This window comes from Trachemys scripta, chromosome 20 (genome assembly GCF_013100865.1).
Source record: "Trachemys scripta elegans isolate TJP31775 chromosome 20, CAS_Tse_1.0, whole genome shotgun sequence".
Lineage (NCBI taxonomy): Eukaryota > Metazoa > Chordata > Testudines > Emydidae > Trachemys > Trachemys scripta.
The window spans coordinates 8,706,091-8,778,179 of NC_048317.1; the positions used below are offsets into that span (position 1 = coordinate 8,706,091).

The 72,089-nt window shown below is 42.0% G+C and overlaps 1 protein-coding gene across 1 annotated transcript; it reads left to right on the forward strand.

Moving 5' to 3' along the window:
* Positions 1 to 1,762: 1,762 nt before the first annotated feature.
* On the forward strand, positions 1,763 to 58,311 carry CLIC4 (chloride intracellular channel 4). Its single transcript, XM_034753750.1, has 6 exons — positions 1,763 to 1,929; positions 30,765 to 30,874; positions 40,221 to 40,346; positions 45,137 to 45,243; positions 53,119 to 53,300; positions 54,188 to 58,311. The coding sequence occupies exons 1-6, from the start codon at positions 1,858 to 1,860 to the stop codon at positions 54,350 to 54,352; spliced, it is 762 nt and encodes a 253-aa protein (XP_034609641.1). The 5' UTR covers positions 1,763 to 1,857; the 3' UTR covers positions 54,353 to 58,311.
* Positions 58,312 to 72,089: the final 13,778 nt, after the last annotated feature.

Sequence of the window (72,089 nt, forward strand, 5' to 3'; positions counted from 1 at the left end):
ACACCACTTGCTGTTTTCCCCCTCTCAGTGAAAATTTGGTCAAGTACGTTTAAAAAGGAAAAACATTTTTTTATGATGACACATTTTGCTCAACTCAGAAATGCCTGCTGGGAAGGGAGGCTATTAAATTTACACTACACACTCTGTTCATAATACTCTTCCTCTGATCAGTGTCCGGCTGCATGAACCCTCTTGAGTACAAATTGGCAAGGTTGTATGACAGCATGTACAGGTCACACATAAGGGGGCTACACTGCTCTGCTGCCCCCCATCCCAGGGATGTCCCAAGGGGACAGCATCACTGAGTGGAGGTAATTTGGTATAGCTGTGCCTAGTTAGGTTCTGACTCTTTAAAAGGGTTTGGGCTACTGAAAATGCAAGGGGTAGGGTGAAGGTATAAAAAGCTACTCTGTTCATAATTGGTTGGGAAACTACACACTGTTCAGTTGCATGGAGAGAGTGTGATCAGAGGCTGGGCTATTTTGGTTGTACACAAGCCTTGCAAATAACCTGGAAAAAGCAGAGGGTGTGGTTTTATTTTGTTGCTTAACCTAGATCTGCTGTGAACTTTCTTTCTGGTTAGTCAGACCCTGGCCCTGCTATGGGGGAGAAATCAAGACAAAAAATCTCCACATTTCTTTCCTGACTAGGTAATGTGTATTTCTCTCTCCTCCTCCAGATGTTTCTTGGGTGGTGAAAGAGGCCTGGCTCCTAGCTGACTGGCATGTAGACAGATGTTCCCTGGGCTGGGCAGTCATTGAACACTTAGAGCCAGTTACAGAAGAGGGGAGTTTCCAAGGCTTCACCGGACAGATAAATTGTGGATGGCCAGGCTGCCGCCTGGGTGAGCTGGGTTTCACCTCACAGGCCATAACAGCAGCTCTTCAGTCTGGGGCAGGAGGAGGAGGGTGCTGGTTTCCTGCCCCTTCTTTGCCAAGCACAGCCCCATGAGGTGGCTGCTCCCAGACATTAGGTCATCGGGCAGCGCACCAGCAACAGCGGGCTCTGCAGTGCCCCCCTCCCCAGAACCTTAGGCAAAAATAACAATCCAGAATTAGACCAGGGTGTGGTGGAAGCATTTCTCATGGAAGGAGTGTGTGTGTGAGAGAGACTGTGCAGCCCGGGTGGGCATCACCCCCAGTGATCTCTTTCCATCCCCTCTCCCCTTCCTACCCCCTCCCCAAGGCAGCCTCCCTCCCCCACCTCCTCCAGGGCGGCCTCCCTCTCCCCCCTGCTCCCCCCCCGGCGGTCTCCCTCTCCTCCCCCTCTCCCTCTCCCCAGGGCGGTCTCCACCCTATTCCCCCACCTCCGGCGGTCTCCCTCTCCTCCAACTGCCCCCGGGCAGCCTCCTCCCTATCCCACCCCCAGGGCGGTCTCCCTCCCCAGGGCAAGTACAGATCCACTCTCCCCGAGCAGCGTCTTTCTCCCCTCGCCCAGCCTGGCTCCCTTCCCGCCCCTGTGCCAGCCGGAGCTCGGAGGAGCGGGCCTCCCGGCGCAGCTGCACCACAAGCCCCACCCCTCGGAGCTGCGGGCCGAGGCCCACTCAAGTCCGGCAGCCATAGGCCACGCCCCCTCCCATTGGGACCCCCAGAGTCTGCCCGGCCGGGGACCCGTTTGTCCCAGCCCCGCCCCCATCCCCACAGACCACGCCCCTCCCATAGAGACTCATTGGCCCGGCTCCGCCCCCCGAGGCCCCGCCCCCTCTGGCGCCCGGGCAGCCGCTGGCGGAGGCTGTAGCGCGGGGCAGTCAGTCAGTCAGTCGCTCTCAGGGCGGGTGCGGGGAGCGGCGGCGTCTCTCGGTCCGGGCGAGGGGGGAAGGAGCGAGCGAGCCGGCGCTGCCGGCCGGGCAGGGGGAGCATGGCGCTGTCGATGCCGGTGAACGGGCTGAAGGACGGTGACAAGGAGCCGCTCATCGAACTCTTCGTCAAGGTACGGGCGGCTGGGGAGGCTCGTACCCCCCCCCCCCGGGACCCCCCGTCAGCTCCCTCCGCCCCGGGGAGACCGGCCGGCCTCGCGGGACCCCCCGTCAACTCAGCCCACCCCCCCTCTTGAGGGAGCCCCCGCGGCTTCCCCCTCTCCGGGATCCGGCCTCCGTGGCCAGCCCCGGGGAGTCCCCTCCGCTCACCCATCCCTGGGCGGCTCCCTCTGAGCAGGGAGTTCCCCCGCGTCCCGCCTTGGGGCGAGGCCTCCCCCTCCCCGTGGGTTTTCCCGCTGCCGCCTCTTTCTCCTCTTCCCCCCCCAACATCATCATCCTTCGTGCAGGGTCTCCCTCGCCATGCCGGCCGGCCGGGGGTCGGGCTGGTGCGGGATGCACACGGGATCGCTGTATTTGGGGAAAGTTTTTTTGTTTTTGTTTTTTGATGAAACTCTCTGGAGTGGGGGAGAGGAAACTGCCCCAAGAAGAGAGAGGTTCACTCTTTTGAAGTCATTGTTAGTCCCTCCCTCCCCCCGCCATTGTTTCAAATGTAACTTTATTTTGTGGGTTTCATGGACCTCCTCCCCCCAGAGTTAATAATCAGATTAGTTCTAGCCCAGCCCCTTATTTAAGCGGCACGGAGAAGAGATGTCTTCAGCTGAGATTTGAAAAAAGAGATGGAGAGTCGATGAGGCAGAGCGCTAGGGCGTCTGAAGTCATGCTGTGGTGAAATCATTCTGTCATGCAGACAGTGAATAATCTGTTACTCACCCCTTCTTGGTGTGAAAAGTGGCACGTGAATTTCTTTGTTGTGGTGTTTCCAAAACCTTTTTTTAGATCTGCAAAATGCTTTTTCCCTCAGTGGCTGTAGGTAATGCCCACCTTCCTGCTGCAGTTGAGGGGGCAAATACATACAGGGCTGGAGACAACTCGAGACAGGGCACCCTATGCAGTCTTCAACTAGAAAAGAGGAAGTGGAAGCTACCTAAAGGTCTTGAAGCTGTGACCTACAGTAAATATGTAAATATAGTTAGCAAATGATAATACAAACCACAGAAATATTTGAAGAAAGATACTAAGAATATGTATGTACTTTACAGAAAAATTGTCCGAACAGGAAAGAGAGCAGCTGTTGCTATTATAATTTCTTCATAGCAGACAATGTGCTCAATGTTGAAATGGCAAGGAATAGCTTCTATTCTCCATACCTCAGTACCTCACAAATGCACCACAATTACCTCCCTACAATGTGTGTGCATGCAGTTGGAGATATCCAGGAACATTAATAATCTTTTGCTCCTCTGCAACAATTTAACTATTTTGATTGAAACATAATAGGCCTTTAAATACACAACCAATTTTCCTTCCGGACAAGGAGAGAAGTGTGTGGTGTTGCACTGTATTTGCATTTCTCATAAAATAATGCAAATGCCATATGCCTCTCAAATGTTTTGTATTTGTATGATGTAAAATCTTGGTTCCTCTGGGGCTCTTTGGTGATGCATCATCATCACTTCTGCTTCAAAGTGGAGGAAGAAGATTGTGTGGAATAAGTAGCAATTTTTTTGTTTGCCCATAGGTTAAATTCATCAAGGAAAAATACCTTGGGGGACTCACTTTTTTAAAAAACTGTATTTAACCCTTCAAATGAGGTTTCTGTCCAGTGCCATGAGAGGATAATACAAGTTTCTTAATCTCTTTTTTGGAAACTGCTCATTATACCAATCACAGGGGTAGAGTTGAGAAGTTAAAGCTTCCACCAAGACCTTTTTGAGTTTGCGCTGAAGTTAAGTGGCCCACTTTAAAAAATAAAAAAAAGCTAAAATCTTTCCATTATTTAAAAGGTTGTATCAAGCCTCTACCAGAGGATATACTAGTAACCACCTACAGAAGACACTACAGCAGAGGATTCCTGTTTTGTTTGCCCTTTTTTTCCCCAAAATATTTTAAATCATAGAAGCACAGTACACAAGGTGACAATAAAACAGTAAAATATAGGTTATTCCTATTTGAAATGTTAGTCACAATTGTCTGTAATGCTTATTTAATATTAGAATAGCACCCAGAGATCTCAATGAGGATTTGAGTCCTATTGTGCTAGGTAAACCTAGGGTGATATTTTCAATGATTTCATAAGTCGCTGAGGTGCTTTTGAAAATTCCACCCGATAGTGCAGGGCTGGGCAAATTTTTTGGCCTGAGGGCCACAGCAGGGTTGCAAAACTGCATGAAGGGCCGGGTAGGGAAGGCTGTGCCTCCCCAAACAGCCTGGCCCCCACCCCTATCCGCCCCTCTCACTTCCCGCCCCCTGACTGCCCCCCTCAGAACCCACCGTCCCCCCCGTTCCTTGTCCCCTGACTGTCCCCTCCCAGGACCCCCCACCCCTAACTGCCTCCCCAGGACTCCACCTCCTATCCAACCCTCCCTGTCCCCTGACTGCGCCAACCCCTAGCCATGCCCCCACCCCAACAGATCCCTTGGCCCTCCCATGCCTATCCAACCCCCCTGTTCCCCCCCCCCAACCGCCCCCCCTGAACCTCCACCCCATCCAACTGCTCCCTGTCCCCTGACTGCCCCCGGGACTCCCTGCCTTTTTCCCAACCCCCCGGACTCCTTACCATTCCGCTCAGAGCAGCATGTCTGGCAACTGCGCCGCCCGGCCGGAGCCAGACACACTGCCGCGTTGCCCTGTAGGGGCGTGCATTCCCGCTGCCCAGAGCCCTGCCTGCACGGCGGCATGGCTGCGGAGGAGGGGGCACAGCGGGGGAGGGGCCGGGGGCTAGCCTCCCCGGTCGGGAGTTCAAGGACTGGACAGGACGGTCCTGCGGGCTATAGTTTGCCCACCTCTGCGATAGTGTCTGTCCTGAAGAACTTCAACAATCGAAGACAAGTGGCATATGAAAAGTGTTGGAAGAGGGATAAAGCCAAATATATACATATCTGTGTAATTATTTCTTGAGATTTATATCCTTGCATCCATCTGCTACTCTGGGTGACTTTGACAAATAACAATACAAGAGAAATAGCAGTAAATTTCCATAAAAATCCCCAGTGAAACTTCATGGTGGTGGTTCTATAATCAGGTACCAAGAAGGATGCTGGAACGCTTGAGGGAACTTACTGTTCCTCTTTCATTGTCCTATTCCATTCCAGAGTGTTACAGTGTGGGCTATTTCACAGTTTTTTGGCATGAATTTGGAATGACCATATCCAGGGCTATAAGTGAGTATTGCCTACCACTAGGAATCTATCCATCCCAGTTTTATGAAAATACCATCTCTCAGCTCCCAGCTGTGGGTATAATATCTGCCTTTAAAGTCAAGTCCTCAGACCTGAAGAAGAGCTCTGTGTTGCTCCAAATCTTGTGTGTCTCTCCAACAGAAGTTGGTCAAATAAAAGAAATTACTTCATCCACTGTGTCATTTTAAGGTCAAGATCAGGTTTGTTTATTTATTTATTTTTAAAACAAACAAATGAAAAAGCTCGTAACTGGTCCAGGGCATTATCTTGCCCTTCCTGATGCTTAGGTCAGGGAAATCTTAGAGGAAGATCCCACATTTGTAGGGAGAGAAGGAAAAGTTTTTTCTGTCAACTTGATTAAAAAGCCATTTCCACTTCCAGTGTTCTGTAACCTATCCTGCACTGTGCTTAAATCTTTCAGGGAACAATAGTCTATCATGCAGTTATTGTTTAGTGGGGAGCCAGCTGGGTAGAAAATAGCAGGACTATTAAGATGGTCATTTCCATACAAGCTAATGTCAAATAAAATAGAATGTTTAAAATAAGACACCTATTAGTTTTTAGCTTAACTTTAATGGCAAGCTAATTTGGTGTTGTAGTCAGGCATTATATTCCATAACCAGGGAGAACAGTGTATATGTTCCAGTTAATCAGAAGATGTAGCCCCATGTGTGTGGAATAGATTAAAAAACATTAAGACATTGTCTGCGGTTACTTAATGAATGTAAAATCAAAAGATTTGCATGGAATAGGGAACCTAAGTAATCTGTTTCCAAAGTGAATACTACAGTCTTTTGCTCAACCTGTGCACAGTGAAGCTTTTAATATGGAGGTAATGTAATGGAAAGACTCTGACCAAGCAAGAAGTCTGGTTCATGAAGTCTGTGCCAAATGACCCATGTATACAGGATTGCAGCAGTCAGGCTGAAATAAAATACAGGTATGGATTAAAATTTCAGAAGTAAATCGATGAAGCATTAGTCAGTCTGGCTATATTCCCAAAATTTTGGTCTTAAAACCATCATATTGGATTGTGATCAGTGACAGAACTGTCTAGAGAAAAATGTGCACACATGGTTAGCTTTCAGTCATGTACAAAGCTGTTAGGAAGCCTCAAATTGTTTTGATTATTCTCTCAAGACAATATTTATACTGGGGGCTGTTGTAATTCATATTTGTCTTTTCTGTGCTGAGGCATATTTGAAAAGTAAGCACTAGATGTAGAGATAGCAAAACAGTTTCTGTAGTACAAAGCTATTGTGCTGCGCGAAGAATAACGTATGGTGTCGCTCGTGGAATTTATACTGGTGGTCTCTGGTAATGAATAATTTTAGTATTTGTATAATTTGTCTTTCATTAACCTCACTGATGGGCTGCCTGCAGCCCATTTTAACTTACAAATGCTAAGTCTTTCTTTACCAGCTGATTAGGAGGAATTAGTGATGTATCTCATTCCCCGTGTGCTTTCAGTGTAGCTTCCTAGCATGTTCACATGTATTATTGATAAGGGAGGCCTGGTTCCATTGTCTAACTGGAATATTTTTAAAAGACCCAAGTGGCATCTTATAGTAATGACGACTGAAATGTAATGAGCATGAGGTATCACGTGTAGCAACTCAGGCAATATGCTTTGATTAGAGCTCTTATAAAGCAACCTATGGTAATTGCTCTTCAGTTTGTCTTGTCTGGATTTTTTTTTTAAAGTGTTGGGTTAATGTTTCTTTAGTCAAATAGAAGCACTCATCTATGAAATCTGACAATAGAGTACACAAAACTGCTTGTAGGGTTTGTTTAAGATGGCATGCAAAAGAGCTGTGGATGAAGGATGCCCAACATTCAACAACCCCCGCCCCCGTTCTAGAGGGCAGCTTGAATGCTCTGTAACAGCAGGGTGAAAATAGAGCACATCAGTATTCCCAGACAGTTTAGGAAAGGAGGGGAATGCCATATTACACTGAAACTACAGGGAGCATTTGAGAAGGTAAATTATAGTTCGCCAGATTGGGGCTAACATCCATACTCCTGCAAAAAGTGCTATGGTATCTTTAACTACAAGTGCCAAAAACTTTGGTTTTGTCATATGTGTAAGAGCGCCTCTAGCAGCAAGTGCCCTATCACACCATGCTGAAGCATTGGTTCAGGGCTAAGTGAGAGGGAGGAATACACTGAATTGCCAATGTTCAGTGTTTTCTTTGGTTTTCTAGTCACATTTTGACAAGGCCCATCCCTAGTTAGAAATCTTGCATCTCATGGGTGGCATGATAGCTGTATATTGTAACAGGTCACCCTTCAAACTGCGTCATTGCCATAATTGTTTGCTTTGACAGCAAAACCATGCAATCAAAACAAGACCCAGTCAGTAAATAAGCAATGTTACTTATTTCCAGCATTGTCCTAAGAAGATAATCTTGTCAGGGGGTGGCTCGTCACAAGGTAATCTTATTAGACACAGTCTTTTCTCTAGGTACAGTATTCTCAGCAAAGGATAATCTTGTAATAACCTCTGCACCTGGGAATTTTCTCACCCTACATCTGAAATAACATTTGGTGTAAAGATAAACATTGTTTTATGGGTAACAGACATCTTGTTATTCCTCTCCACCTGGTGATCCTTTTCTTTGTCTGCTTTTCTTTGTGGGGCGGGGGAGGGGGGAGTTGGTTTCCCAGTGTTTGAGAGCAAATATTGGCAAAGCGTAAGTGATTCTTTATACACCGAGGATTAAATGTCATGCATGTCCTTGTCATTGATTATAATGAATCATACGTTAGAAACTGGCATTGGACGACTTCATCTTCTTTGAGGCAATCATATTTCTTTAAAAACTGCCATTTGCTTTGGAGGAGGCATTAGTGCTCATAACCATAAACCCCATTGTTTTCTCATCTGCATCTGTTTTCTAATATATTTTTTAACAACAAAAAAAGCAGAGCTATGATACTTGGTTCTATATTCAGCTTTTTTCAAAAAGTTTCAACATTAAGTTCGGTCTAATGTTTAACCAGTAGAAAACAGGAATAAAAACTTGGAACAATTAACCATTATTAATGTTTACACATGTGAATGATCTTCTCTTAGACTGGAGGTCGCTTGCAACATTTTGCTGAATTTCTGTTGTACTGGTTTTAACCAATAATTCTATTTCTGGCAGGTAGTCCCCTTTAATGCTATAATTAATGTTTAGGCAGTCCCATTTATATGAACATCTTAGCTTTTTCAAGTTTAAAATTGGCATTTAGTTTCTCAAGGGAGCCTCTGTTTTACTTTGCAACTGGAAGATGTCTGACAGTGCACTGATCTCCCTCCTCCTGCCCCCCCAGTGCTGTGAGCATTGGCTGAGTGTCTTCTGGTCCAAAATCAAGTGCTACAAATAGGATTATGCTGATATCTACGGTATATCTTGTGAGGGAAACAGACTTTTGCTCCATTTGCACCATAAACACTTTATATGAACATGGCGACTGCCAAGAAAACACTCTTCAAATGGGAAGTATTGGGGGCTTTATTAGTACTGTATAAGCAATAAAGGGGGGGAAAAAATCAAGCTTTTGTGTACACAATGCTTGTGACTGTTTTGAGACACAGTAGAACAAAGAGTTTCAGCACGTCAACCTAATAGAGATCAGCAAACAAAAAAGCACATCAAAGGCTGTGGCAGATTGAATCCTGTCATATGCTCCATTGATGTTTGCGATGCATTTTTTATTATCATTGTCCCTAATCACGTGTATATTAGGGAATGCACAGAATCATGGGAAGATAGTACTTATGAATGTGACATCAGAGGTCACATGTAAGTATTTGAGAAGGTGACGCTAGCTGACTGCTGGAAAGTAGCACACTTGTGAGGAATGTTTATGTAAACTCACTAGTTACCCATATAAGCGAGTGGGAGAATCTATAGTTTCAGATATAGACGTCTTGCATAAGTCGAATTTTGCGTACCTTGGGAACATATACCCGATAATTCTTCCCCTCTCCTCCCCCCCCCCCCCCCCAAAAAAAAAAAAAAGCTTACGGGACTTTTTCTGTAAGTCCGGATTTGCGTAAGTCGGGTTTGCGTAACCCGGGGAGCGTCTGTAATCTTTCAGTGGCAGCACAGTGAAGACCGTATTAGCATCCTAAGAAGTTAGGCTGCAAGGGTAATGATTACCTGAAGTGACTTCAAGATCACTGTCGAGTACAGCAGAGGCTCTCAACCTTTTTCTTTCGGAGGCCCCCCCCCCCCAACATGCTATAAAAACTCCACAGCCCACCTCTGCCACAACTACTATTTTCCTGCATATAGAAGCCAGGACTAGCATTAGGGGATAGCAAGCAGGGTGATTGCCTGGGGCCCCACGCCACAGGGGGCCCCGTGAAGCTAAGTTGCTTTGGCTTCAGCCCCGGTGGCAGGGGTTCTGGGCCCCAGGCTTCAGACATATGCAGTGGGGCTTCGGCTTTCTGCCCTGGGCACCAGCATGTTTAATGCCAGCCCTGCTTGGTGGACCCCCAGAAACTTGCGGTCCCCCCAGGGATCCCTGGACCGCTGGTTGAGAACCACTGCAGTATAGGATAGCAAGCATAAACTAACTTGTGGAAGAGGCAGTCAGACTACCTCATGGAAGAAACAGTTCTTATAAGATTAGTTGGAATGACCGCGATTCCTTTCTTTCCTTTGCATGCTTATCCCCAGAGTGGACAGAGGAAAATTCCCTGTTCTCTACAGCTAGCTTTTCACGTCTCCACGGCAGTCCCTTCTTGGTGTTTTGTCCCCAGTGTGTCTCAGACCTTGTTCAGAGACTGGAAGTAGCTTATGGCAGACAGCTATATGAATCGAGTATACTAGCCATGCATAGGCTGAGTTGGTATGAACTAGCAAAGAGAGTTCTACTACAACAAAGGGAGGATGGAGAACCCAATTTCTTTACCTAGACCCAGTAGCTGAGTGCTTCTCATTTACCAGAGAAGGAGTGAGCTTTGAGTTGCATTTCATTACAACATCTGTGTGTGTTAGTGCAGCTGCTAGTTAAATAGTGAGTTCTGTGCTTCTGAGACAGAATGACTTTTGTACTCCACGAGGTTGCATATTTGTTTGAAAGGTTTAACTCCTTCAAAAGGGGCAATGCGGGACTCGAATTCATGTTAACATTTCTTGTTTGGCTTATGAGAATTTACTCATGGATCCATAGACTCATTTTTACAATCAGGACGACAATTATGATCACCTAGTGTGGGGGTTCTCAAACTGGGGGTCGGGACCCTCAGGGGGTTGCAAGGTTCTTATGGGGGGGTCGCGAGCAGTCAGCCTCCACCCCAAATCCTGCTTTGCCTCCAGCATTTATAATGGTGTTAAATAGATTAAAAAAACCCATTTGTAATGGGGGGAGGGGGGTCGCACTGAGAGGCTTGCTATGTGAAAGGGGTCACCATTTAAAAAAAAAGTTTGAGAATCCCTGACCTAGCTTGATATGCATAACACAAGCCATAGAATTTCACCTAATGATACCTGTATCAAGCCCATAAATCCTGATTGAGCTAAACATCTTTTAGAAGGGCATTTAATCTTAAAATGAAGTCTGAGTGGAACTTGTATACCTGTCAGTAACTGGTACGATTTTTGGGTAGAGGTTCTCTATATCAGTCAGTCTCCTGAAATTGATGGTGGCTGCATGCAACTTTTTCTGGAGGTGGTTGGCCTTTTGTCCTGGATTATCCAAAGTGGGTCACTTAAGCAATGTAGGGGCAGTGTTCTGGGCCAAAGCATATGTTGGACTGGGGAGTGAAGGACAGCTTGGACCAAGGATTTAGGTCGGGGTTCTCAAGCTGGGGGTTGGGACCCCTCGGGGGGGTTGCAAGGTTATTACTGGGGTCGGGGGCGAGCTGTCAGCCTCCACCCCACACCCAGCTTTGCCTCCAGCATTTCTAATGGTGTTAAATATATTTAAAAGTGTTTTTAATTTATAAGGGGGGTTGCACTCAGAGGCTTGCTATGTGAAAGGGGTCACCAGTACAAAAGTTTGAGAACCACTGATTTAGGTGAAACTAAACTGAGTTAGTAACTTTGCTTTGGATGCCCTACTGCAGCAAGATCTCTGTAGGGGGACAGTTTGCACAGAAAACTGATGTAAATCTGTATTTGTAACAAAACCCAACTTATTTGTAAGGCACTTTGATGATGGGAAAACTTTATATAAAGTGATCTTTATTAATAGACAGGTTTTATTTACAAAGTTTTTCTTGCAGCTACTTCTCAAACTGTGGGTAGGTCTACACTTACCGCCGGGTCCGGCGGTAAGTAATCGATCTTCTGGGATCGATTTATCGCATCTTGTCTAGACGCGATAAATCTATCCCGGATCGATCCCGGAAGTGCTCGCCGTTGATGCCGGTACTCCAGTTCGGTGAGAGGAGTACGCGGCATCGACGGGGGAGCCTGCCTGCCGTGTCTGGACCCGTGGTAAGTTCGAACTAAGGTACTTCGAATTCAGCTACGTTATTAATGTAGCTGAATTTGCGTACCTTAGTTCGAAGTGGGGGGTTAGTGTGGACCAGGCCTGTGAATAAACTTAATTTGTAAAATTGCTCTGATTTGATCTATTCCACCCTTGAAACACTTAATACCCAAAAAGGCAGTCCCCTTATACTGTGCTCATCACGGTGGGTATCTGAGTGCCTGAACATATTCTCTATCTTCAGGAAACTTCCTGATTAACTTTCATACTTGTGTGATTTTTAGGCAGAAATTTAGTCTTTGGTTCTGCTAACTCCTTTATTGGCCTTTTGCTAAAGAGGAGAGTAGCTATAAAACTTAGGTTGAATATCTTCCATTTCAAGTAAAAATTTGCTGTAGTGGCACAGTCTGATTTCAGTGTGTAGAATGCTGCATTTGCTTATATTAAAGCTTAAAACATAAACCAAACTCCCCATTAATTACAAGGCTATTTGTGTTGCAGTGTTCTAAAGAGACCATACTTAATCTTTGTATTGTTGGCTAGACAAAGGGCCAAGGGGCTTTCTTTATGCAAGGAAAGGAAATGGCTTTCAGTTCTGTAGTTTTAAATGTCCATATTAGGTATAAACTAAATATAGGAGTGTAACCCAGGAGTGAAGTCACATCTGTATAATTTCATGAGGAGACCTAATGAGATCAGTCAGTGCTACTGGATCGGCTTCAGATTCCTCCCCCTTTTATATTTTTGGCTCTGTTAAAACATTACCAGATTGGCAAGAGCCTGTTGGTCTGCCCTTTGAGTTTTCTTTAAATAAAGGAAATAGTTTCTACAAAGAATCGGTTTGGCTATAAATAAGTTCAACAAATGCAAGTGTTTTGATAAACGTTCAGAGCTAGGATATATTTCTCTCTAGCAGAATAGGCCATACAGACAATTGTACTATAGTTTTAATGTTATGGGAAAGTGGGTTTGAGGAGTATTAGCTCCCAGTAAATGAGAAATAGGTTTGCCATAATCTGTTCTAATGCATGGAGAGTGCATGCAGATGCTGGAGATGTGATTGCAGATTTCCATTTTGAAAAGATGACTCCAAATGAATCTACTAGTTTGCCTGTTGTTTAAAAAAGAGCTTTGTAAACTAAGATGCTGCTGTTTTCCTTCTATAGATATGGAAAACTCCAGAGCATGTGCAGTGTCAGTGTATAATCCTTCATTTTGATTGGCTTTAACAGCTTGAATTATTTTTTTCACATCCACATTCCAGATATGAAGCATAAGGCAACTGTGAAACTTTGGAATCCTATTGTTTTAGTCATATTCTTCTGGCTTTATCGGAATATCAAACCCCTCAACTTTCTACTTTTGTCACTTGAGCGCTCCCCATTGTCTCCAATTCTCCTGATCCACGAGGATTATAATTATAAAAAATTAAGTTAACATGACAACTTGAATGACTTGAACTTATATTTTGTTTGAACAAAAATTGCTTTTTCCAAGAGTTTGTCTTCTGTTCTTTGTTTTTATCATTCCACTCCACTAATTTACCCAACTTTTCCCCTTTAGTTTATAAATTACATTGCAAAATACTCAGAACTAGGACCTTATTAATTTTTTTGCATTACTCTGCACACCTATGGCGTTATAAATCTTTAACTGTCAAGAGTCAGAACTTTATTCATGTTTCTGAAGAACAGTGGCTGGGGATATGATTCCTTCTACTACAGTTTTATGAGCCATTGCTGTATTTTGCGAGGAGGCCAGGCCAAAGCTAGGGAGTAGGTCTCTTGTGTTGTAGCCAGAGCACATGCTGTACTCTACCAAACTTAAGTGGGGCGGGGGGGGGGAGAAGCTCTCACAATAGCTTCTTCCAAGCTCTTGTGCTAAGTATGCAACTTTGAGTTCCAAGCACTTTGTTGAACAAACTCACCAGAGTGCAGTTAACTTTGTACTTAGATTTCCACTCAAATATTGCAACGTTTTATGTCCAGCTATTACACACAGTGGATGTTAGTCAATTTTGTCACATATTACTTTATTCTTTTGTAACAGAAGCCTAGCTCATTTTATCAGAGAATTTGCCCTCAACAAGTAGAGATTGCAGCCGAGAGACACCAGTGGAATATCTGATGTGCCAGTTTTTATGCCGTTACTTCATAGGTGTTGTGCCAAGGCAGGAAAACTTCTTGCATGTGGAATATTCCACACAATCTAAGCTTTTATTCATGTGGTTACATTCCTTTGTCCACTGAAGGACTCTGACCTGTATGTAATGCAGATTTTTACCTGACCACTTAGCTGATTCCCATAAGGATGAATTCCTAATGAATAACAAAATAAGAACAAGTTATGTATTTTAATATCCTGCCGTGAAAACCCAAGACTTCTTTACAGAATTGCACTTTGAGAATTGGGTAATGGCAAACATAATTCTTCTGGAACCATAAAAATGACTTTTCCTTTCTTATAGAGCTCTTAGATACTAAAGACAGTAATTGCATCATCAATTCTGGTTCATTTTTCTTGCATTGTGGTGGCTTATTTGAAAAGTGAAAAGTGTAATGTTGGATTTAAGGTGGAGATTCCTATCCCTGCATTGGTGATAGTCAAGTACAGAGAAGAAGGGGTAGTTCAGTCCATTCTTTTCTTTGCTTTTGAGGTTACACAGAAGAATACCAACTGGTGTGGCCAGGGATTAATTAAAAAGATTGCCAACTAATTTCATATAGGACCACCGGATGTCATCCGGCAGCAATAATCTTTTCAGTCTCTTCTTATCTGGGCCAGATTTCAGCTAATAACCTGCAAGAGAAATGTTCCATATCCTGTTGTCAATCTTTTGAGCCTTTCGGTCCCTCGACTTCCCTTCCAGCTTTACTGAATCAATACAAAATTCTGCTAGAGTCTGGTTAATCTACTTTTATTACCTCTTCTGCTGCTGACTATAACTTCTGGTTATCAGATTTGTCCATTTTTTGTTTTCATTTTTATAGGCGTGCCTAAAAAGTCTCTGGATATTTGAGACTTGCCCAAAGTTACTTTTGATGATCTTTGCTATATAGATAAGAATTCTCACTTTTGAGATTGAAGAATGCCTTGTATCAATTTAGCTTAAGGCAATAAGGAATTAACTTAAGCTAATTCCATATAAGTGAGTCTTAAATTGACTTAAGTGCCCAAACAAGAGGGTTGCTCTGACTTAACTAAATTGATGTAAGTTTTGTGTGTAGAGGAGGCTATAGTCTAGCTCAGGGGTCTGCAACCTTTCAGAAGTGGTGTGCCGAGTCTTCATTTATTCACTCTAATTTAAGGTTTCATGTGCCAGTAATACATTTTAAGGTTTTTAAAAGGTCTCTTTCTATAAGTCTATAATATATAACTAAACTGTTGTTGTATGTAAAGTAAATAAGGTTTTTAAAATGTTTAAGAAGCTTCATTTAAAATTAAATTAAAATGCAGAGTCCCCCCAGACCGGTGGCCAGGACCTGGGCAGTGTGAGTGCCACTGAAAATCAGCTCGCATGCCGCCTTCGGCGTGCTTGCCATAGGTTGCCTACCCCTGCTCTGGCTGCTGTAGATTCATTCATTACTTCTTTAGTGGTGTTTCCTCTGAAGTTGCAGGAGGAGAAAGCTATAGAAGTGACTGTAAATGTGCTAGTTCTCCTATTTGGAAACTCTTGAACTAATTGTGTATTTCCCTTCACTCTTGTAAGGGTTTTTGGGGTAAAATTGGCCTGAGAATAATACATACCTGTAGTTACTAATTTTGTCCTTTATATAAATTAGATTGCGATTTTGGAAATATTTCATTTTCTGAATACTAAACCAATTTGTGTTCCTCAGTAACTGGTAAGGTAGGGTGGGTTTAGTGTCTAATTATACTGCTCTGGTTCTTTTAATAGAAAATAGGACTATTGAGGAAATGGCATAACATGGCCCTTCCTGTGTTGGCAGTAGTCTGTAATATGTTCTGGGTGTGTCTGCCCAGGAAAAGGAATATGGTGGGCAGAGGTAAATTTGAAGAATTAGGTATTTAAAGCTCTCACATAGTAAGTTATTTTACACAACTTCCAGTGTTTAATATTAGGCATGATTTTATATGGTACCTTATCAGCATTATGAAAGTGTATGAGTTAAATTTTCAGCACAATGCAAAGGTAGTTGGATGCATAAATTATTGGGTGTTTCATGCCTAATCTATGCTTATGACTGAATTTGTAGCAATTTACGGTTATGTTTATGTAAAAGGCAGTTCAGAAGGATGTTTCCAAACATCTATATACTCAGACCTTTTTGTTGTTGTTCTTTTTCAAATAGCTGCTATGTGGCAAAGGAAGACAAGAAACGTGGATTGCTTTATGGGACCTGCGATGTGAATCTGAGAGCTCAATTTTTGCCCTCAACTTGTTAGTTATAACTGTACTCTGTGCTTAGAACTTGGTGGATTGAGCTGAGAATACGTGTAAACTTTTCTGCACTAAATATGGGAAACAGACCTGCGTGTGCTTAGACACAGTCCCACTAAATATTTATATAAGCACAAATCTCCTGTGGTTTTTCTTGATTTCTGCTTAATGTTTAGTTAATCAAACTGTCTTCTATAAAAGCATAAAAAAATAGAAGTTTTCAGATATTCCACAGCTTGAACCTGTTTGAGATTTGCTTTTGTTTGGTCTGATTTGGCTGAGTCTCCCCCGTCGGATAATTTGCCCTCAAGAGATAAACAACTTTGGTCCTAAGCAGTTGCTGAATGTGTTTTATCTATGGACAAAAGATATCAGAGGAATGAGTTTTGGATCTCAAATAAACATGACAGACATGTACTGCAGGAAACTTCCCAAACCGGAACAAAGAAACTTAAACAGTGTAAACTAGTTAGTGAATGTTTTCTTTTTTACCAAGGCTTAGCTCTAATACCCTGCCACACAAAATGCTGGCTTAGAGGGAAATGTTCTGAAATGTGTTCTGTTCTATCCCCACATGATTGGTGGTTGTAGATACATTACTTTCTTCTTCATGCTAAGATCCACATAGCTCTTTCAGTGAATAATACTTCAGCCTGCTTGCAGCTTGGGAGCAGAACTAGACCTGTCAATCATGGTCAGTAGCTGAGGGACCTGTTCTCTCCCCACCCTACCCTTATCTGCCTCCACAGCAGTGGGCCAGTTCAACCAGACCCCCTGCTAAAGAGCTTTTTTGAGGAAAAATTCCAAATTCCAGTTCAAATTTCTGACATTTTTTGGCTCAATAAGTCTAATTCCTAGCTCTCTCTGGGCTACGTTTGCTTTTTGGACAGACTTTCCCCTGAGTTCTGCTTCCCCTTCAGAGATGTTTCCATGGGTAGTGCCCCTGCAGGCTTCAAGGAAAGAGTTAAGTTGAGAAAAGCCAGAGGCAAAAGGAAGCGTCTGTCTCCTGTTTCACCTCTCTATCAACTGCCTCATTGGGGAGCTTGGCTGGGTGTGAGGGAAGATTGCAGTAATTCTGCCCCCGGTAGCCCCTAGTTGGTGAAGGGTCTCTTTGGCCCTGCTCCTGAAGGCAGGCAGGATGTTGCCAATGACTATTCTCTAACTAGAGCACAGTCCCTCTCTGAAAAAGAAATTAATTATAAAGGCCTTAAAAGTGGGGAGGGCTGTTCTGAAATGAATGTGGGTGGGAAGTTAATATTACACTGTAGGGGCCATCCTTACAAAGGTGCAGTGCTGGGATCCTCAAAAGGTGGATTCACAGATACTGAACTGCAACAGGCTCACTCCAAAGTAATTCCTTTAGAGAGTTTTGCTCATTAGCAATTGATTTAACTACAAAGAATCGCACTTCCATTTGTTAATCATTTGCCTGCAGTTGGCTTCTCTAGCTCTTTGTTACATCCATACATATAAGAAACAGAACATCTGAGATGGAGGGAGGTGAGTGGAAAACTGGTTAACTGCTTTAGGTAAAGTGGATCTAAAATAGACCACTTCAATTTTAGAATTTGAATGACTCAGTTGTTCCATTTCAGTGCATTTTGGAGAGACAGCTTAGATATTTTGAGTTCTTATATTCTAGCACAGGGGTCAGCAACCTTTCAGAAGGGGTGTGCCGAGTCTTCATTTATTCACTCTAATTTAAGGTTTCGCGTGCCAGTAATACATTTTAACGTTTTTAGAAGGTCTCTTTCTATAAGTCTCTAATATATAACTAAACTATTGTATGTAAAGTAAATAAGGTTTTTAAAATGTTTAAGAAGCTTCATTTAAAATTAAATTAAAATGCAGAGCCCCCCGGACCGGTGGGCAGGACTCGGGCAGTGTGAGTGCCACTGAAAATCAGCTTGTGTGCCGCCTTCGGCACACGTGCCATAGGTTGCCTACCCCAGTTCTAGCAGTACCTGCGGCTACCACTATTGTTAAGGGCTTGTCAGTTTTCTGATTGCCAGTTCAGTAACTAATATAGGTTCACAGTAACTCTGTAGCAAAGCATATTTGCTCTAGGCTGAAACTTGGCAAGAGGATCTTTCTGGCATTCCAAGAAGTCTGTCTTGTGAAATGAAGTCTTGCTGGCTGTTCGCTCTGTGTGTGGACTAGGCCTCTTTGTTGTCCTGACCTTCAGTTTTTCTCTCGCATATTATGGCAAAGAATTCTTTCAGGCTCTCAGCAATATCAGCCTCATCTGTCACTAACTTCCCACTCTTGCCCTTTAAAGGTCCCTCTAATTCTTCACCTGGCTAGCTGTATGTGGGAGAGGGCAGTAGAGTCAGAAACAAAAAGTGTCACTTAAGCAAGGACACAGTCTATCCCTACAAGCCTGGGGCAGCAAGATGGAAAAGGAAATTAAGTGGAAATTCTTACTTTGCCGTCATAGGACATCAGAATAAAGCTGGCCCTAACATTGTTGGTCATTAGCATCAAAGTGCAGAGTCCCAAAGAAAATCCTGGAGGTATGCAAGTTATCTGAGCAAGTGGGAGCCTTGCCTATTGGATTCAGAATACATTTTGCTTTCCTGAACTGCCACTGTAATAATTGGACACTTGGGTTTTTTGGATGAGACTTCATTAATATTTTAGACAAAGCATCTTTCATCTTGAAGGGTTCCAAAATGCCTTGCAAACTATTCACAGTGCATATAATGTCACTGAAATTCAGCCATTTCTTGGGCAGAGAACAACAAATAACTGATACACAGCATGCTGCTCAACAGTAGGGACATTTTGGTCAGTGCTATAGCAAACGCTTAATCTTGTAGGTCTTGCCTGGACTTTAGTTTTTACGTCTTATCTGAAAGACTCACATGGTTAACTGTCTGGAACTCTATTTATACAATGATAAGATAAAGATCCAAGCTGGATTTGAACCTGTAGTACTGGACAGTTTTAGGTATTTGTGTATGGGCCTCTAAACCACTCTTTCATCTCTCTGTGGGATTTTCGAATAGCTGCATACGTTTTCCCTCTGATCACTTCATGAATCACCTCACTAATCCATCTAAAACTGCTCCTCCATCTATAATCCTACGTGGATCAGTGATTTATTTAACGTTTTTGTGGGTAAACTTGCTGCTCATGAAGTATCAAGCTAACTCTGCTAGCATGCCCAGTACCTGACGCATCTTGCTGGTTTCCTCATAACTTCTCCAGTATACACCTCTACCCCAATATAACGCGACCCAATATAACATGAATTCAGATATAACGTGGTAAAGCAGTGCTTGGGGGCGGGGCTGCGCACTCTGGTGGATTAAAGCAAGTTTGATATAGCGTGGTTTCACCTATAATGCGGTAAGATTTTTTTGGCTCCTGAGGACAGCGTTATATCGAGGTAGAGGTGTATTTCTATCCTGACTGGCAACATCTCTGCTGTCCCAGTATTGCAAAGCCCAGCTTTTCTTCCTGTCCTATTTAGTCATTTGTGTGGAAGCAATCCCCAGAGGTGAAACCTGTTGAATCCTCAAAGCCATTTACATTTTTTATTCAAGGGGCAGGGAGTTCTCTTACTAATGTATCCAACAGCCTCATTATTTTTCTTTCACAATAGGTTACTCAGAGATTTTTACTATTTTGCACCCCTACTCCTGCCCCGCTTCTTCCAAACCTCACTTTCTCTGCTCTCTGGCATATCAAATCTGGGAAAGTTTCCCTTGCTAGTTACTAATGAATTAGGAAATAATTCTGTTCAAGGTCTTCCAACATTCTGCCCTTTGCCTCAATTTTATTTACAGAACCAGAGACTGGGATATATTAAATATCCCACTGCATGTACTGTGACCTTATTATTTCTGCCTCATAGTGTGTTCCTGTTACTGATTTGCTATTTGAAACAATCCTACCTTGAGTCCAGAATTATACCCCAAATTTAATGATACTCTGGTTCATAAGTTCCTCATTATGTTACATGGACTTCAAACTCCTCCTACATATTTCCACACTGCTCTTTTATATTCCAGTTCCTGTCCTGCTAATCTGAAGAACCACATGCTATCCAGTTGTGTATAGATATATTAAAAAAAAAAAAAAAAGGGAGGGGGGATAGGAATGGATATGAAGGGGAAAAATAAATCTAACATGTTTCACAACTGAACATAAGCAAGCTATAGTGGATCAGGTCAATGGTCCATCTAGCCCAGTATCCTGTCTCTCTCAGTGGCTTGTGCCAGATGCCTCAGAGGGAATGAACAGAACAGGGAAATTTCAAGTGACCCATCCCATCATCCAGTCCTAACTTCTGGGCCAGCTGTCAGTGGGGTGGTGTTTTTGGTTTTTTTCCCCCAGCCAGCTCACCCTCTCATTTGGACCAAACTCTTTGACAGGGGAGCAGTCAGTAATTTAAAAAATGAAGCTGTGGGCTGTGATAGTTCTGGTTCTCATTGCCCTCTTAATAAAGCTTGCTGATATTTTTGCCCAATCACTACAGTGTTTCTCCTGTCCCCCCCCTTTTTTTTTTGGTGTGGGGGGGCTAAAACTCTCTCTCCTGTTTCCATTCTTTGGATCTCTTGCTTCTCCTTCCTTCTATAAAATGCTATACACAAAAAAATATATTGCAGAGGTGGTTATAAAGACTTCGGCTATGATGTTTGAATACCCGTCCCTTGCTACTAAAATGTTACATACCATGTAGTATTTGAATATACTTGTCAGTTAAGTATAAAGCAGTTGAGCCCGTTTTGGCATCTTTTTCTAAACAATGTTACATTAGCACAGAAGCAACTTGGAGGAAGCATAAACATTTCTCTTCATAGAACTGCGCATCATCTACCATAATGAATCTGCTGTAGCTTAAAAAGTTTCTAGCTTAGCGTCCAGGCTATTGTCAGTGTCACCTCTCAAACTGGGCATGACTACGTTGTAGTTCAGGGGCAAGGTTACACTTCGGGTGTCAGCTGTGTACCTTCCTTGGGCAAACAGAAGGCAAGTTTTGTCGGAGCTAGTGATCCCTTAATCTTTAATGAGTAAAATATTCACTTGCAGGTGAAAAATGTCATGTTATCTGCACAACATGGGAGTGAAAAGATAACCCCTGCCTCTAATCTCTCACTGTACAAATGAAATGCCAAGGTGTGGTTACTCAGATTAATGGATGAGTGGAAAGAGTGCTGCAAGTATGAAGTGCTCCTAACCCTTTATTAAAATTATTTGTGCAAAGTTGCGTCTGATTTGAAAGAAACCCGTATTTGTCCACTATAAATACAAACCTTACAATTGATGACACTGGCATGATTTAGTGATATCAATTAGAAATAGCCCTACACCATGGTTTTGCATATATTACACCTCTACCTTGATATAACGCTGTCCTTGGGAGCCAAAAAATCTTACCGCGCTATATTGAACTTGCTTTGATCCACTGGAGTGCGCAGCCCTGCCCCCCCCCCCCGGAACACTGCTTTACCGTGTTGTATCCGAATTCGTGTTGTATCGGGTCGCATTATATCGAGGTAGAAGTGTACGTACTTGATGATTCTGAGAGAGACTTTACTAAAATTAGTTTTATGTTTGCCAGTTAAGGGACAAGGCATTAAATAAAAGCTCAGATCTGTGCTAAATGATTCCAAGCAGATTATTATTCCTCCATTGCCTCTATATAAATCCATAGTATTCACATCTTGAATACTGCATGCAGTTGTGCTCGCCCCATCTCAAAAATAAATAAATACTGGAAATGGTTCAGAAAAGGGCAACAAAAATGATTAGGGGATGGAATGGCTTCCATATGATGAGAGATTAATAAGACTGGGACTTTCCATCTTGGAAAAGAGACAACTAAGGGGGGATATGTTAGAGGTCTATAAAAATATGACGTGTGGAGAAAGTAAATAAAAAATTATTTACTTCTCAACACAAGAACTAGGGGGTCACCAAATGAAATTAATAGGCAGCGAGTTTAAAACAAACAAAAGGAAGTTTGTTTTTTTTTCCACACAACATGGTCAACCTGTGGAACTCCTTGCCAGAGGGTGTTGTGTAGGCCAAGACTATAACAGGGTTAAAAAAGAACTAGATAAATTCATGGAGGATCGGTCCATCAATTGCTATTGGCCAGGATGGGCAGGGATGGTGTCCCTAGCCTCTGTTTGCTAGAAGCTGGGAATGGGTGACAGGATGGATCACTTGATGATTATCTGTTCTGTTTATTCCCTCTGATGCACCTGGCATTGGCCACTGTTGGAAGACAGAATACTGAGCTAGATGGACTTTGTCTGACCCAGCATGGCCATTTTATGTGATTCAGCACAGAAATAAAACAACACTTAATATTTTCCTCCCTAATATGAAGTGAATTTGGTGGTACTTGGCTCACTGGAGATGCTACAGAACGTTGCAGCGTGATCTCAGATACCAGATATGCGTAATTTCATGGTTTCTTCAGCAAGCTAGTAAGTGTCATTGCATTTTATGGAGGTGGGGAGCAGAGGGCTTGATTTCAGATGTTAACTGATTTATGTGCTGAAATTCCTCTTTCCCTTATTTTTCCTTCCTCCCCACAAAATATAGTCTGGTGGAGCAAAACTAGGGCATCTAGGCTTAACGCTATTAGTTAATTTAGCATTGCAATTCCCTGTTTGAACAGGGAGGGAATATAGCCAAATGGTTAGAGCCACAGGGCTGGGAGCTGAATTCTGGTCTCTTCCTGGCTCTGCCGCTGACTTGCTATGTGACTAGTCATTTAATCTTGCTGTGCCTCAATTTACCCATGTATAAAAATACCTGGCTCACAGCTTTGAGACTTAACTCTTCTGTTATTTGAAGTCCATAGGTGAGGTGCTAGAGAATTCCAAAGTACTAGTACATTGTTTCCCAGAATTTTTTTTTGTATTGTCAGCACAACATCCTGTTGCAGTGGAGACAATCGATACTCATTTATCTTTTACCCAGGGATTCTCAACCTTTTTCTTTCTGAGACACCCCTCCTTCCCCGCCACCCAACATGCTATAAAAACTCCGCGGCCCAGCTGTACCACAACTGTGTTTCTGCATATAAAAGCCAGGGCCAGTGTTAGGGGTTAGCAAGCAGGGCAATTGCTTGGGACCCCACCTCGGAGGGGGGGCCCTTCGATACTAAGTTGCTCAAGCTTCAGCTTTAGCCCTGGGTGGTGGGGCTTGGTGCCCTGGGCTGCAATTCTGTGCAGTGGGGCTTTGGCTTTCTGCGCTGGGCCCTAGCAAGTCTAACATTGGTCATTCTTGGTAGAATCTGAAACCTGCTCGCAGCTCCCCAGGGTGCCTCAGACCTCTTGTTGAGAACCACTGATTTATACGCCATATTTTGCAGGGCACTACAGAACATATGCTTTGAGCACACGTATCAATATACAGTTCTAATGTAACTGTTTGAGGACTTTGACAACTGTTTGAAAAATGTTGGTAGGAGAGTTCTGGGTGGAGCTGGTTTGACTTTCAGAATTGTTTACTTGCTTTGTTTTAATTATTGAAAGAAAAACAAACAAATTCAGATCTGTCTCAAAGTTTTGTCTTCAAAATACTGCTTATTAGTTGTTCCTCATTTTTCTCATTGTAACAAATCGCACATGCCGCACCCCCAAAATATCAAACATCAGGCCTATGTAAAAATGGACCTCTCATGCGAACAGTCACATAGCAGAATTCCTCAGCTCAACAGGACTGAAGCCAAAAGTTCCTTGGCATTCTCACTACATTCTTTCATTTTCCAGAATGTGCTCAGAATTTTTACTCTCAAAATGTCCCAAGATTTTGTGTGTGTAGACAAAAACATACATTCAATTTATAGCTCCTCCACTGCAGATTTTTAAAAAAATGGATCTAGATTTTATTTAAATCACAGGACATTGTTTAATGGACTGTAATATTTCTCATCTGATTTGAGTCATACAGAAAACAGAGACAGGCTAAGTGAAAGCAGATGCTATTGGAGTTTTTATTTATTTGAAAACTGCACTCTGGGTGGGAGAGGAAAGTGACTAATAGAAGAAGTTAAAACTGTATTTCTAATCTATTTCACCTTTTTTGAGGGGGAGCATCATCATAAGTTATATATTATGCACTGCGATATCGTAGTAGCTATTAAATGTAACACTACCCAGAATGTTGCATCTGCTTTCAAAGAGCATGCTTATGAGTAAATATTTGAAATAATGATTGGAATAGTTTCAAATTTCTAAGATTTGTTTTGGTGCACTTCAGTGGTTTTTAACTAAGATCCTGACAGTTTCGGACCTGTGAGCTAGATATAAAAGCAGTCCTGCTTTGGGTTCCAAACTGACTAGTCTTAGTTCCCTCCCAATGGTGATCTTATTAAACAAAACTATTTGCTGCACTTGAGATTTGTCTATTCCAGTTGCAGCTCTTGTAATCTTTCACTATCGATGCATGAAATTCTACAGTGGAATTAAAACTGAAGTGATGGAAGACGTGGCCTTCCATCCAGCACTGTGCTTCTTTTGAACAGTTCCAGTTTCACAGCTGATAAATTTTAGAGATTGTGAGATATGAAATGCTTTACATCTGCAAGTCATTAACATTAAAATTCTTTTCTGCACCCTCAGTACATCATTTTGGAGCTGAATGTTACTACTCCTTTCTATCAGGCTGACAGGCAGCAGAGACTGCCAAGGCTAATGGTTTCTTGGCACCTTTTCTTGAGCTGTAACTTCTCGCACAGATTGACATTTTCATAGCCAATCCTTTGAATTTTTTTTTTTTAAATTACAAAATCTCTTTGCTGTAAATTTTTTTTTGCAGTTTTAAATTATCAGTTTTCAAACCTGGCCATTCTAGTTTGGTACACTCAGCAAACTGTGGCTTTTTCATCTGATTTCAAAGCACTTTACAAATCTTCTCAGCACATCTATGAGATAAACCTTACATTTTTGGCACAGAGAAGAAACTGCCAATAGATAGTGGATTCAGTTACCTACACTGGGACTAGTATTCAGGCTGGGAATATACTTCATCTGGTGGGAGGGATCTTCCATGCATTTAAGGCATGTAGGAAAGTCCAAGTGATTGTCTCCTCTACTAGAGCCCAAGGTAAAGCTGTGTAATTGAAGGGTTTTCTCAGTCCACATATAGAGAAGGCTTTTGGCCAAACATGCTACATGAAACAGTTTCTCTACTAGTCGAAGGAAGATTGGGACCCTCTGCAAAAAGTGAAGAGGAAGGAATATTACCAGCTTTTCAGTGAATTGGGAATAGTTCTAGACCGTTGGAATCTTGAACATACTGGGCAAAATAACTCTTGAAAGGGAGACTGCTGTAAGAAAAACTAGCCCAAATGCTATGATGCTGGGTAAACTGTAACATGTTTGATCCTGCAACTCCTTTGAGTTATTGACATGGTAAAAGACTCGTGTAGTTGGATACAAATGGAAGGAACTATTTCTAGTAGTAGTTCTGGCTGTTCACACCAGGGACGAGTTTCTTGGGCTCCTTGGCGGTATCCATGGTGCTGTGGTCATGGGGTCTCCGCCAAGTATGGCATGCAGCCCTTTAAAAAAGCAGCAGGTCTACGGTTCAGTACCAGATTGATTGTTGGCCTCTCTGGTTCTGATGTGCTGCCACAGTTCCTTTGCTTTCATGTGGCACTGCTCTGTCATATCCTTTCACCTGCATCCCCCATGCAACCTGCTCATAGATGTCCACACTTCGACAGCTGGTCCATAGCTGTGCTTGGGCAGCCTCTTCTCCCTGCAGGCCCAGGAGATCCAATATCTTCTATCTACTCAGGCCAGAGCGCATCTGGAGCATGTAGCCTGCATGGTGGGCTGGGCAGTTGCACAAAGCAAGGGAGGGCTGCTAGATGTGCTTGCCCAGGCGGATGATGAGAAAAAGGCATTTCAAAAATGTGCAGGGGCTTCCAGACTCCACAACCCCTGGACAATGGAGTTCACAGTTGTGACCAGAGTGATCAGTGTCAAACATAGTGGGACAGCTGCTGGCGGACTGCTAGGGTCGACATAGGTAACAGTGTCTGCACTCGTGCTGCTTTGACCACGGCTCAGTGCTACTTGGGAAGGTTGTGTTACTTTGTCAGCGTAAAGGGGCATTTACAATGGCGGGAAACAAATTGAAGTATAGACACATGCACAGCTAGGTTGACACAAGGCAGCTTCTGTCGACCTTACTTTGTAGTCTAGACCAGGCATACTTTTTTGCACCAGTACAGCTACAGCTATGTGTAAAGTCTACGCTGGTGTGCATCTACAGTAGAGGTTTGCCCCATTGCAACTGCATTCATGTAGTTATATCTGTGCAAAAGCCACCGGTGGAAACAAGGCATAAGACATGAATTTAACTGCCACGGTGATAGCATGTGTTAGAGATCCCTCTATCCATAAAGAAGCACTCTCGTCTGAAATTGGCTAAAGAGTATAGTGAGTGCTGATCCTGGGGGCACAATCATTCTCTGTCAAACTTACCCACCAATATGTTATGATATAGGAACATCTTCATCAGTGAAGGTCATTTGATGGAATGTTGAACAATTTTTACATGTACACAGTAGAATAGCTCTGTGGATTTGTTTAGTATTTTGGCATAGTTTGATTATATGGGCCTTCTGCTTAGTCCATTCTCCTCCTATCAAAGGGGCCTGAGAAATCAAACAGTTAAACTAGTGCAGTGAGACCTACAGAAACTAATACTTTTAAATGAAAATGTTAGTGGTGAGAAGCTAGTTTGCAGTATTCTCTGACCAAAGTATATTGTTCATTCCCTTAGGAGTAGCTCTTTGTTGTTTACTGTCATGGGAGGAGGTGAGCTGTTTACAGAGACTTTTAATGTTTCAGTATCATAGGAGTTGCATTCCCACTGGCATACAGTAAAATCTAGTCTCTCCAGTGTACTGATTACTTACTTTGAGCTATTCTAAGGAGGCACAATCTGCAGTTCTTTAGCCTGGGTTTTGTCTTTATCTCTCCCTTGAAATCCTACATGATGATGGTAAAATGGTGACTAAAATGGGTTTATCTGTCCCTTCTGTAGCAAATAATTCAAAAGGATGGGGCAGCCTGACAAAAGGGATATTTGTGGTAATGAGACTAGTGTTTGAAGAGAAATGCTGAGAAAAGGGGATGTTGAAGTTGGGTATCATTACTGCGCTCTGATGATGGAGCCCTAGTACAAGCTTTGCAGTTAAGGCTGTAGCTAGGTCTCCATTATAAACCAGATTTGTGACTCCTTTCTAGCTTTGTGTGTGTTAAAGTACAATAAACTAACTCCACCTGAAATTTCTAGAGGCCTTCTTCCAGAAGCTCCTGTGGTACTTCTGATTTTTAAAACGTTCATAAGTATTTTACTAGTTGCAGAATGTTCTGGTCTCTCTCTTGCAACATCCTGTCTGAAAAGTGGCTTGGTCTGCAGATTCCAAACTCTGTTTGTTCAAGTGTCCTTATTTGGGGGTTTGTGCCTCTGAGGAGTTTTGGAATGTTTGAATGATTACTGATACTTCTGCAGTTGTTTACTGACTTGTGAACTCTATGAACTTCATGCTGTTTGCAGGCTGGGAGTGATGCAGGCATTCAGTTTTACAGGATCAGAACCACTGAGTCCAAGAACCACTGTTTCTGTAGAGCAGAAGTGCTGCAGCTTGTCAGTACCCGGTGGGTCTTTCGGGTACCAGTTCTTATCGCATATTTGGGTCTTTAGTGTTCATAAGAGCTCCCAGAGTGAGGATGCTTTTCTGAACTTATAAACATCATTGAAGTGGATCTATATTAAGAAACTCTGCCCAGTGCAATGACTGAACATTACAGTAGCAAAGCTTTTTGCAAAACTTCCATCTGGGAATAGGCTACCGTAGAAAGTCCTCCCCAGGGGGGCTTTCCTACATGGAGGAAAAGCCTCCTTGGGGAGGACTTTCTACGGTAGCCTATTCCCAGATGGCAGATACACCATGTCCACTACAGAGTGTTTAAAAAATCAAGAGTCCCTCAAAATCATAAGATTAGTTTATCGTGAGGTTTTAAAAAAAACATTTTGTTTTCAATTGCTTTCTAGTCTTCGAGCTGGTCTACAGAACTCATGGCTAGAAACTTACATTTTAAAATAAAAACTGAGATTCTTGTATAGTCTTGAATCCAGGAGCTGGGACTTCAAGAAAAACTCCAAATCTAGCTGGACTTGTGATAGTCATGAGTTGGCAACAGTTCAATGAAACTTTATTTTTGTTAGATGACTTATAGAGGTAGGTGGGATAAAACTTTTTCAAATTTAAAAACCGAATACTTCTAATGGTGAACTTTAGATGTACTTCTATTTCTTACCTTACAAATAAAGGAATTTAGTGACCAGAAATCCCTAAGATTGATAATGAAACCTTAAGATTACTTCTAGACTTTTTAACACTTAGGCTTTTTTTTTTCCTTGTACTTCTGGTCCAGTGTTCTAATTACCTGACTTTTCAATGTTTAACTACAAAGTTCAAATGTTTTAATAGATTTCTGTTTCTAACCTTGTCTCTCTTGTCTGAGAATTTTTCTAGAGACCACTAAAAATGTAACATTACTTAAGCTGTACGTACGTGCATAAATTCATTGTCCTAGCAAAGCAATCATGAGACGAAATCATTGCATGCTGCTGTGGAGTGCCTTATTGTGATCATGCAATGGATCCTTGTTGTGCTAAAATACTGTCTATGAAAATTGTTCCTGTGATGTACGGATGAAGATAGTCTTACCATGATGTCACTTATGACTGCAGATAGTGAGTCTTGCCTTTCCTCAGAAGATCCACACTATAATCGAGATGCATAGTCACTAGTTGAAATTGGCTGACTGCAGTACTACTCACTCGATGAGGGGTAGCAGAAATGGGGTAGAACATTACTATAGCAATTCACCCCAAAAGAAGGGAAATAAGTGGAAAGGTCAACGTAGAATTATTTGTTGGAATGTTGCCATCAAAAGATGCGCTCCCGAGAAGAAGTTTAGTTGCCACTTAATGTTAAAAAGCTCTTGAATCATCTAATACTTGAAAGATGAGCTATTTTTATGTACATCAAAAACTGTTTAAAAATATCCATACACAGTCATTGAAGGAAATGAGAAGCAAATAGGTTAGTCAGCTTTATAAGTATGCAAAACCTCAGTATAATTCACATCTCTACTAAAATGCCAGTCCTGCCTTTGTTGCAAAGAATCATTGTACATTGGTCATAACTGACCAATAAAAAGCAACTTGGCAACAAACAAAGCAGATGCAGGCATCCAAGTTTATACTCCCAGAGGAGGCATGCACTTCATACCTCTCCTTAATGATCCCTCGCTGCTTATTTCCTTTGAGTCATTGGGAGCACAACAAACCAGTGCCCGGGCAAGAGCTAGGATTTTAAGAGTTATAGCTGCAGCTTTTCCCATTGTTGGCATCTTATTTAGGATGGAGATCTGTGTGGCAAGTGAATCTCTCATGCTCCTTTTTAATGCTCACTATCCTCTTACACTCCTGAATGTATTTATAAGTCACATCACCAGCATATGGGAGAGCGGAGGTTTGCATGGTGCTGCCCTGCCAGATGGGAGGGAGAGTAGAAAGTCTTGTATACCCTTGTGAGATTAAAATGCATATGTTGCTTAAGCAGCAGCAATGCAATTTCTCCTCCCTGCCCTGTTTGTTCCTCACTGTGACTTCTAGGGGCGAGAGGGTTCAACGTCAATGGCTTATACAGTTCTCTTCTCCCCCCCCTTTGAGGAAGTCAGTTGGGGTTCCATTTGTTCTGATGGTTTTGTGAGATAAACATCTGTCCTTTGTAAATGAGACTGAGACCATCACCCCCCAACGTGGTTTTATGCAGGCCACTGACCAGCCATCAGGTGATAACTTTCAATCGCTACCAGTCTGTGTTGGATTCAAACTGAAACCTTGTGTTTGAGACAGCCTTTCACATGGAAACTGACTCATAAAGCAACTCCCTTATCGTCAATATCTGTTTCTACTATGGCTCCTGTGAGAAATTAAACTACTAACCTTGGTGAGTTAGAGGGGAAGCTGGGAAGCAGAATATATCATTTTGATGGTATGGCTTATCCCTCTATTCCCATCCTTCATATGTTGCTTATCTTAGATTGCAAGCTCCTTGGAACAGGAATTTTGCCTTACCTGTGTGGACAGCACCTAACACTCTGTAGGATATTCTTGAATACAAATAATACTTCAGCGTGTACATTCAATCCCCAATGTAGCCAATCTAGAAGTTCTACCACTAGCCATTTAAGTGCAATAGGATTGGGAGTGCTCCCTGCCACAGAGGGTTAAAGGATAAAATGAAAGACCGATGTCTAATAGAAATATTTTTAATACCGTTTTTAAATCTGTTTTTCATGCACTATCCTAAGAAGGATGGTAAACTCAACAATTATGGAAATTTTCATTTAAAACATGCTGAGGAATCCCCTCTGTTGGGGATTGTATGGTAATAGCCTGAAGATATCCATTCAGGTACCTGAGCAGGACTTTGGAACAGCCAAAGGACTGCTCCCAGAGAATCCTTCGCAGCCTTTACTCTGAACCCAGTGCTAGTCAGGATGAGACTCTGGGAGTTGAGTGCTGTGTAATACCGGCATGGGGCCGACATGATGAGTAAAACTTAGTCATAGACCTTACTACTGAGTCTCTGGTTTTATTTCAGGAGCTTCCAGTAATGGTGTGTGTGTGTGTGTGTGTGTGTGTGTGTGTGTGCCCTAGAATGGATGGTGCACCTACTGGTACCCTTTGATAATGACCTGTTTCTCTTTCACAGGCTGGCAGTGATGGTGAAAGCATAGGGAACTGTCCCTTTTCCCAGAGACTCTTCATGATTCTGTGGCTCAAGGGAGTAGTGTTTAGTGTCACAACCGTTGACTTGAAGAGGTAAGAAACCTTGTTTCTCTGCCAAATGTACAGTAGTTTCATTTCTCAATCCGATGTGTGTAGGTCTAAGGCTTCCAAATTTTACTTAGGTACATCTTATTTCAAACATGACTGACTTCTTACTGCAATCACTGGGCCATGGGTATATTCTCTAAAGCACTTGCGGTCGAATACTTATTTGACGGTGTGTCACTGCATGATGGTTGCAAGGTCTTGCCCGATTTGAGTTCTCGCATCTGTTTAAAGCTGGCTTTCAATAATGTAATGTCCAGTGATGGCTTCTGTAAAGCTAACTCATGGGGAGACATGTTAGTGGATGCTGCCTTAACTGGACAAGTAACATAGGACACTGATTTAAACAGGGACTATAGATAACTGGCTTATAATCCAGACACAGTTTGAGAAGCTGATTCAATCTCTTTCCGTTATGAACAAATTCCTATATTTACTGACCTTTCTGAGATGTGGAGATTGGTCTCAACACCCCAGTAACTTCTGTCTTTTATTTTTAATGTGCTATGTTTGCTTGATTATTTATCTGGAAAACTTTTGCCATGCACAAAGGCTTAGATGATCAATGCTTCATTAACAGGCCAACCATATTCCTGTGTGAGACACTGAATTGTATGTGTATGACTAAATTATCACACATGACACACAAAAAATGTAGCTCTTGGCAAATTTTCAGCAAAGTTTCCTTTTTTTGCAGCTTCATCCCCGGTTGAGTTAATATCTTTAATGCCCTGAACCTCAAAGGCATTGTCCTTTTATTATGAGTGGCTCAACGCAATTCTGGTTAGAGTGAGACCAACACAGGACAGTAACCTAGAATCAAATATTGTATCTGTGAGCTAGGAGAGAAATATGCACTTGCTTGCCAAAAGTCATCTGTAGTGTATGCTGTAAATAGGGTACAAAATAAAGTATATTATGTCACACAGATCACTTTATATATTCCTGGCTCTTATTAACAAGGGCTGAATGGAGTATATCTTAGTGGGAATTATATGATCAATGACACACACAAGAATAAATGGACACAAATCGGACATCAGGAATGGTAACATACAAAAGCCAGTAGGAGAACATTTCAGTCTCCCTGGAGGTTCTATAACAGATTTAAAAGTAGCTATACTTGAACAAAAAAACTTCAGAAACAGACTTCAAAGAGAAACAGCAGAACTAAAATTCATTTGCAACTTTAACACCATTAATCTGGGCTTGAATAGGGACTGGGAGTGGCTGGCTCATTACAAAAGCAGCTTTGCCTCTCCTGGAATTGACACCTCCTCATCTATTATTGGGAGTGGACTACATCCACCCTGATCGAATTTGCCCTGTCAACACTGGCTCTCCACTTGTGAGGTAACGCCCTTCTCTTCATGTGTCATTATATAATGCCTGCATCTGTAATTTTCACGCCATGCATCTGAAGAAGTGAGGTTTTTTACCCACGAAAGCTTATACACAAATAAATCTGTTTGTCTTTAAGGTGCCACCGGATTCCTTGTTGTTTTTGTGGATACAGAATAACACGGCTACCCCCGATACACAATCAATGTGGTTATAGCTTCCTTAGATTTCCAGCATACCTGAACATTTGTATTGGGTGACCGTGAAAGTTGGAAGGCCTTTCTATACCGTACCACACAGGAAATCACTCAGTATAATTAAAAAATATTTTGTCACCAGGTACACACCCTTAATATTTCCTAGAACAGATGAATTTTTCCTATCCAGTTTCTTTAAAGAACATACTAAGTTAGTCTCTTACAATACTCACGTTCAATGGCTAATTGTATTGCAGGATAATAAATATGCAGCACAATCAGTAATGAAAGATTATGAAAATCTATAAGTCAGAAAAAGAAGCCAGCATGGAATGGCCCTTGCACTTGGATTGTGTCTGGTTGTTAATGATTTTATAATGTACTCTTACTGCATAACTTAGTTGTTTACATATGGTGTTGTACAAATAAGAATTGCTTCATAATTCATTGCAAAGGAATTTTGCCAAATGAAGAATCATTGGATGGATCCTAAAGATCATCTGACCTACAGGCAAACTACCCATGAGTTTTGGGTAATTGCAGATTGTGGGGGACAACTTTGAATCCTCCTTTTCAGATCTCTAAGATAAGCCTTGCTATCATCACATAATAAAAACAAAGATGGCATTTTTCACAAACTTAGGTTGGTAGGAGGAACACTTTCCCAATAGGAGAATGAGTAGAAATCCAATATAATAGTCTTCTCTTATATAGCACTTTACAAATATCAGGGCTATATCAATCTATGCCCATTTATAGATGGAGAAACTATAGTGCAGAAATGAAATGACTAGCTCAAGGGACATGCAGAACCAAATGATGGCAGAGCCAGAAACAAAACCAGGTATCCTGATTTCCCAGGCCTTGGCTCTGACCACTGGGTTACCTAATGTTAAGTTCAGTAGAGCTTTGTTTTAGTATGTGTTACAAAGTAAGTTTTGTCATAAAAACTAATCTGGGTTGAAAACAAATGTTTATTAATTTGGCTAACTTTGAAGTGGCAGAAGAAGGGAAAGCCTATGGCATTCTAGACTTTAATATTAATTACAGACTTAATTTTTCCTATTGGGAGTAAAGAACATAATATATTGTTTGCCTAAAAGTAAAACCAAAGAAATACATGGATATTGCTGTTAGAGCTTTTTAAAAAAAATCTGGCAAAAGGAGGCCAGCATGAGACATCCTGAACTTTATTTCTAATAACCAACTAGTTTGCTTTGGCTTTTGTTAATATTGCCAGAATTGGAACAGAAACTTTTTAGCACCACAGATTGAAGTTAACTCCATACTGGTAATCCAGTGTAGGTATTCACTGTTCCTCTATGCAGCCATGAGGCAGAACACATTTAAAAGAAAAGTCATTTGTAGCAATGTTATAAAGTTCTTTGGGCTGGATAGGATTTCTTTGGAAACATGGGTGTTGCTTCCAACTCACACAAACTACATGTACTGAATCTTCCATTTAATTCTGTGTGGCTTGCAGACCCTCCAAAACAGACCATAGACTTCTACAGGGTTTTAGCTCTGGGCTCCCATTGCTTTTATTGATTGCATACTTTAAAAACCCAGTGCAACTTCTGGGGAAAAAATTAGAGGACCGTGTTAATAGAACCATTATGTATTTATAAGCATGTGGGTCACTTCTACTCATGTCAGATGCGTAATTAGAAATGCAAAAGATTTCTGTTCAGATTGCATTGTTTTTCTATGCCCTTCACATCTGGGCATTAATGGAAAGAAATTTCCGGTTTAACTTGATTGCAAGAGGTTTAAAGTATTCTGTCTCCATCCTAATAAGTCTTTCCTTCTAGTTCTCTAGGTTTTGATTTAGGGGAAAAAATGCGAAGTAGATTCAAAACTGAGAAATAGGATTAGAGTAAAGCAGCTGGAATTTTGTTTTGTACCTGACCTTATAGTGATGGATGTGTGCTCTGTGATAGAGGGACACATCTGCAGTCACTACAAGTAATTAAAATCTTGAATAGAGGTGGGCTAGCAAGTTAAACCTTTGCGTTAAAAAAATGTTCAAAATAAGGCTACAGAAATGCATATTTTGCTGTTAACTTGTTGATCTGTGTGCCTGGATTACTAAATGCCTAGCAGTAGTGCCACATGGCACATAAGAGTAGTTGAATGTTTTGATTAAATTGTAGCCTTATTTACATGGAAGTTTTCTACCATTTACCAAGATAAGAATGGGTGCTTGCATTTGTCTCCATATTCATAATAGTGCCATTAGGAATGGCTTCCAGGAATACAGCATTCAATGACTATCGTATGCTCTTTTATACTCTTTTTCCCCCTCCCCCCAGTTTAACATGCTGTACATATTCTTAAGCTGCTACCCTGAAACCTAAATATTCTTAAGCTTCACTTTCCAAACTTTGCTACCCCTGTTTTGTCCCGTTATGGAGAGCCACAAACTTGTTGTGAAAGTTAGGTGATAAGAACTTTTCACTCATTAATTTATCTCACTAACCTAGAAATTGTGGGTATACTTGCAAACCATCCTCTTGCTTGGCAGTACAATACAATTTGTGTACAATAGCAGGCCTAGTTTGCAGTAACTAATTTTTGACACTGTAAGGTCGGTGTTTGGCCTTCAATGAAAGATCTACGGGAGCTCTAATTCAATTCTGTGGTTGTCTTAGCAGGTCATGGTTTGGTACAAAAGTTCACAAACAAGTAACTTTGGGACACACCAGAAAAACTGTCTTTTATTTGATTTACTTTGTATGATGTGTATTTTCCTTTCCTAAATTGTGTTAAATATAGTACTGTTCAAACAAAAGAATATTTGGCAGTTCTCAGTTCAACTATTAGTTACTAGGGGCACAAGAGAAAATATGCACACAGACTGAATTAAATGAGACATGCCAGCATTTCAGTGAGGCCATACATGTCTTTCTTCTGTGCAGTCAAAGACAGAGGCTCTATTCTTTCCCTTTTCAGTAACACAACTTTTTATGTGCAGAAATTTAATTTGTTCTGATGACTGGAGCATGGCTGCAGTGTAAAAACTGTTAATCTTGTAATAAAATTCAAGGCAAGCGTGTGTTGAATTTCATTTAGAAATCCTGTTTGGGAGCATTAGTTTATACCTTTGAGATTTGATTTTTAAACTGTTCTTCAAATTTATAAAATTGACACACAGTCCATAATTAACCTCCACCCCTAAACATTCAAGGAGTGCCCATGCATAAAATAACGCCTTCAATAGCCTGTGTAAGGTGGGGGAAGGTTTCCTTTTTACTAATGTATTTATACCAGTGCTGCTTGGAGATTTGCTTCAGCATGTGTCAGACAAACACTACTCAATCATGCTAACCCACTGCCCCGGCTTTTACTATGCTATTCAACTTTAAGGGCTTGTATACACAGAGAGTTGTTCCTGATTAACTCCGTGTGTGGACAGTTATTCTGAAGCAAGAGTTCTGGAATAAGTGTCTACACATAGACTAGGCCTACACTGGGTGGGAGGAGGGGGGGAGATTGATTTAAGATACACAAATTCAGCTATGCGAATAGTGTAGCTGAATTTGACATATCCGAGCCGACTTACCCCGCTGTGAGGACGGCGGCAAATCGACCGCTGTGGCTCCCCCGTTGACGGCGCTTATTCCGACCTGCGCTGGTGGAGTACGCGCATCAATTCGGGGATCGATTGTCGCATCCTGACGAGACGCGATAATTCGATCCCCGAGAGATCGATTTCTACCCGCCGATCCAGGTGGGTAGTGAAGACAAGCCCTTGGACACGATTAGGAGCCGCTTTTGTGCTTTAAATTCACACCTACCGTAGTCCATGTTAACCTTCGAGTGCAGACAAGGTTACTTTCCTAAAATGTGGTAAACAGCCAGACTTGATTTTTCAGTTGTTGTCACCAGATAATTAAATGGACAAATTGCTCTTAATAAGGGCTTGTCTATGCTGTGCTATAGTCTGTACCAGCTGGGATGTAAATTCTAATTGGCCCATGTGGACCCTGCTAGTGCACGCTAAAAGTTTGCTTATGCGAATTAATGTAGTCCTGTTTCAAACACATGGGCCAGTTAGTGTGCAACACATTGGTGCTCATTAGAAGTTGCATCCCAGCTGGTGCAGAGTAAGGCTCCATGTAGACAAGCCCTAACACAGATCTGAGCTGTAAACTTCATATAGCCCACACCTGCAAATCAAAGTAGAAATCAATATGGTGACTTTTTAGAAGCTCAATGAAAGAGACAAAATAATTTTTTAAAGGTTTCTGTTGCAGCCCCTAGGCACAATATATACTAAACCAATTTTCGTATAAGGGCTAATACTAGGCCACTTTGCTATCCAGTCAAGTCATTTATAACCAAACTGTTTTCTGTAATTTCTGGGATACAGCTTTCTAAGCACACCATTGACCTCTTATTCTGAACATCAAAGGAGTAAAGGCAGGCCATGTGGCCTGAGAAGAGTCTGATAGCTCTTTTAAGGACATGCCACTGCTTTCATAGGGTACCTCTAGTTGCAGCTGGGAAGGTGCTTCCCAGCTCAGGTAGACAGACATGCCATCTCTGCTCAAGCGAGTGCACTGAGAACAGCGCAGCCAGGTATAGCACAGGCAGCAGCACCAGCGAGTTGCCAGAGTACAAACTTGCCTAGAACACCAGGTACATACTTGCTCAGCTAGCCTGAGCCACTACCCGTACTGCACCCAGCTACCCTGCTCTCTTAGGCGCACTAGTTCAAGCAGAGCTAGTGCATGTCTGTCTGCCCGAGCTGGGAAGCATGCTGTCAGCTGCAGTGTTAGATGTACCCAGAGATAATCAAATAGTGTTTGAGGTTGTGGCTTGTAAGATAAGCATGAACTAATGGTTAGCATAGCAAACTGGGGGTCATAACTCCTGCATTCGATTCCCGGATCTGTGCTGGTTAACTTGGACCTTAAACTCGTTGCCTGTTACCTCATTTGTAAAATGGAAGGAGGCAAACATCACAGCATTTGAGGTTTTATTTGTAAAGTGCTTTGAGCACCTTGGGTGTAACGTGCTTTGTTGAACCAATATTCTATACTGCACAGATGTCTATACATTCCACATATGCTTTTGTTTTCATGTCAGTTTTATTTAAGGACACAGTGCAGCTAATAAACTACTTTAATGTCATTTGAAATCATGTAGAAACCTTCCCTTTTGATATTTCATTAGTGTGAAGCCTTGTCTGTTTCTGAAATTAAACCTTCTCCTTGATAGCATTATTGCAAGTACTGTGGTTTTGGCTGCATTTGTTTAAAATAAAAATTCCCGAAAAGGAATGTTATCTAGTCGATGTGCAAAATTGGAAGGGAGCCGTGATGACTTCCCGCAGTTGTTGCGGGTGTACAGAGCTGTATTTTAATACAAGGTTAAGGTATGAACTGACTCGCAGAGCCCTCTGGCATAGAACAATGGGGGGCAAAGGGCAAATATTAATGGCACACTGCAATGAGTGAGAACTACTTGGAAAATGAAAATTGCCCCACTTGCCTCAATATCTGACTTCTGCCATCTTTACTAAAACGCCACCAGACTCAAAGTGGGTGTTGATCTTAACACTGAGGTGCTTGAGGACTGACAATGAAGTTTAGTTTTGCATGTAATTTTAGCTGCATGTAATTCATAGGGATGCTTATAGCACAAGGCCAAATGATTCTGTGTACGTCTGCCAAAGCATTAGAGCCTTTTTATTGCTATTGCTACTTCCTCTGTTAAAGGGTTTGTGCGGTAGCCAGGGAATGAAATCCTAGCATGTCTTTTTAATTCTGTAGGAATTTACACTGTCTCAGATTACTGCAGTAACTATAGGTATGCTTGATTAACTAAATTTAAAGGTGTTATCTATGCACCTCTGTGCTTCTCCACACCAGTTTGAAACCATCTTCTTTCCACTTACTGCTGCTAGCATAGTTTCACTGATCAGTATGGACAAGGGTTTTAATTTGAGAATCATGCTATAGATTGCACCCTAAAATCATCTAGAGCATGAATATAACCTCAAATTCCTATTTATGCTTGCCAAAGAAACTATTGTGGACCATAAAGAATCACTGGCTTCAGTCCAGGATTTAACTTCCGCTAGAAGACTGATGAAGAGTTGACACATAGTATGGAAATTCCTGTTTGCGTTAACTGTCACACCAGCATGCAAGTATTGAATTCAATGGGTGTTTCTTATAGGAGAGAATTTGAAGGGAGCTATTTTTAGATGACACTTTGGATTCAGAGCCTGCATCCTTTATTCCCATCCCCTGCCTGAACTTCTCAACTTCTGCACTCGAACATTAAATGTCCCTCTGCTTCCCTATGTCTGATGCTACAAATGAAATAGCAGATGTGCAAACACACCTTGTGTTGAAAGGAATAAATTACGCAAGTCAGAATGAATGTGAGTGGGCGGATGCACGTGTAGCTGGCACATAGCTTTTAGATGCGTGCCTGCAATGTCGCATGCTGTCACCACTACACCACTACCAACTAAGGGAAAAGGAGCAGCAGCCAAGTGCCCATAAAATAGACTAGGCTTGACAAGAAATAGGGCATGAAAGGCATTGTGGGTAGACACCCCAGAAAGGAAGAGGTGTCACCAAATGTCTTTTTATAGAGACTTAATTTAGAGACATTGAAGCATTTAACTTGATGTCTTGCTCATCCCTATAGAATCCAAGTACTTACGACTGTGCCAGTCAGTGATATCCTCCTCTTCTCACCCCATGTCCATGGTTCTTTCCAGGAAAATCTTACTTTCCTCAATATTTACTTGGAGAAAAAAATCACCTCCTATTCTTAGATTGATAGTAGGGCACATTTTTCTCCTTACTGCATGGCTTTTTTTTGTTGGCAAAGAATGGCATGTGTGGAGTTTTAATTTATTTCTGGTTTAATTTATAGCCATTAGGAAAAATTTGGATGTGGAGAAGTAGAGGTATTAGGGATGCAGACAGGTTCTATGCAGGTTGCCCCATGTACCAACATACATTGAGGGTAAAACAGACCTGAAGGTGAGGAAAGAAATTACAACCCTAAACATCTCAAAATAACTATATATAGTAGAACCTCAGAGTTAAACACCAGAGTTACGAACTGACCAGTCAACCACACACCTCATTTGGAACTGGAAGTACGCAATCAGGCAGCAGCAGAGACCCAAAAACAAACAAAAACCAAAACTGCAAATACAGTACAGTACTGTATTAAGCGTAAACTACTAAAAATATAAAGGGGAAGTTTAAAAAAATAAGGTAAGGAAACTGTTTTTGTGCTTGTTTCATTTAAATTAGAATGGTTAAAAGCAGCATTTTTCTTCTGCACCGTAAAGTTTCAAAGCTGTATTAAGTGAATGTTTTGTTGTAAACTTTTGAAAGAACAACCATAATGGTTTGTTCAGAGTTACAAACATTTCAGAATTACAAACAACCTCCATTCCTGGGGTGTTCATAACTCTGAGGTTCTACTGTATTCTACTGTTCCTACAAAAGAGATCTGAAAACAGCTAATTAGGAATTAAAGTACATTTTGAAGTATCACAAATACATTGAGATTAAAAACTTTACTAGTGTAATTCTCATGAAATTGCAAGGCATTGAACTCCCTTTCATATGCTGTTGCTTACTGAAAGCACCGTTACACCACTTGTTAACTCTACTGGGGGGGCAGAGCTGGCACGCGGAGCTTGGCCTCAGGCAATACCTCTATGATCAGAGGTAGCATTGATAGCTGGGATCATGGCTGTACTGTGCTCGCTTGTTCCTTTTAAAATTGTTTTGTATCACATTTGCATTGCACCATAGGAAACCAGCAGACCTTCAGAACTTGGCTCCAGGGACTCATCCACCCTTTATTACCTACAATGGTGAAGTGAAAACAGATGTGAACAAGATTGAAGAGTTCCTTGAAGATGTCTTGTGTCCACCCAAGTAAGTGTTGTGAGGAAAATGTATTTTGGAAACAGGTTATTTGGCAACAGTAGTGTGGTGTCTGGCCTCAGGGTTATTGGTGTTGCTTTGTTTAAATTCCTGTTTATGGAGAAGCTACCTGCAATAAATAGTGCAAGTATTAGTGCTAACCAAGTTTAAGATGCTTTCCATATCAACAAACTAAAGTCTGAATCTTTGTAATATGGATTGAGGCCTTAAATATTTTGGCCCCAAACCATATTTTTTATAAATACCCATTCGTTTAGGAAGAAATCAACATGGAAATAGACTAGAGATTATCTGTAATCAGTGGTTATCGTTTTATAAATGCATATTGGAGCCTGAATATTTTTCATTTTTGGTGGTTGAGGGTGGGGCTGTGTGCTAGAAAGGAGGCAAGATACGAAGGCCATGCTAATAAGATTGTACTCATGTAACTGAAAATGGGGCCCCACTTCACAGAACTAGATACCAATTCATTAACATTAAATCTTTAGGAAAACCTATTTCCCGGTGATCTGCCTATGGTCTTTGCAAGATTTGCATTTGCAGGCATTCTTCTAGAAGTAAATGACATGGCATTCAGCCTTTTGGTTCAAATGAAAAGTTCATTTCAAGTAAGGATGGTAAATGTCAGTGACTTGCATATTTTCCATTAGAAAGTCTTTCCTCATTCCTTCCTAGTTTATTGAATAAGAAAAAGGATAATCTTGTATAATCATTGCAGAATCAATCATATTTCTGTGCAAGTTGGCAGTAGCTGATTTTTCAAGACTTTCTGTGGCTTGGGCCTGTCTTGCCACACACAATGATATGCTCCCCGCTTCTAAATGTGCATGTGAGGCTAAGGTTGAGCCTTAAGCCTGTCAAAATTGTGATGGAAAGATGTGAATACATGTTCTATTCATTAGGTTATATAGTGCAAGAGCAGGAAACTGTATCAAATACCGTTTAAACTCCAACTGGCAGGCTATGGTGTTGATCAGACATGGGTAGTCTCTTGCTAGCTGAGCTCTCTCTCTCTCTCTCTCCTCTGAGCCTTCAGGAAAAGGAAGGATTTCTGGAACATCACATTTTTTTTTCTTCCCTTGTTAGGAATCTTGAGGTCAATGACCACTTATCTTCTGGGACAGATGGTTTTTAAGTTGCATGTTTTTAAAAATGTCTCCTTTCCCTTGGGCTGGCAGGACTAACGGAGCAAAGCAGGCTGTGTATGGCTGCCTGTAGTTATTCTACTGTGTATAAAGCCCAACTTTCCATTCACTGAGCACTGGATTGCAGTGATAAGGGGGGCAGCTTTCCACTGTAACCCCCCCTCTATTATGTTAAAAGCACCATGTGCTTGATTTTATATGCTTGCTCCAGAAAGCAGAAATATGTAATTATAGTCTCTACCCCAGGGGGGTTTAAGAGAATCTGGAGCAGGACTTGTCCAGTTCTCTACAAGTAAAAAATACATTTGGACAGCTAATGTACTTGACTGTCCATAAGGCAAGTCTTCTCTCTTCCAAACACACACTTTGCTTTTAAGCGTGTTTTGAATTAAATTAACATCTGCAAGCATTTTAATATCTCTTTGGGGCGACAGGCGCTATGTAGATGTAAGAGTAAATGAACTGAGGTATTTTTATCCCACATAGGAAAGGGTCAGAAAGTTAAGGTTACAAAAAGTCTGTTTCTTTAAGCTGAGAACTATTAACATCAAACATACCAGTCCACCTTAAGCTGTTCTTGGAATAGAAAAGAGCCATTGTGTCTATTCAGTCATCTGAAAAAAGGAAGGTCAAAAAGGATTGATCAATTACCAGTGAGGTCGTTTTACTGTACACTAATAAAGCGGTCTCTTGCTGATCAGAAAGAAACTTTATTTTTTAATCTATTTTTTTTTCTGGTTGGATTTTATGTTGTAAACCACTCTTGAGTCTTGACCACCCTTTTTTGTGCAGAATACTGTAAGTGCTCTCCTTACCTACGATGTGAACCCTATGTATAATCTGCAGGGTTTTGCACCGATTTTGGAGGAGTCATGGGAGAGTTAGTGGTCTCCAGTTAAAGGTGGGCTTGAGTAAAACCCAGGATCTCAACGGTCAACGCTGAGGGTGTTCAAAGTCTAGGTTACACTTCTGTGAATGGCCTCTCTGTATATAATGGGTTAAATCAGAAACTGGGATCCAAACTTTGAGGTAGATGACATCAGAGCTGGGTTGAGCTCATCCTTAAGGTATGTCTACATTGCAATGAGAGATGTGACTGCAGCACATGTAGACATTGAGATTGCTTTGAACTAGCTTTAGCTCAGACAACAATAGCAATAACGCCTCTGCAACCCCACCCAGGCCGTGGGTAAGTACCGAAGTGGCTTACTTGTGCTGCTCTCCATGCTGCCATGACTTCATCGCTATTGTTTTTTGAACTAGTTAAATCAAAACTAGTTTGTGTATGTCTGCATTTGCTGCAGTCACACTTCTTATTGCAGTGTAGACATACCCTTGTTCTTTGTCTACACTAGCACTTTTGTCAGCAAAACTTGTTGATCAGGGGTGTGAAAAAACAGCCACCCTCCTCTCCCGACCGACATAAGTTTCACCGACAAAAGCGGCATGGAGAGGCTACACAAGAGATCTTTCAGCACCAGAGCTGCAGTGGTACAACTGTCCTGCTGTAAGGTTCGTAGTGTAGACGTACCCTTAGGATAGCCCATGAGAGGGAGAGACCTGGGAATTAAAAATTGCTATTAAAATCCCTTATTTTGATATTAAGTGACTAGTAGGGGAATCCTCTGGGGGAAAGCAACAAGTGAGTGGGTGGTGGTATTGTGGACAACACTACTGATTTTTGGCCCTGTGCTCATAGCACTGTTGGAAGGGTTCCAAAGCTCACTTCAAACATAGTTCTCATTTAAACTAGTTGATTAACACTAGACAGTGACAAATTCTCTTCAAAACGCTTCCCACACATCAGTATTGCTGTTTACTTTGCACAGAGATATTTGATAAAAAAAATATGCCTAATTGCTTAACGTGGTTTTCATAAACCATTTTCAAATTAGTTTTGATTCTCCTGATCAAATTACATTACAACAGAGCTTAGTAAGGTTTTTTTTAATACAAGACTGTAGTCATTTGCTCTGTCTTGTGGCTGTTGGTTTGGGAGATGAAAGTTGAAAAGAAACTACATATATGGCAATTTTTTTAACCAACTGAATCTCAGTTGAGTAGCCAGTATCATTTGGGAAGAGAAACATGGAAAACATTTTTAGTGTTATAAATGTAATTTATATCTAGTCTCACTATAGGCAGCAGTCAAGTAATACATAATAGGAACACATTTGGTTCATATTTTAGGGAAAAAAATAAAAGGGCACTAATACCTAAAATGAGAAATGTTAAATATAACTTCAGTAGAAAGCTAGTCAAAATGTACATATTTCAACACATTGACTGAATATTCCAATTTTCATGTTTAGGAAAAGTATCAGTGCAGTCTTGACTTAAATAAGTACAAGTTTGCCTGTCATTAACTAGACAAGAATGAGCACTATTCTTCAGTGTAACTGACAGCAATATTCAGGGCCAGCCTGGGGGGAGGGGGGGGCGGGCAATCAGGGTGGCTGCCACATTGTTCCACCACTCAACCCCTTTTCCCCCCACTCATGGCACTCTAAACATCCTAGAGCGGGCCCTGACAATATTGTTTGTATTGATCAAGAGATTCCAGTTACATAGTGACAAGGAACCTTTTAAAAAGATCACTGCTTCACAGAAAAGAGCAACAGGACAGATCTCCGTATTCAAAAGAGCAGTGTGTTTCCCTTTGCACAGGGTTGTGCATTAACATTTTTGTTTGTGAAGCTTAGCTGGTCATTTTATAGTCTCCTGATCTTTACAAATATGTAAAGAACATAAAATTTTAAAGGTTCTGCTGGTGAACACGTAACTAAAACCCACAGCCAGCTCAGAAATCCTACCTTTGTGACCCTCAATGTAACTGGATACCCATTTTACATGCTGTATATAGGTTTTTTCATATTCTCCAGTGGAATTGGCATGTCCTCTGGTAATCCTTATCGCAGAAATAAGCACTGAAGTTCTTCAGAATTCCAGGTCCTGACTCATGTTATAGATAGATAAGTCACGTTGAGACAAGTCTAAAGAACATTTTAAAGGGGCACTTGGGTTAAACATCTTTTTTTTTTTTTTAATTCCTTGCATGTTGTTGATACCAATTTAAGTTAATAAAATTGAGTTTCCCTTTCACTGTTTATGCTGTTCAGTATTTGCAGATCCTTGAGTGAAAGTAGAACAGCCAGTTTCACATTTGGCAGTCAGTTTCATCTCCAGATTCTGATTGCATTACTTCAGTGCAACATTGCAAATGTTTAAATCAACACAGTTTATTGATATTTGTTTTAAAAAACACTAAACATTTCCATTTGGATCTTGTAAACTTAAATTTTGGGCCTGAAAATGACTACATTTTTTAAATAAAGATGCACATAATATAGAACAATGGTTTTCAACCTTTTTTCATTTGTGGACCCCTGTGAAATTTTGAATGCAGGTAATGACTTCTTTGGAAATCTTAGACATAGTCTGCGTACCCCACGGGTCCACTGATCACCAGTCGGAATCCACTGATATGTGTTAAAAACCTAAGTAGAGTGTACACATTTCTTTGCCTGCTTAATGCTAATAAATACATGGCTGACTGGTCATATTGTTTCTGTTGAATATTGCAGTAGAACTGCTATTGGAATATTTGCCCACAAACTATTGCATCTTTCTGCTTAGGTACTTAAAGCTTTCACCAAAGCACCCAGAATCAAACACCGCTGGAATGGACATCTTTGCCAAATTTTCTGCATTTATCAAGAATTCCAGACCAGAGGCCAATGAAGGTAGGAGACCTCAGTCCTGTAATCTCTAGTGCCTGGTGTTTCATTGGATTGTGGGTTTGGCAAGAGCAGCTGTCGTTCTTTCTCTTTTGTATTCGTTCTTTTGTTTTTTTTCTTGTGTTCTTTCTCTTTCTCTTTCTTTTCTTTTCTTTTTTCTTTTGTTTCTCTTTTGTTTTGTTCATTCTTTTCTCTTTTGTTTCTCTTTTGTTTTCTTTCTATTGTTTTGTACTATTTTCCCTTCTACAAGGTAGAACGTGGTATGGTAGAGGTTGTGTCCAGGCAGCACTGCTGATGTCTACAAATAACTTCCCTGAACTAGACATCCCTTGAATCTCATTTTGCTCCCAGAAAGTCCAGGCTACCCAGATCACCTCTTTGATGGGTGTGTTTAAACTAGATAAAGACACTATTTCAGGGCAGACTAAGGTATTGTTGGCAGTTCTGAGGGCTACACATGTAACATGGGACAGCACTACTTTCACTCTGTCTGTCCTCATCCCACAACACTTAACCTCACTTCCTTTTTCCTCCTAGGGGCAGCCGATGTCAGTTACTAATTTGATGGTCCTATTAATTGAGGAGTTTATGACTTGCAATTAATTTGTTACTATTGGTACCATTAGTGGACCTGCCCCTTAATTACTGGTGCATTTTAGGGGTGTAAGACACACAAACAAGCTATTTTAGTTTGTAATGGCTGACTGTAAATCTTAAATCCTATTAATCAACATCTCCATGATTGAGTAGGTGGCTTTTAGTCTTTTGAGTTAATGATCTCCGAACCAGTGACTTGAATCTGCCTTGAGAGAACCAGACCAGTTAGGCTGTCTAGTCAAACTGACTGTCTAGACTGTTGTAAATACCCATTTGGGGAATTTAACCATGAGATGCAACTTCTTTGAAATGTGCCGTGATGCTCAACTTGCCCCCATGCAGCCTCCCTGTGACATGCTGTAAACTGACTTCGTAGATAGTGCATTTCAACATCTGAATTTTTACCCAGATGTACACTAAACTTATGGGCGTCTTGGTCACCTGGTCACGCTTTTAAACTGACAGTGTTCCTTTATAGTTAATCACATTTACTTTGAAATATTCTGTGTATTTAGAGACTTATTCTACCCTGGAAGCTTACTTTGGGTTCCCCATTGGCAACTAGTGGCCTAACATTCAGAGATGCTAAATATCCACAATTCCTGTTGATTTCATTTGAGGCTGTTGGTGTTCAGCACTTCTGAAACTCCAACCCAAGATGGGTAGAAGCAGACTTCGGCTCTTAAACTGTGCACAAAAATTCATTAGAAACGGACCTGGACAGCAGTAGTAATTCTTAGTAATTTATTGAAAAGCAGAGATGTGAAATGCATTGATTTGCTGTCCATGATAAAGTGCTGTCCATGATAAAGTTAAGGACTTGTGTGTAAAACCGGGGTTTTAATTAACCTTTAACTCTGAGAATGAGTGTACTTTCCGATAAACTAGTGCTGAAAGAGTTCAATGCCTTCCTGCAGTCGCCTGAAGGCCTCACTCCCTCCCATCTTCAGAATCCACCTTCACTCCCTTCCCCCACTGCTATAAGTTTTCAGTTTGAGTGCTGTGCCACTGGACACTGGGTAGCGTTTTAACTCTTAAAGTGATCATAGGCTCATTAATTTCATGATTGAGAAAAGTCGCAGGGAACATTAAAGAATCAGTTTAATATTAAACATCTGTAAATTCACATTTCTCTTCCTTTTGGTCTTGTATCTTGCTGCTGCTTGTTTCAACCTTTGGTTTCTCTGAGCAGCTCTTCCCTAGAGCTAACTCTGGTCTAGATCCTTTGTCTAGCAAATACAAGCTGCTGTCATCCCAATTGGTATCCTGCTGTTCAAAGGTCAGTTGCAACCTTTACATCATCCAGGTAGCCTCTGCCAGCTGGAGGCTTGTAAATCTAATTTGCGTACTCTGCCACTGTGGCAGAGTTTTCCTGGGTTATATTTTTACGTGAAGACGGCAGACATATCAGAAGCCACAAAGGGTAAATAAAATGCAAATACCAGTTACAAAAGAGCAAGAAAATAGGCTGGATAAGTAAACAGTCTTGTTCACACACTTGCTACCAATCCATATGCCAGCACATTAATGAGCAGATGTCTGATAACCCCTTACAATTATTGATACTCTAGTGCACTTCCTTTGCTGTATCTGGACTATCGGTGTGATCTGTAATCAGTTGCATACACTTGAGGTTGAAATATTTTTTTTACCCTTCTAAAATAGATGTTAATTTTTAGGGTATGTTTTCAAACTTGTTGGATAATGGCATAATACTCGCTCATGACTTCTGTTACTACACACATGGTGGCTCCTGTTTATTGGGGTTGTCATCCAAAGAATTCTTTTTTTTTTTTTTTTTTTTACAAGAGACACCAAATCCTGGTTAAAATGAAGCTGCTAAGGAACTGTATTGATAACAAGGATGGTCACTCATCATCCATTCCAGCAGACTCTGACCAGATTTGAACGTGTGTATTAGAGTAATTTATTTACTATTAAACTAGAAGCTATCTGGTCCTCTGACTGCTTTAACTTTGAGTGGTGCTCAACCATAATTTTAAGTAAAACTATGTCTCATACTTTTTCTCTTGCTTTGTTGCTGCTAGGAATAACCATCTAACCTCAAAATGACATAGCCAATCCAGACTAAAGGCACAATGGGTTGTTCAGTTTGCAACATGTAGACCTTAGATTAAATTACTTATTGGTAAATAAGAACTCCCAGTTGCCAAGCAACCTTCTGCCCCAGGGATCTATTATAGCAGCTGTGTTCAAGAAAACAATATTCAGAACAATTCTGCTCTGTAGTATCTCCCTGATGGATTTTGTTGTTGTAGGGCTATGGACTCTTAGCTGTTACTTTAAAATATCATTTAATTCAAGATACAGGATTTGACAAAAGGATTTCAGCATTTCTAAAGAGAGAATCCTAGTTAGGCAATGCTGCGTTCAAGCAGCATTCAATTGAAACACACCCATGATTTCTTAAAACTCCAATAAAATTTGGATTTGGGGTTTTATTACTTTAAACTGTCCCCTGCAGCATAGCATATGTAACCAGAGCATCCCTGTGTTAACATGAGTGTTGTTTACAATTGACCCTGACCAATCTGTGTACGGTTTGCACTACACTCTGTGAAACTAAGGTAGCATAAATATCTTGAAGTAAATAAGGTTTCTAAAATCTGTTCCAACAGCCTAAGGAGCTACTTTTAACAAGTAAGGATACAGTTTTAAAATTATTTTTACTTTGAAACCATGAAGAGGTGGGTCACAGGGCTCGCTGCATTTCTGACTCCTTGGACTCTCTCAGTGCACCCCCTCGGGTGTCAGTCCCAATGCCTTTACCTATCCTGGGTAGAATTCCACAATTATTCCACTCCTAGATAGGGCTTTGCACTACAGTACCCTGTGTATTGAGAGTGCTTACTCAACAGGTCGGACTAAATTCTGACATCTACTGTTCTTCCTGATCAAACAGCCTCTGAAAACCAAAGTATAGTTTGTTTTTAACAGTAGGAACAAAGCATTTAGAGAAAAAGGGAGTTTAAAAATCTAACCATGTCTCTATCTTATCTTAAGTCTTATTGTCTTCTGATGGTAAACTAGGTAGCCCTACTTTCTTCAGACATCCCCGGCATGTGTCTGCATGTCAATCTGATTGCCCCAGCTCCCCACTGATTGCCCAAGTCTCCTGAGAGGGAGACTTTTCAAACTGCTATAATCCTTTTGATCATCTGGTTCCCAGGCTTTTCCTGTAATGGCATTGTCTCTTAACCCTCCAGGGCTTGTGGAGAAGTGGCTTATCTTGAGTCATTGTTTCCTTCCTAGTTGTTTTCCTACAGCTACCCATTAAACTAAACCAATGTATTCATATAATAAACATTCCAATAACTAGGTCAACATATAGTAGTAATAAACTAGAACAGAGCAATTCCATTTCTTCTATAAAAAGCTTATCAGCATTATAAATACTGTCTCGGGGGAGAGGTTGGTTGTAAACTTGCGCAGACTTCAAACTTGCCTATAAAACGTATAGAAGTTTTAGCCGTGTGAAAGGGGGAGGGGGCGGAATCTTGTTAAATATCTATTTATACTAATCACCTGAACACACAGTACCAAATTGCACATAGAACTTAGTGTTCTTTAAAGATTTTCAACTGCTTTGGACTGGTGGTGGGAGTGTGCTGCAAACTTCATATCTGAAGTATCCCAGCATTCAGGATGTTCAGATCCAAGGTTTTGATTTACTCATTTCATCGGCTTGCATATTTTTTAAAAGGTATAAAGCTTTAACCTTGCCATGTGAAGAGTAAATAGCAATATTTGAGAAGCGCTACTGCTTTCTGATAACACCCCAAATTTTGAGACTGACAGGCCATGAGCAATGCAGGATTGGATGGACCCTTGAATAATCAGAGGAATCTTATTTTATTCCTAAATGGTGGTTGCAGTTGAATATAAGTAAAACACACAATCCTACTATTTTTCTGCAGTGTTTACATTTAGAAAAGAGAAAATTCTTCCAATATAACCAGTGTTGTAGAATTAGGTTTGTATTTGTTTTATGGGCTCTACTGCCCTCTGCTGTTGTCTTTGATTAATTTGATTTATCAAGAGTTCAGATTTCAGAGTAGCAGCAGTGTTAGTCTGTATCCGCAAAAAGAACAGGAGTACTTGTGGCACCTTAGAGACTAACAAATTTATTAGAGCATAAGCTTTCGTGGACTACAGCCCACTTCTTCGGATGCAAGAGTTCAGACTTATCTGCATGCAGAGTTGCAACAAATTTAACATGTGCTTTCAAAACTGAAAGTACCCTGGCTTAACCAGGAGATCTTCAGCGACTTGAAACTCAACAACAAAAAAACATACAAAAAGTGGAAGCAAGGTCAAATTATGAAGGATGAATATAAAAATACACAAGTGTGTGGGGACAAAATTAAAAAGGCCAAGGCAAAAAAAAGATCAAACTAGCTAGGGTCAGAAAGGGTAACAACAAAACATTTTACAAATACATTAAAAGCAAGAGGAAGACCAAGGACATGATGGGCCCATTACTCAATGAAGAGGGAAAGACAATAACAGAAAATGCAGCAATGGATGAAATGTTAAATGCCTTTCTGGTGTCAGTTTTCACAAAAAAAAAAAAAAAAAAAGTAGCAGTGATTGGATAATTAATATAGTGACCATCAGTGTAAATGGGATATGATCTGAGGCTAAAATGGGAAAAGAATAAGTTAAGAATTATGTAGACAAGGTAGGTGTCTTCAAGTTGGCGGGACCTGATGAAGTGCATCCTAGAATACTTAAGGAACTGGCTGAAGAGATGTCTGAGCCATTTGCAGTTATCTTTGAGAACTTGTGGAGTCTGGGAAAAGGGCAAGTATAGCGTCCCTCTATAAAAAGAAGAATAAAGATAACCTCGGGAATTATAGACCACTCAACTTAACTTCAGTACCTGGAAAGATAATGGAGCAAATAATCAAGCAGTCAGTTTGTAAGCACCTCGAAGATAATAGGGTGATAAATAAATCAACATGGATTTGTCAGGAACAAATTATGTCAAACCAACTTAATATCCTTCTTTGACAAGGTAACAAGCCTTGTGGCTAGGGAGGAAGTAGTAGAAGTGATATATCTCTACTTTATTAAAGCTTTTGATACTGTTTCACATGACCGTCTCAAACAAATTAGGGAAGTACAGCCTAGATGCACTGGGTGGACAACTGGTTGGAAAAGCATAGTCAGAAAGTAGTTATCCATGGTTCACAATCAAGCTGGAAGGGCATAATTGAGTGGGTCCTGCAGGCATCTGTCCTGGGTCTGGTTCTATTCAATATCTTCATAAATGGTTTGGATAATGGCATAGAGAGTACATGTATAAAGTTTTCAGACAATACCAAGCTTGGAGGGGTTGCAAGCACTTCAGAGGACAGGATTAGAATTCAAAATGATCTTGACAAACTGAAGAAGTGGCCTGAGGTAAATAGGAAAAAATTCAATAAGGACAAATGCAAAGTACCACACTTAGGAAGAAACGATCTGTTGCACAAATACACAATGGGAAATGCCTGTCTGGGACTGAGTACTACAGAAAAGGATCTTGGGGTTATAGTAGATCACAAACCAAATGAGTCACCAATGTAATACTGTTGCAAAGAAAGTGAACATCATTCTGGCCTGTATGAGTAGGAGGAGTTATAAGCAAGACCTGAGAAATAATTCTACTCTTCTCAGTGCTGATAGGACCTCAACTGGAGTATTATGTCCAGTTCTGGACACCACGCTTCAGAGAAGATGTGGACAAATTGGAGGAATTCCAGAGGAGAGGAAAAAAAATGATTAAAGGTCTAGAAAACATGACCTATGAAGAAAGTGGAAAAAATTGGATTTCTTTAGTCTGGAGAAGAGAAGAGTGGTGGTGGTGGGGGACATGAAAATAATCTTCAAATACATAAAATCTTGTTATAAAGAGGACGCTGATAAATGTTCTTAACTACTGAGAGGACAGGACAAGAAGTAATGGCCTTAAATTGCATCAAGGGAGATTTAGGTTGGACATTAGGAAAAACTTCCTAATGCTAAGGGTAGTTAAGAACTGCAACAAATCACTTAGGGAAGTTGTGGAATCTCCTTCAGTGGCGGTTTTAAAGAACAGATTAGTCAGACATCTGCCAGGGATGGTCTAGATTATACTTAGTCCTGCCTCAGTTCAGGGGACTGGACTAGATGACCTATTGAGGTCCCTTCCAGTCCTATGTTTGTATGATTCTGTTTTAGTTAAATCAGAGCAAATCTTGTGTGACGTATTTCGGTTAGGAACAGATTTAAGATAAAATGACATAAGCCATTCTTAAATGGCAAATAAGTGCCCACCTAGGGTTTTGCAGTGATTTAACTAAACTGGTGCAAGCTTGTATTTAGACCAGACCTTAAATAGCAATAAACCCTTACAGGGTATATTTTAATGACTTTAAGTTATGTCAAGCTGACAAAATAAGGAAGAGCTAAGAGTTTGTCTACATGGGAACGGGCACTGAAATAACTAAATCAGCTGTTAATTTACACCTTCAGTTACTTGAGTGAATATCTGTGGGGATGCACTTGTTCTGGAATAGAGAGCCCTATTCTGACATAGGGGTTGTCTTATTCCAGAATAAGTGCATCCACACAGACATGTGCTGAAGGTGTGAATTACAGCTGATTTAGTTATTTCTGTGCCTGTTTCCACGTAGACAAGACCTAAGATTAAACTTCAGTTTGTCCAGTTTTGGTAGGTAGCACAGATTTCAATTCAGTGTGTAATGCTACTAGCTACCACTAAAGCTCCTTTGCCATAATAGCTATGGCAAAGGAGACCGAATGTCACTTTCAGTGTTTTGGCACTGCCATGGGTATCCCGGCACTGCCATGGGTATCCCAGCAAAGCAAATTCATGTAAGCAGACTTAGTGGTATGTAGGGCTACATGTGTGCCAAGTAACTATTATAAAGTGCATCTGATGTACTACAGTAGGTAAAAGGAGATAGATTGGAATTTTGTAGACACACTTCTTTCCACTTAATATACAAGTCCTGAATTCATACTTTTTTCTTAAAACGTGAATTGTAAAAAACAGATTGTCTATAAACTAATCCCTTCTCAGTGCATTACTGAGGTGCTTTAAGCTTAGCCAATTCTCTCGCATTACATTGCATCAGGAAGAGGATGCAAGAACCAGACATGCTTCCTGTATAGATATCTATAGTGAATAGATTGATAACTCTTTGAAAACTGCTTTGTGGCTTTCTTTCCTTCCTCTTTATTGTTCTCACTTAAAACTGTATTCCTTTCCTGCAGCTTTGGAACGTAGCCTCTTGAAAACTCTGCAGAAACTGGATGAGTACCTGAATACTCCTCTCCCTGATGAGATAGATGAGAACAGCATGGAGGATATCCCAGTTTCTGTCCGCAAGTTTCTGGATGGCAATGAGATGACTTTAGCAGACTGCAATCTGCTACCTAAACTACACATTGTCAAGGTAAATGATTTTATTGGGAGGGACCACAGTCATTTCAGTTAATTTCTTACAGTGGATATAATATACTACAAAATAATAAAAGTAAAAGTTGGAAAAAACGTACAAGATCCTGGATCCCATCCCATTGCAATGAACTTGGTAAATAAGGCTCAATACATATGTCCTCGTTAAGTGTAACCACAATATTAACAGCATTGCATAATAATTTAATGAAAGATTCTTGAAATGTCTGTGAAACTTCTGTGCCTACCCTAGTTACAGTGAGACCTAACAGATAACTAGGAAACAAGGATTTATGGGCCAAGTCAAGCCAGGTTTTAATGCACTGTAGAAACAAGGAAGTCATGAGACTTTTTAAGAAGAAAGAACAACCATATGACTACAGTTTTTCCCTGTTTCATTAAGCACATGTTTTTTCTATCTGTATAGAAAATGGCCTTAGTAATACAGGTAAATTGCACAATTCCAAATATAGGACCAGAGGACAAGTTAGACACACCTGAAAGATCTGGGAGATGGGAGAGCATAACTCTGCATAAATGAAGATTTTTCTTTATTACCATGGTCTGACTTCTGTTCCCTTCTCTTGCACTGTTCTAGGCAGTCTCACACTGCAGATGGAGCCCCAGGTTAAATTTATATGCCTGGTTGTAGCAATAGTTAATCTGTAGTACTAGTTTGCTCATTGTCTTCAGATAAACGGAAGCATATAGTGTACCACCAGGTCCACATACATACCAGAAGGGCAAGATCTACTGATTTTGATCTTTAATGGAAGTTACATTGCAGGGCTTATACTCTGTGGGGTTAGTGTGACAAAGAATGCAAGAATTGATGTAACGTAAAAGACGTGAAGTAGTCATTGCATTTTTCTTATTTTGTTCTAGGTGGTTGCCAAAAAATATCGCAATTTTGATATTCCCAAGCAAATGACAGGGATTTGGAGATACCTGACCAATGCCTACAGCAGGGATGAATTCACCAATACTTGTCCTGGAGACAAAGAGATTGAAATAGCTTACAGCGATGTAGCGAAGAGACTCACTAACTAAACAGCACTTGCAAAAGAGATGACTTCTCACATATTCCATAACAGAATGCTTCTCCTAACAGACTGCTCTTTTGCATATAAAACAACAATTTATTTTGCATGAATTTGCAGTTATTCAATGTTACGTTGGATAGAGCAGGTACAGTAATTACCTAAATTTGCAAAACAGGAGTAATGAGGCTTGTTTTTCTTTACCTTCTTTAGCAGCAAATATGAAGATTATCATTAATTCAGTTTGTTTAATGTTGCATTGGGGTACCCTAAACACCCCAGCATAAAGGGTTATTTTCCTCCACTCCTTTTCTTTATCTATTAACTATAGCTAAACTTGCAAACATTTGGTCCATTTCTGTGTAGACACGCTTTTGAAATTCACTAATTGGTCCACAATATTCTCTTGGTATATGGTACAAGAAATATTTATGTATTTTGGAATTTACTATTTCTTAAAGGTTTGCATGTAGGATAAAATAGTTATCTACAACATACTGATCTGTACCTGCTTGTCTATCCCAGTCATATACCAAAGGATCTTATTTCCAAAAAAGCCTTTTGCAGAATACTTGGCTATATATATATATATATATATATAAAAAAAAAAAACAAGACAAAAAAATACTGTTAAATAACTGTTGGATTACAAACAATCCCCCCTCCTCCCCCGAAATATGGCCATCACAGACCCAGATATGAATGCCCCAAACTGCAGGAGTTGGGATCTTGGTCTGAATTTTGTTTAGGGGCTTCTCAGAGACTGTGTTTAGGTCTGGGCCTTCTGGAGCCCAATGAGCGCTAGTAATGGTTGGTGCTGTCTGAACTGAGTTTTGGGTCACACCAGATCAACAGTTAGCAGAAGGTCATTTTGATGGCGCATCATGAAGAAACCAAAAGAGCTAGACACCCACCATTGGTTCATTTTAAGAACTGCAAGTGGCTGCTTTTTTGGGAGTAAAGAGCCTTTGTTCTGTGTAGGTCGTCCTAGTAACATTTATTTAGGAAAACTGTGCTGTCGTAAACAATGTACATGTAAACTTTAGGGTTCTAGTTGACAAATAGCTACTGCATATGATAGCTAGGAGTGCAATGATTAGCAATGCAAGACTGACACACACACAGCAGCTAGAGTAGAAATCTTGCTGAGAATTTTTTAAAGATTTTTTTTTCTGAAGCATGTGTAAGTGACCTTTAAAAGAGAATATTTGCCTTAACATACAATATGCATTTTTCTAAACGAAAAGCCCTTTTTTGTTTTCTCTTTAAAAATAATGCTCTGTGAAGTGCCAGCCTTTCTAGGAATGAATTTATCCCCTGACTGTCACTTGTCTACATACCTGGACGGCAATTTTGCATATCCGTAATCATTGCACTACTCTACATTTAGGTTTTCTGCAGCAACACTGAGGAATAGCACTGCAATTTTCTAAAAAGCAATTTTCAAATATTTCTAAACCAGGGAATAGTTTTCTTTTTTAATACAAAAAGGCAAGGTTTTGATGCATGAAATAAATTACTAGGTTATTTTAGAGGCCATCAAACCCTACTCCAAAGAGCATTAACCTATTTTTTGTGGTGATACTTTTTTATATTTAACTGATTTTAGAAGTCTGGAAAGTGCTATTCCTTGTAGGTTGTTTTTCTGATATTAAACCTACTGCAATAACACGAAAATGCTCACAGAAACACACTTTTTTACACTAACATTTTGGTAAGCACTAGTTTTATGAAAAACAGCATGACTTTCTAAGCATCCTGCTTTTGCTACTTCACGTATCCATAAAGTTAGCTTTAAATAAGTAATAGAGTACTCCATCTTTGTATACGTGGCTTGCGGTGCCTTTGTCTTGCCTTCTTAAGTCTAGAATTCCATTATTGTAACAACTCTCAATTGTTACTTGTCTTTTCAAAGACAGCGATCGATACACTTAAAATCAAACCCTATTATGATTTATTGCAGAGGTGTTCAGGAGCTGAAAGGAAAATCTACAGAGCAGCCGGGTTAAAAATGATCTGTAGCCTTTTTATATTCACTGTATCCTAAAGGCCCATTCACACCATGAATAAAGTTTGTCTAGCAGTAAAAATTTTCTTTAGGGGTTTAATACTTGCCAGTGCTACATCCAGAGAGAGGAATTATTTCATTTTTTGTCAGATTAAAACGTGGTTTTGTTTAGTTGTTAATAACACAAGGAGGGTAACAATGGAAGTTTATTGGTTTGGTGCTTTTTGCCTTTGTATAGCTTAAAATGCTCAACTAAAAATGGAATATAGGAATCAGTTTAATTTTGGGTATGACTTAATCAATTGAAATTAATAATCTATATTAAATTTAGATCAGGATGGCCCTTTGGAGTTTTTTTTAATTAGCGATCAGGCCCAATTTTTTTTGTAAACAAATTAGGCACCCTGTATGCACACAGCTTGTGTGTGTGTTGGGTAACTGGATGCGCATGATCATAATTAACCATTTGTATATACAGTGACCACAGTTGAGTGTAGAAACTTGGTAACTGCCCACAAAAAAGCAGGCATATACACACTTACTTACCTTGTTAAAATATCAGGCCTGTAGTCTAGTATAAACCATAGATGCTTTGTAATTTCCCTTCAATAATCTCTTAACTATCATCCTCAAAACATGGATGTTGAATATAATATGCTACAACTAAGTAATTTTAATGGCTGACACGGTTAAAAGCTTGGGAACCAAGTTAAAGCTCTTGCTGTCTCTGGCACCCATTGATGTAGTTCTTGTCTCAATACAATGAGCTATTGAGTGTCAGAGATTGGACGGCAACTAAAAACGCGCTTTTCCCTTCTAGTCAAAGCTCAAACAAGGCTCTGGTTGGTTCGTAACTGAAAGGGGATATGCCATGTGGTGGCCGCTTGCTGACCTCTGTGAAATGCGTTGCTGTCTTTCTGATTTCCTAGGGGATTGGTATCTGGGTTGCAGTGCATCACTATTGCTGTCCCACTTGTTGGCATCCTCAGCAGAGAGGCCAAGAACTTAGTAGAGACTGAACAGAGTTTCGCCTCTACAGGTCGTCCCTGCAGGTCAGACCCGCAGAGCTTTGGCAGGGTGATATGTGGTGGGATTAGCCAGCTGTGCTATATGTATACTATGGAAAGAGGACTTCAGTCTGACCCCAATGACCAGCACTTACAGTAACCCTTATTAATGGGAAACTCCCTGTCCCCATTCCCTCCCGCGTTGACTGGAGAACGAGGTATACACGTGAATTTGGTTTTTAAACAAAGTTTTCCTTTCTGGAAAAGACTTCCTACCTGTGCAAACCTGTTTGAGCGGGATGCATGTGAACCCTTGAAATGATTTCATGCACTCCAAACATTTCCTATGTGTCTGTTTCTCTCAGGCACTCAAAGTCCCAAATGGACGACTGCAGCCGTGTAGTTGCATAATTATATTTTTCCCATGAAATTGGTAATTTTCTGGAACAGGTCTGTCTAAACTGATTGAAAAGACTTGTGTGCAGTTCCTTGATCAGAAAAAAGACTAAATCAACTTTCTATGCTAAGGAAGCAAATTAGCGTTTCATATCAAAGGAACAGACACATGGAAAAAAAACTGACTGTGTTGAGCCAAACCATGATATCGATCTCCATAGAACACAGTGGCTAAGAACAGCAAAATGTACTCTGCCATTCAGATAATGATTTGAACATGTTAAACGAGAATCTTTGAAACAAAACTTTCTCTCCCAAGTCAGCCCACTTATCTTGTGACACTAATTCTTGCCTTTTGTATGTGGGTGGGATGAAGTGGGGTGAGATGCAAACTCCCAGAACTGAACATCTGGAATTGGAGCGTGGTATGCAGAAAAACTTGACAAGTCCATACAGTTTATTGTAGTATGCTTATGTCTGTCACTCTCTGGATCATCTTTTACAGATATACCAGTATATTGCTGGCAGCTAAAAATAAAATTATATTTTCACTACCAAGCAGATCTTGATGTTTTTGTGTATGCACTTATCCAACTATTCAAGAGGGTGTGTTGTGATGCACTACTGTAGACACAATTTTTATTGTCTGACAGCTTTAGGGCATACAATTCCCAGTTTTGCAATTGGCCTTTTGACCTCTAGTTGCATTTAACCTCGGTCTATCTTTCTGTAACTAGGTATAATATTTACGCACTCTGGAGGAGTGTTGACTAGAACGAGTTTAAAAATGCCAATTTTTTTCACAAGAAATTTTTTAAAATGATCATTTTTCAATCTTTCCAATGGAAAATCTCTTTTGATAGAAAACTTTTTAAAAATTTGGGGTTTTGGTTTTTTAAATAACTTTGGTTTTCAAAAATTGAAGACCAAAACATTTTACCAAAAAAGAAACTTTCACTTTGCAGTTTCTTTTTTTTAAGTCAAATTTCCCATGAAAATGTTTTTTTGTTGAAAAGCCATTTTTCATCATGTTCCAATAAAAAAATTTCCATCTCAACTGTGGAGGGCTTAACTGACTCTTTGTTACAGAAAAGAGTTAGGGTCCCAGGCTGGGATATTTCGGTTCTGAGTTTGAACCACACACCTCTCAGGACTTCTGCTTAGCAATGTTTCAGCCTGAAAACTTCCATCTTTGCTCTAACCTGTCAATACCCAGTCAAGTCGTCAATTTCCATAGGGAGGTTCTAAGAATATCCAGGGGGTTGCTAAGCCAGCCATTCATCATCTTGTTCACCATGGGGGTGTGAAGTAGATCCCACATTTGATTTACAAGGAGATTTGTGTTCTGGAGAATGTGCTTCAGGATGCGGTCACCTACACTCAACATGCCAAATGAAAGACCGTTACAGCCTTGGATGATGTAGTTTGCATTCTAAAATACCAAGGCTGCCCTCTGAAAGAATTTGGAGCCTAAACCCATGCTAAGGGTACATCTACACTACAGGGGGGAGTCGATTTAGGATACGCAAATTCAGCTACGTGAATAGCGTAGCTGAATTCGACGTATCGCAGCCGACTTACCCCGTTGTGAGGACGGCGGCAAAATCGACTTCTGCGGCTTTCTGTCGGCGGCGCTTACTACCACCTCCGCTGGTGGAGTTAGAGCGCTAATTCGGGGATCGATTGTCGCGTCCCAACAGGATGCGATAAATCGATCCCCGAGAGGTCGATTTCTACCCGCCGATTCAGGCGGGTAGTATAGACCTAGCCTAAGACTACATCATCAACACTCATCCACTTCACTGTGGATAGGTGGACTGATTGCAGGTCTAGAATGTGGTAATCCAGAGAAGAGTTTACTGCCTGTGTTGTTTTGAGGCATCCAGAAAAGGATGCAGGCCCTCCCATCAGAATGTGAACTAACTCCAGATCCTTTGGCGTTTGTGGGAGATCAGAGAGAGCCTGATTTTTGCCATAAAGAGATCCACAGTTATCTTGTACATTACCAAATTCCAGCACTTTCTTGAAATCTAAGCGGGACATATGCTGCCTTGCAAATCTGGAGAGCGGAATGAAGGGAAACAACAAGCAATCTGGGGGGTAGAACAGAAGACTTCTGCCCACACCAAGCAATATGTAAAGGATAGGTGATGAGCTTGTTTGCTTAGTGCTCTTTGCTGCAGTAAGTCTGAACTGCTCTTTATTTAACAATCTCCTGTGTTTCTCTAAACTCTGCTTTTAAGATGCTTTAAAAATGGGTGCCTAGATTGTTAGTGCACATAATCCCGGCTGGGTGTCCCAGCCGGAAGAAACTGGCTGGTTGGCCTCAGATGCTGTGGAGACCACTCCCCAAACAGTGTCATGAAGATGCTGGCTATGGTCAGTGTAGGCAGGGAAAGCTTAAAATCTTGAAGGGTGTGGGTGTAGTTACAAAGACACATCATGAATGTGTCCCATATGACCCCGACCACAGCATTCACCATACGTTGGTTTCAGTGATGGTCCTGATCTAACATCTTTGAACTTCGGACAAGTCTGGGTCCGAACTTTGCAACTCAGACTAGTCTCGAAGGATGCGGCCCTGCTCCCAGTGAAGTCAGTTGGAGTTTTGTCAACGACGATTGCCAGCATTGCTGCATTTGCCAGTGGGAAGGGCCAGGACTGAAGGATGCTTGAATTGCCCTCTTCTCATTTCTCTTTTCTACTTCAGCCTGTTCATAATGACCCATGCTGAGCCGCCCGCTAGCCATTGGTATTCGGCCAAGGAGAGATCTGGTTCTGTTGGAATATTGGTTCCCCTTGAAGTTGCACACAATGGCTGGGCTTGTATTGGCACTAGCCTTGAAAGCCAGCCTCTTGTGTGGAAATATTCTTTTGGGGGCTAATCAACTTATTTATGTGATATTTTTGCTGAACGGTGTTAGTTTATGTCTATGAACTGTTAAAATGGTTTCATTTTTACCTAGGGCTACTACATTTTTATATATATATGGATTTTTAAAATCCGGAGTTGTCTTGGTTCATTCCTTTAGCAATTAGTACATTTAATGGGGCTCCAGGTTTTTATTGCCGAGAGGTTAAAAGATACTAATAGCCAAAAGCTGCTGTAATAATTGGGCTATGGAAATTCCAGAAACAATTCCCTAATTACTTCCTCCTTCACTGAACTCCCTTATAAGCGGCAGTAAAATACAGTCACAAACTGGGCCAGGACACCCTGCCAATGTCTGCAAGCTGTGCCCTGGTGGAAGACTAAGGAACCCACTTTTTAAGCTAGTTTGCCTCATTTGCTTGGAGGGTGGCCAAGAATGGGTCAGGAAGAGTTTTTTGTGTTCCATTTTTGAGTTTTATTTCAATATTCAGGTCAGTCATAAAATCAATGGATGTATGTAGGTGGGTCCAAAGGCTCTAGGACAGTGATGCGCAATCAGTGCTGCAAGAGGCTATCTTCTCCAGCTCCTGAAAGGCATCACAGATCCTCCTAAGCACCCTGGCTGCCCTTAAGGGTAGGTAAAAATCCATGCCTAACAAAGGGGATGGTTTAGATGTCGGAAGTAACAGGCTTGAAATGCTCTCTGGAATCAGAGGATGGGAGCTTGGCCTGACTAACACAGCCCCACTTTCCAAGTGACATAAAACTTGGATAGGTTAGATGATGGGAAAGACTTTCAACTGAGATCTTTAAGTGCAAAGTAGTCCAGACTGCTCTAGGAATGCCAGAGGACATGGGGGCACTTTTCAGAAAAGCATAGGGCTTTAGTTTGGTATCCTGGCCAGAACCTCCTTCCTCATACCTCCCCCTTTGTTTTGGAATTTGCTATGCCCTGGCTGTTCACTTGCATTTCGGTAGATGTGTGCATACACACGCCTGTGAGTCTATATAGAAAGAGCATTGAAGCGATTTGGGGATGCTTTAGGGTGAATGTGCAAGCTAGAATTACCTATGCTGCCAATCTGGTATGGTAGCCAAGTTTACCAAAAGTAAACAGTGACTTTTGAGGGCCCAATTTAAGATACCTTAAAGGGGCCTGATTTTCGGAGGCAATGTGCTTGGCACTTTCTGAAATTAAGAGGCCTCAGGTCCTAGCCTGTCCCCACAATGCACAAACAAGTAATGTGGGATATGCAACTAAGCGGAACTTTCTTGCAGTAGATTTATAGCACTTGGTCTGGCTACATTTTTGACGAGCTCTCTCGACTGATGCTGGATGCATTCCAGGGCTGGAGAAAAGAGAGCTCATGATTCTTTGAATCAGGAGAAGAGCTGCTGTGTTCTTCCTGCTGGACAGAGAGATGAAAAAAGTTGTTAAAAGACAAAGATCAAACATGAGAACTTCAAAAACAACTGAATTAATAAAGTGGATGCCAGGGGACATTTTCAACTCTTTTGATCACTAAGACAGAGGGCTTGGCAGGACCAGGAGAAGGATTTTTGTCAGTTTAAAAAAAAAAAAAAAAAAAAGAGGATTCCACATACAGAAGCTCTGGTTAAAGTAATATTGTTCAGTAAGTGAGCTTGAAGGTTAAACTGGTTGAAATGTGCCTTTCCTTCCATGCAACCGGAGTGCTCAGGAGTGGTGTTTTTCCATCTAAGGCAGAGAGGGAAGAAAGACTAATGGTGTTATGTCCCTAACTGTGAATTCATGGGGCAAAGTCGAATTGTGAATGAATGGGAAACTTTACTGTCACGTGAAGTTTATTCGACTATGGGGAAGTTATAAAGGGAACTGTGACAAGCTTCTTCAGTGGAGCCACTCAAGACTCTGCCAAACACACCAAGGGTGTTCTGTAGGGAATAATGCTCCAGTGGAACAACGGGTTACATGAGACAGGGTCTCTTCTGTATCTGATGTCGAGGGAGCAGGCTTGGTCCTTTCTGTTTCAGCATCTCAGAACCTTAACCTGCGAACCGCCCTGGGAGATGGGTAAGTCAATGTTAGCCCCATCTTACGGAGGGGAAAGTGAGCCACGGGGATTGACTGACTTGCCCAGGATCAGACAACAGTAGTCATGATGGAAACTCAGCCCAGGAGTAGACACAGCTCTAGTTCAACCCCCTCCCCCCGCCCCCCAGCCTGCTCCCACCAAAAGTCAAGCAATGAGACTAACTAGGAGCTGGATCTCAACCATCACTAATTTTGCCCTTAATGTATATGCTGAGGAGTCTTGACGACAACGATTCCTCTACAGTAACAATTAGACAATGCTCCAGCCTGCATAGCTATGTAGCTTTATCTCCACACCTTCAGTGTGTGGGGGAGGGGGGAAGGAGAAAAATCAGGGCTCTTTATATTAATTTTCTAGTGTTTGGAGCAATTAAGGGCTCATGTTTCTCAGCTTTATTCTGTCGCCACTAGGGCTAGAAACTTTTTTTTAAAGTGAAGATTTCTTCATGTATTCACATGACTCCAGGAGGCAGGGCTTTAAGGAGAACAGCAACTACTGAGATTTGTGATGAAATCTCCAGAGCTGGCAACACTGAAAACCCGAAGTAGCTGATGTTGTAATGGGAACTGAGTTTGCTGAAGCGCTCTGGTTTTGTATGTTCCCATCCAAAGGCCCTAGTCATGCGACACCCACTGTAGCTCAGTTAGGGTAGGTCTTTACTGCAGAGTTCACTCCCAGCACCCAGACTGCCTTTGCCTGGCTGTGAGCAGCCTTGCTGGAAAGCCATCCCTGACTGTGTCCTCATGAGAGCTGCACTTGCCCCTTTGAGTCACTAGGACTTCGTGGGGCACCCCCCCAGGCTGCTTTTGGGCTGCAGAGAACTGAGCCACATGGGTTCTTTTCCAGTGAATTGTGGGAGAACTTTTCTGTCCTGGGCAGCCAGAGGCAATTGTGGGAAGGCACTGGTGGACTGTCAGCACTGGTGTGGCTTAGCCTCTGTCCTTGCTGAAAAGTACATGGGTTACCAGCCCATGTGTAAGGTGGCCAGTACCGGCCGGCTCGCCTGGGTTGAAAGTGCCACCAAACTTGAGCGAGAGGGTTTGTGTAGCATCAGAATGTCGCCGACATATTAGAAATCTTTGAAGTCTTAATCTGACATCCAGCTCGCCCGGCGCAGCTTTCATCCCTCTCCAGCGCTTCCCCAGCCAAGGCTGTTAACGGGAAACTGTAAGCCATAAATTTTGACTGTTAACATCTCCTGCAGTCAGGATTTCATAATGAGCTGAAGTTGCAGTGGAAGATGAGTGAAAGGCCTTTAACCTAGCACAAGTCCTGACTGGTTAGAGCCCACCAGGGCTGGGAAGAGCTGAACTTTAGAGCTACGTTGGGGGTCGCTTTAGGTATCGTTCTGCCCTCTGTGCTGGGCTCTGCCACTGCCTCTGTGCGTCACTTGGGCCTCACTTTGCTCTGTTGACTACAAGGGGCCAGTCTAGTTCATTCTCATCTGCTGTGAAATGGGGTGATGCACACCCAGTGGCTAAAGCCTGAAACCAGGAGCAAGGAGCTCTTACAGCACCTGCTAAGGAGCAGAGGGGGATCCATAGAGGAGTGCTGCTTACCCCAACCTGGGAGCGGAGGAGGGAGAGCTGGGTTCCCCTTATTTTAAATTCCTACTATACATGTCTTCTAATGCTCAGTCTCCCTACAGGTTAGTGGAGAAGGAGATAAGGTCACCTGTTGAGTATCCATTTGGGGGAGGAGGGATGGCTTAGTGGTTTGAGCATTGGCCTGCTAAACCCAGGGTTGTGAGTTCAATCCTTGAGGGGGTCATTGGGAGATTTAGTTGGGGTTGGTCCTGCTTTGAGCAGGGGGTTGGACTAGATACCTCTTGAGGTCCCTTCCAACCCTGATATTCTATGAAACTGAGGCACAGGGGTGCTGTGTCTTGCCCAAGGTTACCCAGTCAGCCTCAATGCTGGGAATAGGACCCAGGAGTCCTGCCTCTAAAGATGCCTTGGGTGGTGATGCCAGACTAGAACATGTGACAAAAAGGGAGGCCTATTCATCCCTTCGTTTCAAGATGGAGAGCAGAGGAAACTGGGTGGGGTGGGCAAAAGGCCCAGCCCAAGCTAACATTGGAAGATGGAGCAGCAGGGATAACGCCTGGGAATATTTCCTCTAGTGGAGAGACACATTGTCAGTTGATAGGAATTGAGGTCATGCTCCCATTTTTATTATATCATTGCTGTGCGCCTAATCCCTACCCAGCCTGGAACACACAGGTCTCCACAGCATCCATTTCACCCTAAGAATTTTGTATTGAGCAATGGGCCTCTACGCTGGTTTGGCTGCCAGGGAATTTCCTGAATGACTCTCTTCATGGGAGCCCTGTTTTCTCGCATCTTTTGCTCAGCAGAAGTCTTTGTGCAAAGCCACAGGCTCTAGGGAGAAAGCGTGCCCCAAGAATGAGGATCAGGGTGGGAAACTGTTCTGCTTAGAAATGCCAAGGTAGGATTCCCGATCAGTAAGGGTCTCTGCCCACTTCAATGAGGGTCCCAAGTGTTCCTCCAAGAGTTTTTCCATGTGGTTTATCCAGAACATCTTGTCCAGTTCTGGAAGAACACTTCATCCTAGTCTTTGGGATCCAAAAACTCAGTTCAGCTCCAACTCATCACTCAGGCTACGTTTTTAGGGTGGAACAATTCTAGGCCTACCCTGGCCAGGCCCAGACTCAGGGTGAAACCACACTTCCAAGTCATAGCACACACTATTCAGTTTTTATACGTTTTTCCCTAGCTACTAACATCTATTCTTCTTGAGCGTAGGTGGTTTGGATGTTGCACAGCTCATGTAGCGACCAATCGCTTTGCAGATTGTGTAAGGACCCATCACTTTTGTACTCACCTGATCTACATTTCAAGCAAATCAATTCAGGGGGTTTCCACTTATCTCAACTAATTTGAAAACACAGTCTCCAGCACACAGTCTAGCACACCCTTGTTTACAGTGTAACCTGGCACTCAAATCAAGCGATCTGCATCTTTATTCATGGCCAGAATGAGCTATGCCTACACCAAGCTCGTGGTTATTTATACAACAATAGGATGTATAGATCCCAACCCAGATGGAGCCTGGATTGTGCTAGGTGCTGTCCATACACCTCTCTAGGTACTTGTGATCTCATCAGTACAGTATCAGAGAAGCTCCCAATCAGCAAGGGATTTCACCCGCACAGAAGGGGTATGGAATATTATCCCCATTTTGTAAATGGAGAACTGTGACTTGGGGTGTATGGGTGACCTTGCCCAAGGTCACATGGGAAGTCTGTTACCTTGCCTGGAACAGAACTCCAGTTTCTTGAGTCCCTGTCTGGTGCCCCTTTGACTTGACCGTCCTTCCCACTCTCCCTGCTTCGGAGAGCTTGTAATCTAAGCAGACAGGACAGAGATGGAGCCGAAACAAGAGGCACGGAGAGGGGATGTGCCTGGTTTGCGCGGTCATCTCTAGCCAGAGCCGAGAATAGAACCCAGGTCTCATAACAGCCCAGTCCAGAATCGTCCTCCCCTGGCATCCCGCTGCCTCTCCAGTGTATTTGCTGCTTCCTTCCACTCCTGCTTGTCCTTTTAGGCAGCAAAAACAATCCCCGTAAGGCAGACTTGTTGGATAATCCTCCTTGGCGTGACTCAGCCATGCCGCCACTGCCTGTGCTCCACAGCTATTTACATTTGTGCTAGCTCTCCTCAAGCTCCCACAAGTGTGTATACACAAGGAGGGAAATCACGGCCCTAGCTTGTAGTGTCGATGTAACCTTAGAGTCTCCATGGTGGTTTTACAGGCTTACCAGGACACTTCATACCCAGGTATAAATAGTTTATTACAATAATAAAACCTAGCTCTTCTACTATCTAGTGCTTCTCAGCAGTAGATCTCAAAGCACTTTACAAAGGAGGTCAATACCAAGGGTTAGTAAATGACTGAGGTGCTTTATTAGATTGTTAATCAATTGTTAGAGAGGCCAACATGTCAGTAAGTTAAATATGGAGATATACCCCTGTCATAGAACTGAAAGGGACCCTGAGTCCAGCCCCCTACCTTCACTAGCAGGACCAAGTACTGAGTTTGCCCCAGATCCCTCAGTGGCCCCCTCAAGAATTGAGCTCACAACCCTGGGTTTAGCAGGCCAATGCTCAAACCACTGAGCTATCCCTCCCCCCAGTTGCGTCTAACCCTCTACAACACTTTTGACTGATGATGTCCTGATCATCTATTACACATATTCCTCATGCCTGCGACATGCTTGGAACATTTATTAAACAGGCTCCTTTAAGGGTAAATATTTGAATCTGAAATGGCCACCAGCCACAAAACCCAGTGGATCTGGTGTGAGAGGTCCTTTTCTGTCTGAGGTACTTCTATGGCTTTCCATAGCATCAGAGCACATGCAAGCTCTTATCTGTAACGCAGTTCATCCTCACTTACCCCCGTGAGGCAGAAAAGTGCTACAATCCCCACAGGAAGTCTGCGGAGCAGCAGGGATACCTTAACCACTGAGCTCCCTCGTACTCTGGGCTAGTGGCTTCATGGAACTCCATGGGCCTGATTCTGCTGCTATCCACATCAGTGACAAAGCTTCATTTGATTAAAATGGGAACAGGATCTGCCCCTCTGTGAATCTAGTTTCCATGCATTTATCTTTTCGCCCCCTCCCCGGGTATCAGTTTTGAAGGGCTGGGTGACTGGGAGATGTCCAGAACACGTTGGCCTGTAGAGGTCACTCTAAGCTAGTAGAATACCTCCAAAGGCTGTAGCTGTGATGGGGAAGCTTCCTTCCAAAGCCATGTGGGGTGATGCTGCTCCACAGATGGGATCTGAAACATTTTTATAGTCCCATGTCATTCCATTACTGCGGGAGCCGCTCTCTTACACTAGGGATTGGATGGCTTCCCCCCTCGCCCACCCCCAAATGCCAGAAGCTGCTTTTTATTATTAGTCTGGAGAGAAGAATATTAATAAGGTGTCACAAAAATATCTCACTTCCAGTGTTAATATACCTCCTGACGCCCACGTTAAAAAGCATTGGGGCGGGGGGCGGGGGGTGTTGGAAGGAAAGGCCACTGCTGTGTACCTGATCCATTAAATTCAGAGCCAGATCAGCCACTGGACCCTAAAATGTCTTACCCTCTCCCCATGTTCCTGATGCACTTGCAGTGGGAAATCAGCAGCACCCTGGGGAATCAAAGGGCGTTCAGGGGGGCTCTGCCTTTTATCCAGGAGTATTACAAAGGCCTGCATCCTCTGGCTAGAGCTTTCCCGCTGATCGTGCCCAGCTCTGTGTCTGTTGGCTGCTCTGAGGCTATCTCCACTTCGGGCCTTTTTCAAGGCTAAATCCTGGTCAGCGACAGTCACTGGTCATCTCCCCAGCTGAACCACTGGGGGTCTCTGCGGACTGATGTTTGCCCTGACATATGCTCTGTACTACCTCACTGACCAGTAGAATAGGGCCCTACGTCTGCCTGAATCCATTCTGATGTCCTCCAGGTCCGACTGCTTCTTGGTGCTGAACTAGAATTCCAGCCTGACTCCTCTGACCATCGTCTCCATCCACACCCAAATAGTCATTCCCCTCTGAACATCATCCAAGCCAGACACCCATCTCCTTCCTTCCACCCTTGTGCACATTCCTTCCTGGGGCTCCACAGTGCTCTGCTCTTATCGCTCTTAGCCAGCAAACTAAAGGAGCTTCCCGCCACAGAAGAGACCACCACAAACAGGGAACAAGCCCCCCTTTGGGCCTGTGTTGGCATTCGCTTCTTAGCCCTGTCGGTGGGAGGTTTTGTTTGTCTGGCTAGTCTTTCCTATGCAAAAGGCATTTAAATGGTGGAGGTCAGTCGAATCTAGGCGCCGCCAGGAAACCCCTCACAATGGAGGTGGGTGTAGTATTCTAGATGAATACGGGGATTCAGAGCACTTACACTTTGCATCTCCAGAAGCCTAAGTATTCGCCACCCTGCGCTAGTACCTGTTTGGTGTAGCAGGCAGGACTTCCGTGACTGGGCGCAGCTCAGTGCACTCACGCACCACACGCAGTAGACATCCACCATCACCCAGAGAGGAGTTTTGATCTGTGTTTGCAAATCAGGAAGAAGTTTGGAGATTTAGAGGCTCACTCTTTCCTCAGCTACCCTGGGGTAATTAACAGCTGGGGCTGGAAAAGGAGAATCAGGGCTATTTAATCTGGCCTTGGTCATTTTCTTGGAAGAAAGATCTTAGGTTGATTGAAGGGAGTTCAGGGCAGGGAAACAAAGATGATAAATGTGGGAGGGGCTGGTATAGGGCAGAACCGTTCTTCACTGTGCTAGCTGGTTTGCGTGTTGTAACCCTGGCCCTTCCCCTTTGTCTGTGTCTAGACTGTGAATCCTTCAGGGCAGGGGCTGTCTCTTTAATGTGCTTGTACAGCCCGGGACAGTGGAGCCCTGAGCCTAAACATTAAGTAATGGCAAAGCTGACAAACCAATGAGGACATGCAGGGCTCCTAGCCTGCTTCTCCTCCTCACATCACTGGGTAATTGATATAACCCTGGGGAAGCACTCAAACTGCATAGATCTCCGCCACCCTCCCACAAGAGTCCTGGAAGTACCTCAACACCTGTAGGGAGGATCCAAGCACCTTGACGTCAGCGACTTTTGCCTAAGAAGTGAGTCCTCCAGGAGTTTGGCCATTCTCTCCAGACTGGTGACAAATTCCTCTGGCTTCACTTAGGTTCAAGCTTCCCCACTGATTATGAGTAAAGACACCATGGCTGAAGTCTGGCAGATTTAGAGCTGGAGCGGAGGGCACGAGTGAGTGATGCAGTTGATTCATGAAAACTGAGGTCCACAAATAGGTTCCAGTGGCCGGGTTGGAAGCTCTGCTCTGTGTCGGTGGTGGTGACGGCTTGGCTGTGTGCAGTCCTGTGTTCTAGGCAGACTCATGCTTCTGCCCCTCTGCTGCCCCTGATGAACATCACTAATGTTTGGCGCACTTGGTGTCCTCCTCCCGTTTCTGATGAAGAATTCTCAGCAGTAACTGCAGCAACACTGCAATGAGGCTATAGAACAAATCCCCTACACTCAAGGGATGGATCCCACAGTATGTTACGTTTCCTGCATAGAAACATTTTTGTGTCCTTCATTTTGGGTCATAAGTTCGTAGGCCAGAAGGCAGCCTTAGATCATCTAGTCTAACAGCCCTTGGCCATTTGGGCCTCAGTGTATTAGTATTTTATTTGCATTTGGATTTTTACTCAGGTTTATTATTCACATTGTGGTAGTGTCTAGCAGTCCCCTTCATGGATCAGGGCTCCATTGTGGTGGGCACTGATCACACACACGTAGCAAAAAATGGTTTCGTCCCTAAAGAGTTTACAGTGGCAGGTTTGCGAAGTACATCACGAATGGATGTAATCCTCACAGACATCCCTTCTTCCCAAATGGGGCACTGAGACCTGCACTGAGACTTTGCATGACCTGGGACAAGTCTCTTGAGCTTGAGACTTGTCCCAGGTCATGCAAGACGTCTGCGGCTGAGCTGGGTATGGAACTCCAGAGTACCAGGCCAGTGCCCATTCTCCTAGTCCATCCTTCATGGCCATGCAGGAGTCAACCTGTCACCAGAAGCATTTCCCCCTCCCAGCAATGTTTAAGTCTTTCTGCGTGTGCTCGGTAGCTCCAGTAATAGCACGTTCTGTGGAGAGGAACGTGGGTGTTTGGAAAGCAACTAAGGGACCTTCCGAGCCCAGACGGCCTGGCTGGTTCACTGAATGAGAGACGATATTAGGGAGCACAGAAGACTCTGAGGTGTGCCGAGAGGAAAGACAGATACTTGCTCCTGAATTAATGTCCCTTCCAGTTTTATCATAAGACTCACGATATGTGGTGATTTTTTCCCCTGAAAGCTCCAGCTACTGGAGTCATGTGATCATGTGAGCTCTACTTTTATTTGAAAGCAAACAGGAAGAAGGTGTTGCAACAGCCTTGTGTGCGGGGTGAGTACTCACCTTACACATGGACCACCTGGAGCAGATAGCTTAAATAGCATAAGGTTTGGGGTAAGCGATGATATTTCTGATGCATGCATCACCATCGTATACAGGTTAAGCAATAAGTCCACAGCAGAGCTGGGATTCCAGTCTAGGAGTCATAACTCCCAGTCCTCTGCTCTAATCGTTTAGGTATACTATCTCCTGAGATGATCCTATGATCAAAGCTCAACCAGCAGTTGTAGTGATGCATCAGCTAGGATCAAGATAAATTAACACATGCACAGATTGTATTTTATCAGATTCCTCAGCTGCTTCATGGTGTGGGTTTTCACTCCATCTGGATCTACCACCAATAAAATTGTAACACTCATCCTACGAGTGAAATACGCTGCTCTTTCAGCTAGTGAGATCTGAAACAAGTGGGTGTTTGTGTCCCATACCAGAGGATCTCTCATGTTCTGAATGCTGTAAACCACTAGAAAAGTTCTGGGCTTTGTCAAAGTTTCAGAGCTGGCTGCAAAAATGGTTTATAAAGGTGCCTGGGGTGAAACCATGAAGTAAATCTGACATTTGACACACACGTGACAGCGGTTGGCAAAGCCCATCAGTTGGCCAATGTGACATGTGGTTCGAGTTCTGTGGCATGAAGTCATTTTTCACCACAAGGAGGTTGTTTTGTATTTCTCCAGTGCCTCTGAGCTGAGGATCTCAAAGCAACTTTCCAAATGCTGGTTAAGTCTTACAACACCCATGTGATAATACTGACCATACTTCCTATAGACAGGTAAACCAGGGCATGCATAGGTTAACTGACTTGTCCAACATCACACAGCAAGAAGAGCTGGGTTTAGGACCCAGAAGTCCCATCTCAGGCTCCCGCTGTAACCACTAGACACTGTGCCTCTTACTTACTTATGGCAACTGCTACGTTCAGAGGCGAAATTGTGTTTCTGGGAACTCTTGCTAGCATGTCCCTGAAGTAAGGAAATTTTCCACTTGAATGAGAGGTGTGCATTGATGTTCGATGGTCAGGAGACTATGCACTGCAAACAGTATTCTAGTCAGGTTCTTATACAGCCCTCCCCATTGTAGTATCTGCGTCCCTTCCAGCAATGCGATGGTGATAATACTCAGCCACAGATCTCAAAGAGCTTAACAAGAGAGGGCTGTATAAAAACCTGAATAGATCAATGCATCTTCTGCTGATCATAAAACATCACTGACAGTGGGGAAAGCCTGCCTAAGGTCACCCATAATGCACACCGATCTTGCCCACTAAGTTCACTGTGTCCCTTATAATAAGGGATGAACTCTTGACTAGCTTTGGTCTGGGGCCACCCTCTTAGCACAAACTCTCTACCTTTTATGAGTACTGGATCTTTTAGTACATGATTTTACCTGTGATGCTGTCACTGGAGGTGTATCAAA

Bases quoted from the DNA above. Each gene is read 5' to 3' on its own strand.
- CLIC4 (XM_034753750.1), top strand. From the start codon at position 1,858: ATGGCGCTGTCGATGCCGGTGAACGGGCTGAAGGACGGTGACAAGGAG. The intron at 30,875-40,220 runs GTAAGAAACCTT...ATTGCACCATAG, and splicing joins ACAACCGTTGACTTGAAGAG to GAAACCAGCAGACCTTCAGA. The intron at 45,244-53,118 runs GTAGGAGACCTC...CCTTTCCTGCAG, and splicing joins CAGACCAGAGGCCAATGAAG to CTTTGGAACGTAGCCTCTTG.